The 72089-nt window shown below is 36.8% G+C and overlaps 3 protein-coding genes, 1 long non-coding RNA gene and 1 pseudogene across 6 annotated transcripts; 3 read left to right on the top strand and 2 right to left on the bottom strand.

Moving 5' to 3' along the window:
- Positions 1-1505: 1505 nt before the first annotated feature.
- Positions 1506-3853, bottom strand: LOC141331570 (uncharacterized; annotated as a pseudogene).
- Positions 3854-11501: 7648 nt separating this feature from the next.
- On the top strand, positions 11502-27305 carry slc39a13 (solute carrier family 39 member 13). 3 transcript variants are annotated; one of them, XM_073836167.1, is made up of 11 exons: positions 11520-11633; positions 12284-12318; positions 13862-14218; positions 16926-17033; positions 18367-18497; positions 21917-22045; positions 22178-22267; positions 23026-23076; positions 23279-23411; positions 25777-25876; positions 26009-27305. In XM_073836167.1, exons 3-11 carry the CDS (start codon positions 13870-13872, stop codon positions 26082-26084), a joined length of 1167 nt encoding a protein of 388 aa, XP_073692268.1. In that variant the 5' UTR covers positions 11520-11633; positions 12284-12318; positions 13862-13869; the 3' UTR covers positions 26085-27305. The 3 variants fall into 3 exon arrangements, with proteins under 3 accessions (XP_073692267.1, XP_073692266.1, XP_073692268.1); XM_073836166.1 differs by lacking the exon at positions 12284-12318 and having other exon boundaries at positions 11502-11633; XM_073836165.1 differs by lacking the exon at positions 12284-12318 and having other exon boundaries at positions 11518-11633; positions 13843-14218.
- Positions 27306-33053: 5748 nt separating this feature from the next.
- tmem276b (transmembrane protein 276b) lies at positions 33054-52688 on the top strand. Its single transcript, XM_073837080.1, has 4 exons — positions 33054-33720; positions 46990-47103; positions 50011-50148; positions 50323-52688. The coding sequence occupies exons 1-4, from the start codon at positions 33342-33344 to the stop codon at positions 50571-50573; spliced, it is 882 nt and encodes a 293-aa protein (XP_073693181.1). The 5' UTR covers positions 33054-33341; the 3' UTR covers positions 50574-52688.
- Positions 33750-39023, top strand: LOC141332009 (uncharacterized). The gene is made up of 3 exons (XR_012355282.1): positions 33750-36584; positions 37425-37591; positions 37863-39023. It is a non-coding gene; the product is annotated as an uncharacterized lncRNA (long non-coding RNA).
- A 1097-nt stretch (positions 52689-53785) lies between the features above and the next one.
- On the bottom strand, positions 53786-67761 carry gas2b (growth arrest-specific 2b). Its single transcript, XM_073837628.1, has 7 exons — positions 67617-67761; positions 65296-65405; positions 63573-63714; positions 60679-60742; positions 60176-60587; positions 59978-60085; positions 53786-53995 (listed from the first exon to the last, which is right to left on the bottom strand). Exons 1-7 carry the CDS (start codon positions 67759-67761, stop codon positions 53786-53788), a joined length of 1191 nt encoding a protein of 396 aa, XP_073693729.1.
- Between the last annotated feature and the right edge of the window lie 4328 nt (positions 67762-72089).

Raw genomic sequence — 72089 nt, 5'->3', positions numbered from 1 at the left:
CTGTAACTACTTAGTAGTCAACAGTAACCGAACTTTAGACAAATAGCTGGAGAGACGCGTCATCAGTTGGCGCTGAATGTAAACAATGTCAAGTCAAGTCAAGTCAAGATTATTTATACAGCGCTTTTTACAATACAAGTTGTGTCAAAGCAACCTTACAGTATTAAAATAATAAAATAAAATGTCAATAATAATGCAAGAGTTCCATATTGCAACAAAGTCAAATTGGGGAGGACTCATCTGGTTCCCATGGCCTTGTGCCGGTGGCCGTTTAGGGTAGGAGTTCTTTCTTGATGATCTGTCTCTGGGGCAATGCCACTGAATTAAACGAAACTCCCATATTTTTCTGATTATTGCTGCTGAAAGTGGTCAGTTATTGTTATGTTTTGGTCTGTACTAATCAGTCGGACCGGGGAAAACATTTGAAGTACTATTGACTGCCAAACGTTGTAACAAATCAAGAAGAAGAGAGCAAAATTAAGAGCGACATTAACGCTTGTCCGCTTAACAGGTGTTACGGTTTAACTGGTCACCGTGTTATCTGGTGACCAACTTCCTGATTCAGGTACTCCGCACCAGATGTGATGGACCTAACGCTGCAGATTCGCCGATTCTGAAAGCACAAACTGACGTGATATTAAGCTGTCTAATAAACGCACACTTGCTCATTACATGTTTTTGATATTCTTGTAAAGATGACAAATTATTGGTGTGATCGTCCGTAGCGGCTGAAATACGGATAATAAACAAAAAAGTCTGTTTGGCACGGGTCTCGAACACGCACTAAAAGTAACGTTAGTCACTCTATGAAGCGACAGTAACGAACTCACTGCGCTACCGAGCTGCTTTAATTCAGCTGCGGATTTTTGGATACAAATCAGGATTTTACTCTCTGCGTGATATGCAACTGGCTGAATCAAAGAAATGTGCCCGTGTTAACTTGTGACCTGTGTTTACTGTTATGAAAATGAATATTATATTACAATAGTATATTACAATTTATGGTTTGTGATGTTAAAGTACATTTCATGGAGTCCCAGATAACTTTAGGTTACTCATGTAACCCCGGTTCTCTGATAACATGAGTGAGGTATCTCACTATGGGAAACGCCTCAGGCGTGACCAATCCTGGAAGCACCAATTACACCACGTCTGTCAGTTGACAGACCAATCACAACAGTCCCGCCTCCCCAATATATATCACTGCATAATGGTCCGTACCTCATTCTCAGCATATCTCTTCCCCGTGCTACTGCAAGGAGGGAAGTATGGTGAGATACCTCACTCATGTTATCAGAGAACTGGGGTTACATGAGTACCCTAAAGTTCTCTTTCAAACATTCATTCGGTATCTCACTATGGGATATAGACAACTCCCGAATTGCAGATATACTATTCCAAAAAGGCATGTCAACCAACTCTGTGACGAGTGTAAGAAATTAAGAATTTAAGTCCTCCATTATTTGCCTGATATAATGGAGACATGTGAATTATTATTATTATTTTTACACACTTAGGACGGAATGAGCCAAGGACGGCTCTGTAACGTCCAACCTGTAAAATCTGACAAAAGTGTGTGGCGAAGCCCAACTCGCCGCAGCACAAATGAACTGAAACGCCCTTAAACAACGCCCACGAGGTGGACAACCCTCGGGTACTATGGGCTTTAAGACCCCCTGGTGCCTCAAGACCCCTGCTGTTATATCCCACTATAATAGCTTCAACTACCCAGTGGGACAGGCACTGCCAGGAAATAGGTTTACCCTTATGAGAATTACCCCATGAGACAAATAACTGATTACTCTTCCGCAGCGTTTTCGTTCTGTTTACATAGCAACGCAACGCACGGACAGGGCACAAACAATGAAGCTGCTCTTCTTCTGGTGACGAAAAAGGAGGCGGATGAAAAGCAATTAAATCCACTTGATTACAGGCTAGAGCTGAATCGCTCACCTTAGGCACAAACGCTGGATTGGTCTTGAGCGACACTCTCGAGCAATCCATAGCGAACTGCATACAGGAGTTATGAACCGACAAAGCATGCAGTTCACTAATCCGTTTTGCAGTTGACAGAGCCAGTAATAAAGCGGTCTTTAGCGAAAGGAGCTTTAGATCGCTGCTGTCTATAGGTTCAAAAGGTGCACGAGATTAAGGACCACAGACAGGTCCCATGGCGGAATCAGAGGTTTTGACACACTGTTCAAACGCCGTGCACCTCTCATAAATCTGCATACCAAAGGGTGTTGACCCATAGTGTTATTATCAGTACCCATATGACATGCAGATATCGCCGCAAGATACACCTTAACGGTAGAAAAAGCTCTACCTTTATCCAGAAGTTCTTGCAGAAAACATAACACATCTGTGACCGAACAGAGAAAAGGGACAATGCGCTTATGTGAGCACCATTGCTCGAAAACGTTCCATTTTCTATCGTAGGCAGAGCGCGTCGAGGCAGCCCTCGCGTTCTGAATTGTTTCAATCACCCTCGGGGGTAGCCCCGTAGCATTTAGGTTCAACCTTTCACGGGCCAAGCCCAAAGAGCAACTTTGTCCGGGGCGGGGTGAAATCTCTCCCCGCGCGCTTGTGAGAGAAGTCTCTACGCAGCGGAAGAGGCCAAGGCTGGTCGACTAAGAGCTGAGTTATCTCCGTCAGCCACAGTTTCCCTGGCCAGTTCGGGGCAATCAGTATGACTGAGTGGCCGTACTGTTTTACCCTTCTTAGAGTTGGTATGATCAGACTTAGCGGAGGGAACGCGTAAAGCAGTACGTTTGGCCATGGGTGTGCTAAAGCATCCACACCCATAGGCGCACCGTCTCGCGCTAGCGAGAAGAATAGAGGGCAGCGATTGTTTTCGTGCGATGCGAAGAGATCTACGGCCGCGCAGCCAAATCTCTTCCACAACTGACCCACTACCTGAGGGTGGAGTGTCCATTCTCCGTACCGAGGATTCCCCCTGGACAGGAGATCCGTATTCCCCGTATTCATTATTCCCGGGACGTGTGTTGCCCGTAATGAATGAAAATGTTTCCTGCCCCATACAATCAGTTTCTGTGCCAAACTGTGAAGCCGAGGAGAACGTGTGCCTCCTTGGCGATTTATATATGCCACCGCGGTTGTGTTGTCTAATCTGATCAGAACGTGGTGGTTCCACAGAAACTGCACAAAATGTTTCAACGCTAGAAACACTGTTAATAGTTCCAGATAATTTATGTGCGCGCATTTCAGCGAGGCGGGCCATTTCCCTTTCGCTATTCTGCCCTCGCACACTGCGCCCCAGCCTGAGAGCGACGCGTCCGTCGTTACCACCTTCCTCATAGAAACTACCCCCAGCAGAGTCACGGATTCGAGGAACGAGCGGTTTCTCCAGTAACGAAGAGCACGCATGCAAAGTGCTGACACCGTCACTTTGCGGTTGAGGTGGCGTTTTGGACATAAGTGTTGAGCCGCTGTCCAATTCTGAAACTCTCTCATTCGCAGCAGCCCCAAAGGAATAACAGAGACTGTTGAAGCCATTAGCCCCAGAAGGCGCAAACACAGTCTGAATGGGACTTTGCTCCCTTCTTGAAAAAGGGATAGACAGCTGCGAATTGACCTGATGCGCTCCTCTGACAGAAACGCTTGATACTGATCTGAGTTCAGTCTGAGGCCTAGATAAACTATTTCCTCTGTGGGCATCAGGCAGCTTTTTGTCTCGTTTATTTTGAAACCTAAGCTTGTCAAATGAGACACAAGCATCTTCGTATCTGTCTCCGCTTGCTGCCGTGATGGAGAGCAAAGAAGGAGATCGTCTAGATAAGCTGACACTCTCAGACCCGCTGTCCTCAGCGGTGATAGAGCCACTTCTATGCATTTGCAAAACGTCCGTGGGGCCAATGAGAGCCCGAAAGGAACAGTTGTAAATTCGTAGGCTGTGCCCTGATAGGCAAACCTGAGGAATTTCCTGTGTGCCGGGTAGATGTCTATATGGAAATATGCATCTTCCAGATCGACTGAGGTGAACCAGTCTTTCTCGTGAATAAAATGTGACAGCGTTTTGAATGTGGGCATTTTGAAGTTGTATTTTCTGAGGTGTTTGTTGAGGATCCGCAAATCCAGAATGGGACGGAGACCTCCCCCCCTCTTGGGAATGAGAAAATACCGGGAGTAAAAGCCCTGATGGCTGTCCTCCGGCGGCACAACCCGAACGGCCCTTTTCTTTAATAAAGAGGCTATTTCTTCCTCTAGAACCTGAGCTGAGTTCCCTTCTGCGGTTGACATTAACACACTGTTGAACACCGGTGGTTTTACAGCAAACTGCAGACGATAACCCCGAATTATCGTGGACAGAACCCAGGGATGTACTGCGCATGCGCGCCAGCTCTCCGCGTGATACGCGAGTGGACCGCTGCAGCCCTTGCCCACCAATGGCGCCGCCTTGCCATCTAGCGGGGGAGCTGGGGATTGCAGCTCTGAATTGAGTAGTTTTGTTTTTTTGTGTGTTTTTATTTTCAAACCTTGCTTTGCCCTCGGCCAACTGCCTGGATGCACAGGGAATTTGTTTATTTTTACAACACAAATATTCTCTTGTGAACTCCACTCCACTTTTCCATGTGGTACCCTGGGGAGAAATTCTTTGTGGGGCACTGGGGGAACTGGTGCCAACTCCACAGCTGAACTGGTCAAAAAATAACTTTTTGACATTTTCTTGAACGGCTCCCGAGTCCAACGCATTCTCTTGGCAGGAGGGGGAGAAATGAACCACTCTCTTTGAGGGAGGATGACAACAGATACTCCGAGAGTGCTGTTGCTCGTCCCTATGTCCAGAACCTTTAAACTGGTTAGGTTGCCCGGCGTTTCTTCCCTCCCTGAGGATTTGCCGGTCTATGCCTGGCTGCCGCTGCAGCAAAAGAAGGTTTCCCCTTTGGCTGTTGCTGGCTTAGCCTGTGAATCAGACTGCTGCGGCTGAGGAGGTCTGGGGCTCCTAAAAACCGTCTGACCACTCCTCAGAGGGGCATCAAAGCTGGGGCGAGCTGATGGAGGACCCTTAGGAAAGGGTTTTCGGGGGAGGCAAGCTTGGAAAGCCTCTCCTTCTTGTTTCCTCAGATCACACCGCTGGCGCATCGCTGTGACTGCTGCACCAAAAAGGGCTTTGGGCTCCACCGGAGCATCCAAAAAAATCAACCTTCTCTCTGTCAGACAGCCCTGAAAGTCCCAGCCAGAGGGCTCACTCACCAACCACTGCCAAGCCCATGCTGCGGCCGCAGCTCTGGACTGCACCTCTGGAAGTTCTTAGGTTGAGATCCGCAATAACACAGATCTCTTCCCAAAGGGCTGGGTTTGGGGACCCAGCATCCATTTGCCTCCCCATCTCCTCCATGAGCTCTGCCTGATAAGCAGTGAGGAGAAAGGTGGCATTAAGAGCCCTCACTGCCAGAGCAGAGGAGCGATAAATCTTTTGAAAAACTGAGGCTGTTAGGCGCTCAGTACGTCCTGGCAGTGAAGCTGAGGCAGACGAAAAGGCTGCTTTGCGATTAGGATTAAGATGATGTGCCACCGACAGCTCAACAGGAGGGGGATTTGACATCCCTAGCTCCTCCATGTTCTGCACATCCAGTCTGGAAAATCCTTTCACAGGGACCCTGTGTGAAAAGGGTTTGTCCCAGAAACGCTTCATTTCTGAAACGCACGCAGGGACTGCGGGAATGACCTGCTTGGTAGCTGGGGCACGCGACGGTAGTCGCTTGCCGTCATATAGATCTCTCTCCGTACCCTGGCCCGCCTGCTGCAACGGCCAATCAATAGAAAGTTTAGCCGCCGCCCTCCTGCACATTTCAAGCAGGTCGAGCTCCACCTGAGCTGAGGCAGGGGATCCTTCGCTTAACGCGCTCTCCGGACGGGAGGGAGTCAACGGAAGAATCGCGTCGTCGTCCTCATCATCCTCCCCATCCTCCTCCAATAGACGGGTGATAGCTTCGTCATCATCCTCCTCCTCCTCCCTTTCGTCTGCCAGGATCGGGAAAAGAGGAGGGAGCTCGGGAGAGACTTCATCCATGAAATCGCCCCAGCTGCATGACGCAGGCGGTTGTTTGGTTTCCACCATGTTCAGGGGCGAAAGAGATGGGTCCCCCTTACTAGTGGCCGCTACCCGCACCCTTCTTTCCAGAACCCTTGACGGGAAAATAGAACAGTGCGGACAACACTCGGGATTCGCGAGTGTTGCTGTAGCATGTCTCACCCCCAAGCATACAATGCACATTTGATGAGAATCTTTGCCGGAAATCATGGCTCCGCAAGCACAAGGGCGCGGGGTGTCTTTCCCTTTCGTGCCCTCGTGCGCTATATTACAATTTGCCATCCAGCCGCTAAGTACACCACAACGTGTCTTAGAAAAGTCAAACTCGAGAATTCGTCGTAACACGTTAATTCGCTCGTATGTGCTTTAGCAACAACTCTCACCGTGACGGTAAGAGAAAAAAGAAAAAAGCCTCGCTTTTAAGAATTAACTGCGTTCGGCAACGTACCATAACGGCTCGTCTTTGAACAGTTAAGCAGCTAATCCTGGAAACGAGTAGAAAATATATCTTCCAAGATCTTCACGGGGAAGAGAACGAGAATGAGGTACGGACCATTATGCAGTGATATATATTGGGGAGGCGGGACTCCCGCATCACTGTTGTGATTGGTCTGTCAACTGACAGACGTGGTGTAATTGGTGCTTCCAGGATTGGTCACGCCTGAGGCGTTTCCCATAGTGAGATACCGAATGAATGTTTGAAAGAGAACTGTAAATTTGAGGCTACTGCGGTTTAATTACAAACGCTATCGTTAAAATATTTACTATAGTAAAAACATGGTACATTTTCTTCAGAGACTAGCTAATGTCTCGTTTGATAAATTAATAAAAAAATGACATGTTTACACGTTTTTTCCGTTTTTCTTGTCTAAATACTTTGGAAAGTGACTTAAATAGACATGATTTTGTTATAATCAAATGAGATTTTCTAGTGACAAGTAATATTTGTAAGCAGCTTTTTAACTGGAAATAACTTCAATTTATTGCAACAGTAAAATTAGATTTTGGCTAGCAAACAAGTTCACACAGGCAACACAGGGTCACAAGTTAACACAAATTCAAAGAATCATAGACTGAAGCTACCTTATGCCACAGTGTAAATAGGGGCTAGTACATATACCAGTGTGGTTGAATAGCTCGCTGTGATTGCATCTGCCATATAATACTATGTGCAGTCTATTACATATAGGTTAAAATCCTGTGTCAAGATTTTTTAGCTATTTCATTTTTGTATGATCAAATATTAGCAGACACCCATTATAAAATGGTGCTACACAATGTGTAATTTGTAGGCCTAAATATCTAAATATATTTGTAAATTAAAGTAGTACGTAAGGTAAGGTAAAGGGTTAGGTTAAAGCACACTCCGAAAATTGATCTAAGTTTGTAATTAGAGGGGTTTCTCATTAAAAAAAACATAAGTTGGGACTAATTGGTACCACAGTGAGTAATGGTGAAAAAAGACAATATTTTCCTTTAAAAATATATAAGATATCTTTACAAAGACATGCATGAAGCTTAACTATATTGTGGACTAAGCATCATAGTAATTTTCATTGTGCCCACTTTAAGAAATGTTTTTTTTTTTTAGTTTTTTTCATTCAAGAGAAGCTTGTGTTGACTGTAGTTTGCATGCATTTTGTGGCACTGTACCATTTAAGCCTATCTTTAAAAAAAAGTGAATTAAGTGAATTTTTACATATGTGGGGCTAACTCAACATTGCCAAATGTGATTTGTATACAATAAAAAAGTCAGGGAATTAACAAATCACTGAATTGGTTAAAATCATAATTTGCATAAAATATGTTTTTCCCTTTTTTATTTGACTTTAAACCTAAAAGTGGTCTTAAAGGGTACATGGGCTTAATGGGTACATTTACCCAAGCATTTACATGCAGCTTGTTGTCTACAGAAAAGGCTATATTTTATATACTGTTTACTTAAAAAAAAAAAAACAGCTATCAAACGCAAATCACAATTTAACACGTTTACAAAGTAACATTTATAAGTAGCGTTTCAATTAGAATTTACATTTCATTCACTATAATCAAAAAAATCAAGTCACATGTTCCCAAAGTATTTATACTAGAAAAACAACGTGGAAATAAGGTCAAGTTTTATATTAATTAAATGAGCTTGTCTCTGAAGAAAATGTATCATGTTTTTACTATAGTAAATATAGTTTAACTATAGCATTTTCTAATGAAACCAGTCAGTGAACGAACTGGTTGAATCCGTGACTCGCTCATTAAGACGGTGACTACTGCCACCTATTGGTGGTTCGGTTTCATATTTAAAATTATTGCATTTTTCCAACATTGTAGATTTATATGTTAAAAAAGTAAAACATTAATCTTATAACATTATTTATGCATTTGCAATTTTACTGTGTAAATGCATTTTTTGGAACTTCTTATCTTCATAAACAATCTAAGTAAATACATTTAAATAGCATTCGGTTTTTCCTGTGCAGTGGAAAGATGGAGTTTGTTGATACTAGTGTTGGGTTCGAGTCCACCTAAGTCGAGTCCAAGTCAAGTCCGAGTCTTTAAACATTCGAGTCTGAGTCGAGTCCGAGTCCAAATGGGTCGAGGCCGAGTCCAACTAAACACTGTTTGTCAGATTCTTAACCTTGTTTTAACCTTTACAACTAGAACAAGGCAATGACAATTTAAATTTAACAAAAGCAGACCTCTATTGCATATTGCCATTTTGATTTTTGATTTCACACCATCTCATCTCATAATTAGTGTCCTGCTCAGCAAACCTAAAAGTCATGTAACAGAAGTTAGCTTATGTATTGTGACATATTTCAGAGTGAAATAGCTTTTAGAATGTGAAAAAATATAGGGCAGTATATATAAATGTATAAATTCAATGGGGTGGGTAGGAAGCTTAGTGAATGAGACCTGAGGAGCAGAGAAAGCTCTGTGGCTGTGTTTTGGGTTTTATATGACGAATGGTTAGACCTTAGATAGGGTAGATGGCATTTAATTTTTTTTTTCTTGGATGAAAATAAGGCTGTGAGGATTAATGACAGTTTTTAAGCAGCAGTCTATGGAAGCCATGGAATAAAAGAGTAAAAAATGTAAATTTGAGTTTATATTTAACATTTTCACGATTCCGAGATTATATCTCACAATTCTGATAAGAAAAGTCATCCTCCCTTTTCCCTTTTCAGCTCAAAATTAATGAGTTTATATCCCACACTTCTGGCATTTTCTTCCCTCATAACTGACAAACTCACTACTGTTGAGGTAAATTGAGTTATAAAGTCCGAAATACAACATATAAACGACATATAAAAAAAAAAAAATCTGAATTGTGAGATAAAATAGGTAAATGTAATATGACGCATTCTGCTGCAGCAGGTTTACGCTGCTGTCGCTTTAAGACCGGACGCACTGATCATATGTGACCCTGGACCACAAAACCAGTCATAAGGTTAAATTTTACAAAACTGAGATAAATACATCATATGAAAGCTCAATAAATAAGCTTTCTATTGATGTATAGTTTGTTAGGATAGGACAATATTTGGCCGAGATACATCTATTTGAAAATCTGAAATCTAAGGGTGCAAAAAATCAAAATACTGAGAAAATCACCTTTAAAGTTCTCCAAATTAAGTTCTTAGCAATGCATATTACTAATCAAAAATTACATTTTGATAGGTTTACAGTAGGAATTTTACAAAAAATCTTCATGGAACATGATCTTTACTTAATTTCCTAATGATTTTTGACATAAAAGAAAAATCTATAATTTTGACCCATACAATGTATTTTTGGCTATTGCTACATACCCCAGCGACTTAAGACTGGTTTTGTGGTCCAGGGTCACATATTTGACACATTTGTATTTCTCCCAACTGTTCAAATTAACTCAAGACAAAACCGACTGCATTTGCATGAATAATCTCCAAGATGCATTTTGACCTATGATTTTGACATTACTTTTCGCGTAAGCGTGTAGCAATAACATGCAAAAGAATGCTTAATTCAGCATTCACATGCTGACTGAGAGGCGTTTTCGGTAAGCCCGCTTTGGGTGTGTGTATGCAAAGAGACCAGCTGGCTTTCAAGTACTGGCAAGACTTTTAAACACGTGTGAATACTGAATGTCACTTTCGTAATAATGCATCGAGTCAGTAAAATTTCCATCAACTGTCCCTGGACTCGGCAATAATTCCCGAGTCCGAAAAGCTTGAGTCCGAGTCAAGTCCGAGTCAAAATGCATCCGAGTCCGTGACAAGTCCGAGTCCGCTAAAAATTGTACTCGAGACCGGACTCGAGTCCGAGTACCCCAACTCTAGTTGATACTGATTTAATTTGAATGGTAACCATACAGAGTCTAATTATTCTAAATGAATATATTGATAAAAATTCAGAATTTGGTGTAAATTAGGACACATAGGCTACAGTTAGTAATTGCTTCACAATGGATTAATTTTTGGCAAAAAAAGGGCATTTTTTGGTCCGGACAAGAACATTTTTTACTCGGACAAGTGAATGTCTGATTTACTTGTCCGAGGGACAAGCACATGTCAAAGCTTAATGTCAAGCCCTGAAAATGCATTTGTGGTTGGCAAAACTGAACCAGGGTTTCCAGGGCAAGAATCTTGACAACATTCATGTTTGTTCTCATCATTTCCAGTCAGGCAGGTGAAATATTAAGTTAATGTCTTAATTAATACTGCTGTATGTATCTTTACCACCTATTAACTTTAGTTTGTCAAATTATATATACTAAATATATAATTTAGCTTCTTCCACATACATTTAGACAGCATAAATTAGCAGAACAATGTATTTAGTAGTAGGCTACATTAACAGTGCAATCCATGCTGTTGTTTACACCCAAGTATCGTCAATATGGCCACCGGGTACCTGACCAAATGACCTAGATAATTTCCTCAAGACAAATTTTGGAAAGGCCTTGTCTTGCGGTTTACAACAAAATATAATTGCAACGTTAAGGTTATTATGTAGTTTTTATTATCTAGCCATCTGAATACAAACTAAAAGTAGCCTAAGGTATTCAATGTAGTTGATAATGCATTGCTAGATGATTGCTTTGACATTTCATGTTACTGTTAATAAATAGATAGATAGATAGATAGATAGATAGATAGATAGATAGATAGATAGATAGATAGATAGATAGATAGATAGATAGATAGATAGATAGATAGATAGATATGTTAAACACTATTCAAAACATGATATGAGAAGTTTATTTTGATAAAACAAGTCTGTCTTTGACGCTCAAAACGAATCTACTATTTTCATTATTATTACCTTTTGCCATTTTTACAGCGGGTTCAACAACCACCTTCCAGCACGTTCTCCACGTTTGGTGTTCAAGTCTCCTCCTCTGGTTAGCGCGCGCTCAATACGCCCCTCTCTGCGCAGTCTGGAAATGCACTTCCGGTCGTTGAGACGTGGCTGACTGTGGAAAATCTTTCAGGAGGGAATTCGGGAGACTGTCTGCTGCAGCAGTGCTCCTGCTCTTCTACACAGCAGTGCCTGGATGGCAGGGTCAACCCGGAGTAAAAACTGTAGGAATTTCAGCCGGGTAAGACAAAACATTTATTCATTTATCGGTGCGAATCTTGTGGATACTGATTTGTTTGTTAAAGGCACGCAACTTTGTTTTGAAGTAGTTTGCGTGCACCGTTGCTTTTATCAGAAACATTGCAGCAGTGTTGTGTTTTGCGAGTTTTTGCCGTACAGACAGGTTACTCGTCGCTCATTGGTATCATATAAATTAACCGATTTTGCCTTTGGGCCTTCTTGCTGTTTTAATTAGTTTAGCAGCCGAGCGCTGAAACGTGGCAAACTTTTGAGTGTTTTTAAAGCCCAGCGGGCTGGAATTTATCAGGAATCTCGCCGCTCCCTCAACTCATGCACGTCCGCAGACTCTCCAAACGTGCTGCTCCGATTTCAATGTTGCATTTGCTTTTTTGTCCATCCATAACGGGCGTTATTAGTGGTAATCACAAGTGTTACAACTACTTTTTACATGTATGTTCTTTACATATTTGTGCAATCAAGACCATTAAAACTTATATGCCATGCTTCAATATTGTATAAAGATGAGCTGCTGAAAACAGCTAAGCATAGTTATCCGCATTATTATGGCCGATAGTTATAAACTATTTGAAGACATTGTGATAGGCCTGACTCTGATGCATTATCTGATATCATGTGTTCATTTCTATGTAGATTATTTTCCCGTGTTGGCAGTGACTGCCTAAAAGGTGTGGTGTTTTGTGTAGACTACATGACTCACATTGCCCTGGTCTTTTTGAATGTCTGTCTTTTTATGTGGTGTATACTGTTTTTTTTTTTTGGTGGTGGATAGGGGTGGAAGCACTTAGTCACTATATCCAGACTTTCGATTTGTAGGCCATCTCAGAGGGCTAATTCACCATGGCTTCCCCTGGAATTTCAAATGTGTTTAAATAGATTTTCTCTTACAAGAGTTACCATTACTTGAAGACAAAATGAAAATTAGCCCACAATTTACTCACCCTCAAGGCATCCTAGATGTATATGACTTTCTTCTTTCAGTTGAATCCAATCTAAGTTATATTAAAAATTGTCCTAGCTCTTCCAATCTTTATAATGGCAGTGGGCGGGTGTTTCTGTTCAACGTTCCAAACGAAGTCAAATAAAGCGCATCCATCCATAATAAAAAAGTGCTCCAGACCAAGGGTTTTCAAACTGTGGGTCGCGACCCACAAATATGAGGTTAATTGTAACACTACACGATTTAAACATTTCCACACTCTAGCTTAACAAAATTTACAAAAGCGAGTTCTGCTTGTTAATCTCCATATTAAACTTTTAACTAAGATTAAGTTTACAGTAATGTCAAAAGTTTTTTTTATCTCAAATATTTTGGTGGGTCTTGAAATAGATTATACTTGTCTAGGTGGGCTGTGGAATAGAAAAGTTTTGGGTTTCCACATTTGTCACTTCTCATAACATCCTACATCATCTGCCCGAAATGGCAGTTACACAAGCTAGAGAATATTACGTTTTAAATATGGATATTTTTCTGATTTGCTACAGGAGGCCTTCATTTAACCCCTGGAGCCATGTGGAGCATTTTTTATTATGGATGAATGGATGCTCTTTATTGGACTTCTTGTGGACTGTTGAACAGAAACACCCGCCTACTGCCATTATAAAGCTTGAAAGAGCCAAGACAAAATACAGTATATTAATATATTAACAAGTTGCTATATACAAACTGCAGCAGATATTACTTTTGTAATTTCTGTGCATATAATAGTAATACAGTTTCACAGATGTAACTGTGCAAAGAAAAAAATAAATTCACTGCTGTTTAAAAGTTTGGGGACTGTAAGATTTTTAATTCCAATATGCTAATTTGGGGCTCAAATAATATTTCTTATTCTGGTCAGTATTAAAAACAGTGCTGCTTTATAATTTTCAAAAGAACTTTATTTTTAAAATATATTTTTTTCTAACAATGTAAAAGCTTATTGTATCTTTTGATTAATTTAATACATCCTTGCTGAATAATATTATTTTTCTAAAAAAAAAAAAATCTTACTGATGCTAAACTTTTGATTGGTAGTGTATACAGAATAGAATAAAAATTCTGGTTTCTGAAACTTAGTTAAATTGCTACTAAGTGGTTCAAACATTTAATGCTTCTAATATGACAAACGAACAATCTGGGACCAATAAACCCCAAACCTTACTGAAACTCAACTAATCTTTCCACTTTATGAAATTTTGTTTGTTTGAAGGCTACTCTCTACCTTACAGCACCCTACATGTTTCTTCCAAGTGCTTTGCGGAGGTCTGGGCTGATGAGCGCAGGGCCCGAGAAGCCCGTTTGGGCATTTGCTGTGCTGCTCCTTGGCGCCGGCCTACTGGCGTCAACCCTTGCTGGGAAGATGATGGCTCAGACTGCTGTGGCCCAAGCAAAGACTGCACCTGCAGGACCAGGACCGTGGTGCATTAAGGACCTTCTAGATCTCCAGTACCTGAATGAGCTGTTCTCCACAGATAACCTTGATGTTTGGTTCTGCTCCCTGGTGGGATCGATCGCCGTCGGACTGAGTGGCATCTTTCCACTCTTAGTGATACCTATTGAAGCTGGAACAACTTTGAAAACTGAGGGTGAGACACACTTCATGCTTGCCCTGCATGCTTTTGTGATCTACATCTGTGTATGTAAACAGCTCATTATAACAGTTAATCTAGGATCAGGTTACATGCTAACCAGATCAGGGAGAGGTAGCATTGTGTTACAGCCTGAGCTGGTTCAGATATTCACATCAGTGTCCTGGTGCAGACTAATAGGCAGGGATCCAGTATTTTGTCTCTGTTCTTTGTTCATTCTATCAGAGGTGGAAAAACGATGAGTCTTTCTGGCCCCATGCAGGTCATCTATAGTTTGCAAGCAGAAAGGAAAAAATGAGATTATTGTTCCAATTTTCTGGTCACACATCAGGCCTAGTGTGACACATAGACATGTGTTTGTTATTAATACAAGCAAGAGAGAACCGGCTTGTAGTTTGATTTGGGTCCTCACACAATTGTTTTGGTACTTTAAAGCAGAGCTCCTTTCACTTTAAGATCATGTTCTCTGTGGAATTTTTCCCCTTTGCTGTTTATGCCTGGTTCCACATTTTGGTTTTCATACCTTGGTAAAGTAATTTCCCAGCCACAGAATAAACCACAGTTATAATATTATAGGTGATTGTTCTTAGATGAGTCAAGTCCAGTCCCAAATTAATCAGTAAACCTGTTTATTTATTTATAGTTTGTTTATAGTAAATAATATTGGTTCACCCTGCATATTCTACACTTCCCACAATGGTTTTGCACTTTATTCGTGTCTGCGGGGAAAAACTGATCAGTCTGACTTTCCTCAAACTGATATTAAGAATCCTGCAGAGACTGTATCTAATCACTGAGAAAAATGTGTTGTTTGAGTGGCTTGACCTATAAAAGAATTTGTTGAGCAATCGCATCTTCAGCTGCACCTGTCATGGCTTGTCTAAATAGTTCTTGATGTAGTGGACGTTCAAGAGAAGAACCAACAGAACCATAATAGGATGCAAAAGAAGTGTGCAGTAACATTTTATGGTTGACAGGTCGCACTCTAAAGACCTTTGCAGAGGACTTTGCTGCTCTGTGAAACTTTTGTTTGCGATGATATCAGTCATGCAGAAATAGAGTCTGGCAATGGATCCCATTCAGGCTTAAGAGAAGGTCTGTTCTGATTTACCAGTCTATAGGGCCCTATAAAATCAGTTTTATATTTTTCAATTTTAGTTTTTTTTTTTCTCAGTTTTAATTTTTCTGCACTCTGTTTTAATGGATAAATTAAAAACGCATTAATGAAATCATGAAACGTACACAATTTAACAGTAATTTATTAAAAGTTTAACAAAATGTATATTTTAAAGGCCCTATGAAATACGTTTTATATTTTCGCAAATTTAGTTTTATTTTTACCAAATTCTGTGTTTTTCGTAAATTTTCATTTAATTGTAATTATGAAAAGCATCTCTAATTAATTGATTTTATTTAAAAAAAATTTTTTTTTTTTTTCTGGTAAATATTCCTTAAAATTTAATAGTGTTATTAGTAGTAGTATACTGTCATTACATTAAGTCATAATTCTGTCATAGTTTCTATAAGTTAAAGTTTTGACGGGTTGCTGTGAAGACCTTTAAGTTTCTGTTTGTATATAACGGTAAAATGCTCTTTAAGTGAGACTCGGCAGTTCTAGAGATTATGTTGCAGTTCTAGAGAAAATTGACATTTAAACATCATCTGAAAGATGAATAAATAAGCTTTCTATTGTTGTATGGTTTGTCCATTGATGTACAGAAAATCTGGAATCTGAGGGTGCAAAATAATCGAAATATTGAGAAAATCGCCATTAAAGTTCTTAGCTGTGCATGTTATTAATAAAAAAAAATAGATTTTGATATATTTACAGTAGGAAATTTACAAAACATCTTCATGGAACATGATCTTTACTTCATATCATAATGCTTTTTGGCATAAAAGAAAAAGCTATGATTTTTGACCCATACAATGTATTGTTGGCTATTGCTACAAATATACCTGTGCTACTTATGACTGGTTTTGTGGTCCAGGGTCACATATATTGAGGCGGCAGAGACTGAAAACACTGTGAGCATCATACATGCTTTACTATGTGTGTAGTGAACAAAACCAAACAAACAGACACGCAGAATATGCAGGATTCATGTTTAAATAGTATTTTTGCAGCTTAATATTTATAGACACTAGTCCATTTTGCATTTTAATTTAAGTGTACTGACCTACTTTTGATTTATTCATCCAAAATTTGTCAAATTCCATGACATTCCGCTTTACACAGTAAATTCCATTGGATTCAGTGATTCCGTCTGCGTTTTTCGCATTGTGGAAATTATAGGGCCCTAAGTAGGGTGCAGTGGGCAGGAGAGTACTGGGTTACATTGAATTTGAATAGTTTAGGAGCGTCCCTCACCACAGAGACTCACCACATGATTTTTCAAAGCAGTGTGGAGTAATGGCTTCAGATATTTTAAGCCCGTTACTGTATATTTCCACAAACTCATTGCAAACACTTTATGGTTGCAAAACTAGCTTATTAATGCTTTAGAATTTAAGCTGAATGAAAAACAAAACAATAATTAAATGTAAGAGCTTGTAGATGATTTTGCAACTCTGTGGTGGTTTCTTCATCTGCTTCACGTGAAGGATTTGCTCAACACAGCAAGTTCTCAGAAAGGTTGCATATTAAGCATTTCTGCTTATGTTTGTTTATGAACTTCCGCTGATGCTCTCGTACTGTTTGCAGCTGGGTGTCAGAAGCTGAAGAAGCTGCTGAGTTTTGCCATTGGTGGTCTCCTAGGCGACGTGTTTCTCCACCTCCTTCCTGAAGCCTGGGCTTACACTTCCAGTCCTGGTGAGAATTCTCACTTTATATATAACATTTGCTCTCTTCATGCATTATTCATCTTCTCTGTGCTATTTCTGTTTTTCAGTCTTATCTTTGTTTCTGTGTCTTTTTTTTTTTAATAACCCTTTCTGTGATTCCCAGTAATCATAAATGTGTGGTTTTGCATTTCATCCCTCCCCGCTTCTCTCTCCTGAATGGGAATCACTTACATTGTTTTGCAGGAAACTATGCCTTTTTAACATTTTAACATTAATAGTGTGTAGTAATAGACCCTTTGCTTAACCCTGTCCCCTTGGTAATTCTGTCTCAGTTTTTAGTGGTACTAAAATCGATATGGAAAATGGCACTTTGTAACATTTACACTGAAGCAAATGTTAGTCCCCTTATTGATCTTATGTCTTCATTTTTGGGATTCAAGGGTCACCCAGTGATATTAACATTTTTTTAAGTCCACTCTTGGCATTTGTGTTACTGTTATAGGTGTTATTATTATTATTATTATTATTATTATTATTATTATTTGGTATAACATGACCAAAAACTTGTCAAATATTATTAATAAAGGCATATACAGTGCATTTTTTAAAGCAGAGCCAGTATTATTTTAGTATGTATAGTATACAAGCACATAATTGAATTATTTACTTTGATCTTTTCAGTTTTCCTTTTTAATTTTAGTAATTGTCCATTTTATCATTTGTGACCCTGAACCACAAAACCAGTCATAAGGGTCAATTTTTTTAAATTAAGATTTATACATCGCCTGAAAGCTGAATAAATAAGCTTTTCATTGATGTAAGGTTAGGATAGAACAATATTTGAAAATCTAGAATCTGAGGGTGCAAAAAACTAAAAATATTGAGAAAAGTGCCTTTAAAGTTGTCCAGATGAAGTTCTTAGTAATGCATATTATTAATCAAAAGTAATAGTCTTGATATATTTACGGTAGGACATTTACAAAATATCTTTATGGAATATAATCTTAATTTCCTAATGATTTGTCATAAAAGAAAAATTGATAATATACAATGTATTTTTGGCTATTGCTACAAATATAACTGTGCTACTTAAGACTGGTTTTGTTGTCTAGTGTCACGTTTTTATTATTATTATAATAAAAATTATTTTTATGTTTCCAATTTCATTTATATTTCAGTAATTTTAGCTTGTATGTTGTATTTCAGTTATTGCAGTTTCTTTATACACTTGACTTGAGAACTTTTCATCTTATAATTATATTACATTTTAGCTTTTTAATTTAATCAAGTTCTTTGATTTAATTAAAAATTACATTTAACCACCCCCCCACCCCCTATTTGTGTTTGCATATGTTTGATAGATGGGTCCCACAGGCACTATCATACACAGGGTTTGTGGGTGATCGGGGGTCTGCTGTCCTTTCTGATTTTGGAAAAGGTGTTTCCTGATGACAGCGACCCAGAAAGCAAAGCTGCCTGCCAAAGAACTAAAGTAAGTTACATGTGCTTTTAGTACATATTCCAGCTCAGTAAATCAGTTTAAATGTGTCTACATTGGAACATTGCGATTCTGAACCTCATGGGGGAGCCAAAGGACGATGGTGGAGTTATGCACTCTACAAACTCGCACAAATTCATTATACATCCACATTAACCATCCGGTAGTATACAATTACAACCAATTTGAGTCTAATTTTATATTTCTTTTTTTAGTTAACTACAAAAAACTTACAAGTGCTATTACATTTTTTTACTGGCACATTTTCCTTTTGGGTACTGGCTGACGGAAAACAGTTTATGGTTCTTCATGTTTTTTAAACAATAACCCATCTTTAAATGTTCTAAACTTCTGTCTGGTTCATTGCAGCTCTAAGTGTCTTATATATTTTTACAATTTAACTGTTTTCTATTGTAATATTTATTCCTGTGATTTCAAAGCTGAATTTTTAGCTTCATTTCTCCAGTCACATGGTCTTTCAGAAATCATTCTAATATTCTGATTTGCTGCTCAAAAACATTATTATATTATTATTAAATATTATGTTGAAAACAGCTGAGTAAAAAATTGTTCAGGTTTTTTGGTGAATAGAAAGTTCAGAAGAACACCATTTATCTGAAATAGAATCTTTTGTTACATTTATAAATGTCTTTGTCTTCACTTTTGATCAATTTTAAGCATTCTTACTAAATTAAAAGGTATTATTTTCTATAATTTCTCTACTGAATGGTATAGTGTATACTTTTTATTTCAGATGTTCTATTTACCAAAGTATCCTGACAAAAATTTACTCAACTGTTTTAAGTATTGATAATAATAAAATGTTTCTTGGACAGCAAATCCGCATACTGGAATGATTTCTGAAGGATCATGTGACACTGAAGACTGTAGTAATGATGCTGAAAATTTAGCTTTGATCACAGGAATAAATTAACATTTTAAAATGTATTCAAATAGAAAGTAGTTATTTTAAATAGTAAAAATATTTCACAATATTACTGCTTTTGCTGTATTTTGGATCAAATAAATGCAGGCTTGGTGAGCAGAAGAGACTTCTTAAAAAAAAAAAAAAAAAATCTTACTGTTCAAAAACTTTAGACTGGTAGTTTAACAGTTTATACAAGCTCATCTGTTTTTATAATAAATTTTTTACATAATACTGAGCTAACAACAGATAAACAAACAGTTACCACATTGTACATTTGATGATTTTTATGACTAGTCCAAAAATGTTCTGTAATGTTCCAGATAGCACTAGAATATTCCAGAATGTTACAGAAATATCTAGAATGTTTCTATCCTTATCCTTAATAAAATATCTTAAAAATAAAAACAAGCAAAGTTAGTACAAATGATCAAATTATGTTTTTTTTTTTTTCTTCTTTCCTTTAAACTTGTTGATTTAAATATTTAGATGTTTCAGTGAAAACACACTCACTACAGGGAATTGTCCTGAATGAAAAATTGATGCTATAAAAATGTTTTGGAGCCAAAAATCATGAATCACTGTTTGTGTTGAAACTCATGTCCCTCTCCAATACCCACAGGACTGTTCCTCGCATTCAAGAAGAACCCCAAACCCCTTTTATTCTGGCCTTATTTCAGTGTATTGCATCAGTCAGTTAAACACACACACGCACACCTTATTTCACTTTTCAGGCTCCACCCTAAGGCATATAACAGCTTAAGGCCTTAAAATATTAGCTCTTAGATGCTTCCTAAAACAAATGAATTACAGTTTTGTCATGCCTACCTTTATAATGTAGACATGACATCAGCTCTGACACTTTTTTTTAATGTGAGTCTTGAGTGCCTTGGACACCAAACAGTGGGGCCTGCCCTGCCTGTGACGTAGATGTCCATTTTTTTTTTTTTTTCCCCTCCTCTTCCTTCCCTTCTAATTATAACTTTTAATTTGACTCAGTCTATGAATTGAATCTGTTTGTGAATGCCTGTGTCTGAGTCTTCTTCCTTGCTTACGGGAGACCTGAGAGTTTGATTGATAACCTCTGCTCTGTTTGGGTAGCTATAAATAGTGTCTAGCAGGAAGCAGCTGCCACCAGCATTCCATCAGCAGACAGACGGGCCACAGAAGTCAGCCACGGTGCACAGAAACCACAGCTGAGAAGCCTTACAGACTGTGGGCTAGAACAGGGAGGAAGCGTCTAGTTCTGTTATTATAATCTAAAATACCCGCTGCTATAAAGAACGATTCTTTTCTCACACTCCACTTTTGTCACCCATTTCTGTCTCAAACTGTAAAGACTTTTGTGAATTTAGAGGCAGAAATGTTTTTAATAACACAACTGCTTACATTTTTGGAGAAATGGAGCTAAACTGAGTGTTAGTCTGCTTGATTTAAGAATTAAAAAGCATTTAAAGTTATTTACCGCTTTTAAGTATTGGTATGCTGTAGATTCCCATAAAACATTAAGTTTATAAAAATGTATGGAACGATTTAGAATGGGATTAGGATTGTTTTTGGGGGAAAACAATGTATATAACCTTTTAAAAGTTAGGGGTCGGTGTGAATTTTTATTTTATTTTTTTTTATGTTTTTGAAAAGTCTTTTATGCTGACCAAGGCTGTATTTATTTGTTAAAAATACAGTAAAAAAGTAATATTGAAATTGCACTGTTAAAAGTAAGTTTATAAACTGATTATACACTACCAGTCAAAAGTTTTTGAACAGTAAGATTTAATGTTTTTAAGAACTCTCTTCTACTCTACTTTTGAACATAATAATAAATGTTTTTTGACCAACAAATCGAAATATTAGAATGATTTCTGAAGAATCATGTGATTGAGTAATGATGCGCAAAATGTACATTTGATCACAGGAATACATTACATTTTAAAATATATTAAAATAGAAAACAGTTATTTTAAATGGTGAAAAATATTTACATTTTGCTGTTTTGTTGTGCTTTGGATCAAACAAATGCAGGCTTGGTACGCAAAAGAGACATCTTTTAAAAAAAAAACAAAAAAAAAAAAAACACAATCTTACTGTTCAAAAACATGCTCCCTCAGAAATCACTCTAATATGCTGATTTAGTGCTCATTCTTTTATTAATATTAAAAACATGTTTTTGTGGAAAGTGTCCCAGTATTCTTTGAATGGAAAATGGAAAAAAAACAGCATTTATTTAAAATAGAAATCTTTTGTCAAATTTTCTTTCACTTTTGATCACTTTAATGCATCCTTGCTAAATAAGTGGAGTAATGTAAATCAATCAATCTGGTTGACCTTAAACTTTTGAATAGTAGTGCACCTGGTAAATTTTTCTTGGTATCCGGTTTAATCTGAAGATTTGTTAGTGGGTAAAATTGTCTGTTTGCTCCCTGCTGTGCAATGAGGCCCAGATTTGTTAGAAAGGCTTATTGCGGTGTTCTCTCTCTTTCCATACTAGTCGTCTTCAACAGATCTGAGCAGTGAGGTCTCTGTGTCCACACAAACAAATTGCATCTGCTCAAACAACAACTCTGACTCCAAGCCAAAGACTGACATCAGCCCTTACACAGAGCCAGTGAAAATAAAGGTAAGATGACCAAACAAATCATGCCTCGTGTACAATAAAAAGTCTAAGTGATTATTAGATTATTGGAGAAAAGTATCTATTATCTTTTCTATTACATTTATTGTATATGCATTGTTTCTTCATTTTTTTCAGACAAGTGGTTATCTAAACCTTCTTGCTAACTGCATTGATAACTTCACTCATGGGCTGGCAGTGGCAGGAAGCTTCTTAGTAAGCAGAAAGGTAAGAGCAAACAGATCGATTCCATATAAATGGGATTCAGCCTTCATTTGTACTACTACAGAACTCAAAGTAATGCTAAAGTAAAGCCAATTGCTGCTAGCACAGACAACTATTGAGTGCACTGTTAATATGACTAGTTCATATCTTTGCTTAATGCGAACAATTCTAAATAGGGCAGATGGATGTCTGGTAAGAATGACTTTGTTTGCTTTATAAATAGATTTAGAGTTCCTGTGTAAATATAATATGATTTGGCCACTTTTAAACATTAAACCGATAGCTTCTCCCATAATTCTTTTGGTCAGTGTAGATCATTGCAAACAGGAAGATAGAGATGTTTATGTGATGTGTGGGAATATTTATAGTGCGGCAGTATTTATATGGCTTTGTGAAGTTGAAGTCCAGGTGGAGAAGCATAAGGCTCCCAGCATGCGTGGGGAGGGAGTTTCAGAGGAAATGGACTTGGTGCAACAGAAACCACCGTACTTGCATAGAAAAAACACACTTTTACACATTTGCTCAGTGGCCTGGACATACATATTTGGCTGCAGAAATGCAAGGGAGAGTATTGATGGCGAACTGTGCCATTTTGCTGTTTTTGCTACCTCCCCCATAGCTTCTGTTGACACTCAGTTAAACATATGTGCCAAATAAACATTGTCTGGATTATAAAACATGGTTTTACTGCCCTACCATGCTTGAATTAGAAAACAAGAGCACATTGCAATATGTATACCTTATTTTACTTGTCCTAACAGGTTGGTGTCTTGACAACATTTGCAATTTTGCTTCATGAGATCCCTCATGAGGTACGTATCTCAGTGTGTTTCTCTCTTTCAGTTTTTTTGAGTTTCAACCTAGTAATTATTGTACAAAAACAATGCATTTCATTTTTAGCTGATCTTTCGAACTTGAGACATTAAAGAGTTACTGTATGTGAAATGTCTCATAACTTTATAGTACTCTGACCAATTCCTATTGCTGTACACACATTTCTGTCTTTATGGAAAGGTGGGAGATTTTGCCATTCTGCTGCGAGCAGGATTTGACCGTTGGAAAGCTGCCCGTATGCAGCTCTCTACAGCGCTAGGAGGAGTCCTGGGGGCCTGTTTTGCTCTTTGCTCTCAATCACAGCATGGGGCAGGTAAGACACCAGTCAACTCTCTTCTCTCAGACAATACACTACTGTTCAAATGTTTGAGGTCAGTAAGATTTTTTTTCAGTATTCAGTAAAAAAACATTAAATTAATATAAAAATATGCTGTTCTTATTAACTTTGTATTCATCGAAAAATACTAAAGAAAAAATTACCATGGTTTCCACAAAAATATTAAGCAGCACAACTGTTTTTAACATTTAGATATGTTTACATCACCCTGTTTTAATGCACATTTTGAAGTATTACATTAGAAACAAGTGATGGAAATCATTTGAAATAAAAACCCTTAAATTTCAAAAGTTTTTATGCTCGCTTGGTGGGGTTTGTTTTGTGCAAAAAAAAGGTGAATGCAAATAACTTGTATAAATTTCTCCTTGCGCACCAAAAAAGTCATGTGACTCAGCGCTATGGAATGGGATAACTTGACTAACCAGTGGTGTAATCTTGTTGCACAGCATCTGAAATGTTATGGTCATTCTGAAATAGCTGAGCAAAGTCTGTCGTCAAAGTATTTCTGTATAAATGTCTCCCAGAACTGTCTTACAAGACTGCATTCCCAAACAGCTGGCATCCGCCTCCAAAAGCAGTGACTATTAAATTCAGTGGCTTCTCCTACTTTCCTTGTTGATATTTACTGCCAGTTTATCAGAAAGTGTTTTCTTTGACTCGTTGGATGGAAACTGTGCTTATTGGTAAATGTTTTATGCAACATTCCAAAAGTAAAATTGGCAAATTTAATTGGAAACCTGGTTATTGATTATAATGTTTCTTGAGAACGAAATTGGCATATTAGAATGATTTCTGAAGGTGACACTGATGACTGATAATAATGTAATAGAGTAACGGTTGCTGAAAATAAAAATGTTTGTAATTGTAATGTTTCTTCTGATATCAGCATTTGTTGTTGTTTGCACTGTTGTTCTTCCTTTTTTATGACTTAAAGGGATATTTTGCCTAAAAATGAAATGTCATTAATTACTCATTCTCATGTCGTTCCAAACTTGTAAGACCTTCGTTCATCTTAAGAACACAAATTAAGATATTTCTGATGAAATCTGAGAGCTTTCTGACCCTACATAGACATCAATGCAACTGACACCTTCAAGGCCCAGAAAGGTGGTAAGGACATGGTTAAAATTATTGAAATTGTTGAATAAAGTCATTATTTTTTTCTTTGCACACAAAAAATATTGTCATAACTTCATAAAATTAAGGTTAAACTAATGATGCCACAAGGACTGTTTTAACAATGTCCTTACTACCTTTCTGGGCCTTAAAGGAACACTCCACTTTTTTTGGAACTAGGCTCATTCTCCAACTCCCCCCAAGTTAATAAATTGAGTTTTACTGTTTTGAAATCCATTCAGCCGTTCTCCTGTTCTGGCGATATCACTTTTAGCATAGCTTAGCATAGATCATTGAATCCTATTAGACCAATAGCATCACGTTCAAAAATGACCAACATATTTGTTGCATTTAAAACTTGAATCTTCTGTAGTTATATCGTGTACTAAGACCGGTGGAAATGCAAAGCTGCGAGTTTCTAGGCTGATAAGATTAGGAACTACACTTCCATTCTGGCGTCAAGGAAGTTTGCTGCCGTTATATGGCCGAAGCGTATTATCAGAAATGAGTTCCCAGCTAGTTTAGCATTTGCACATGTGCTGCGTGGTATTACTGCTCCTGCTTCAGCCTTATTACGGCAGCAAACTTCCTTGACTATTACGCCGGAATGGGAGTGTAGTTCCTAATCTTATCAGCCTAGAAAATTGAAGCTTTGCATTTCCACCGGTCTTAGTACACGATATAACTACAGAAGAGTCAAGTTTTAAATAGGACAAATATCGAAACTCGTTGGTCATTTTTGAACGTGATGCTATTGGTCTAATAGGATTCAATAATCTATGCTAAAAGTGGTATCGCCAGAACAGGAGAACGGCTGAATGGATTTCAAAACGGTAAAACTCAACTTATTAACTCGGGGGGGAGTTGGAGAATGAGCCTATTTCCAAAAAAAAGTGGAGTGTTCCTTTAAAGTACTGTTGCTGTCTATGCAGGTTCAGAAAGTACTTTTATCAAAAGTATCTTTATTTGTGTTCCAAAGATGCACGAAGGTCTAGAACGACATGAGGGTGAGTAATGACAGAATTTTTATTACTATCCCTGTAATGTATGAATCCTTAACATTTATTAAGCATCAGTAGCTGCTAAAAAACATAAGTGAGTGTTTTTATTTGGGGTTTCCACAAAATAAGTACCTGATCATATCCTGCTAGACTTCATATGCAGATCATATACGTGTTCATATAAGTGTTCTTTTAATGTTGGTTCTGCTCATTTTTCTTTCTAGAGAATGCCACTGCTTGGATCCTGCCCTTCACCTCAGGTGGCTTTCTTTACATTGCCTTGGTCAATGTGGTACCTGATCTGCTACAGGAGACCAACCCTAGGTAAGGCGTCCACTTCCCTGAGAATACGGTCTGTCTGTCTGTTTCTCTAATGCAGTATTGCATGTAAACTCCTGCCAGACTTCACATATTAAATAAACTGAATGTCCATGACCCTGTCCCCTGTTCCCACAGGAACTCCTTTCTACAGGTTCTGCTGTTGTTTTGTGGGATAGCAGTCATGGCTTTTCTCTCAGTCCTCATGGAATAGCCACAGGCCAGCATTGCTTCTATCAAGGGACATTTAAAGTGCTACCTAGCATGCTGGACAATTCACTCCACTGGTTATGCTTTAAATAATTTGTCACCCCCAAAGACCATATGAGGAAAAACCAATGAAAAAAAAAAAACAGCCTTGACAATCAAGTGTTTGAATCTGTGTCCATGTGATTTCAGCCTTATCCTTCATACACCTCTGTGTCCAGATTACATCTAAACTGAACTCATGCCTGACAGACACCAGCTGAAGCTGAAGGGGAATACAGGTTTGTGCAAATGGTGCTCAGAAATAACAATGGTTGTTTGGACTCAAATACGCCATAACATTTGATACTATTCTGCGTCCTTGTTCAAGTTCCTGCCAGGTGTTACTGTTACTCTTTTCAAAACACATTTCCAATGTCAGTGGGTTACATCAATGTGATTTGCTTTAATTGTATGTCATAGAATACTGCACATACAGGTTGCACAAGTCCTTTATTAAGAGACAGAGGCATATGCTTACATAATCAGATTTCTGCTCATCATCATTGTGTTTCTATAAAACTAATACTGTTGCACTTTTACAAGTCATTTCACACTCCATTTGCTTAAGTTAAGACATGCACACTTTGCATGACTACATATTCCTAATTGCACATAGAACAGTGAACACACTCCTTTTATCAAACTCTTTCGAAATGCTTAACAGGCCTTATTTTCTTGTAGTACGCCTCGTTTTTTTAATGTGCTGTTTTTGTCATTTCTTACACTATTTAGTCTTGTTATCGATTATGTCCTGATAGCCACTACACTGCTGCATTTTAGCTTTAATTTACAGATTTCCTGTACAGTTCATTGTGGTCCTGGCATTGCAATACAACAGTTTTGAGGGATTGAGTCTTGAGGACTGATGAATTCATAAGCAGACAGTTTTTTTACTTAACTGACTTGGTGCCATTTCATACATTTTCAATTACATTTTTTAAAAAGATAAAATAGTTGAGAAATGGATTGTCTGTTTAAGAGTTTTGTATATGGAGTGTTACTGAAAAGAATGTTCTGAACACGTCACATGGAAGGTCAGAACAGTCTTTGCCAGAATGTAAATATTTGAAAAGAGATTATATATATTTATTCTAATAACAATGTCTTGTTGAAAGAAAAATGTTAAACTTTTAAGTCCTCCCATTGTTATAGTTGAAATAAAGAAATGTTACTGTTTGATTTAAAACTGCTGTTGCGACTGATTTTTATGTGTGCAGCTTTTACTTGGAGTGCCACTGCTCCCAGCACTGTAGAAATGTATTAAACAGTTCAGCCAAGAGTATCATGTCGTTCCAAACTTGTAAGACCTTCGTTCATCTTCGGAATACAAATTAAGATATTTTTGATGAAATCCGAGAGCTTTTCTGACCCTGCATAGACAGCAATGCAACTACCACATTCTAGGCCTAGAAAGGTAGTAAGAACATTGTTAAAATAATCCCTTTGACATCAGTGTAACTGTAATTCTACCTTAATTTTATGAAGCTTCAAGAATAGTTTTTATGCGCAAAGAAAACAAAATTTAACAATTTCTTTTCTACTCTCATGCATGTGGTGCTGCTGATGCAGGAGCCGGCATTCTGTTGTAGAACATTCATCTCTCTTAGTTCATTGTCTGTATATTCTGGTTTAAATAAAGGCTGAGCAAAAAAAATTCAAGTCATCCTTTATGTAAACAAGGTGCACCACTAGATTCTACGTCAGAACACTGGCTCTGCGTCGAAGACTGACGCAGAAGAAATTGTTGATGGTCATTATTTTTGTTTTCTTTGCACACAAAGTATTCTCGTTGCTTCATAAAATTATGGTTGAACCACTATTGTCACATGGACTATTTTATCGATGTCCTTACTACCTTTCTGGGCTTTGAACGTGTCAGTTGCATAGCTGTCTATGTAGGGTCAGAAAACTGTTGGATTTCATCAAAAATATCTTAATTTGTGTTCTAAAGATGAACGTAGGGTATTACAGGTTTGGAACGACATGAGGGTGAGTAATTAATTAAACAAATTAAATTTTTAGGTGAGACTATCCCTTTAAAAATTAATTTCCAGTGCAAATATATACAGAACTGGTTTTGTCATCCATATGTATTTTCTGCAGTCTTAAATAGTATGGGTATATTTGTAAGAATAGCCAAAAGTAAAAGCTATTTTTTTTCTTTTATACCAAAAAATCCTTAGGATATTAAGTAAAGATCATGTTCCATATAGATATTTTGTAAAAAATTACCATAAATATATCAAAACCTTTTTGAATAGTAATATGCATAGCTAAGAACTTCATTTTGACAAATTTAAAAGTGATTTTCTCAATATTTCGATTTTTTTGCACCCTCAGATACCAGATTTTCAAGTAGTTTTAGCTCTGCCAGATATTGTATTTTCCTAACAAACCATACATCAATGGAAAGCTCATTTATTTGGCTTTATGACTAGTTTTGTGGTCCCAGGTCACATATTATAATTTCAATTTGAAGACGGTGTTCTGATTCACATTTAACCAATAACAGCCTTTTCTGTTTCAGGTTTACTAAATAGCTAACATACAGTGGTGTGAAAAAGTGTTGGCCCCCTTAATGATTTTAAATTTTTTTGCATGTTCGTCACACTTTAATGTTTCAGATCATCAAACAAATTTAAATATTAATCAAAGATAACACAAGTAAACACCTTACCACCATACCACAAGTGAACCTTCCCAGGAGTGGCCGGCCGACCAAAATTACCCCAAGAGCGCAGCGATGACTCATCCAAGAGGTCACAAAAGACCCCACAACAAAATCTAAAGAACTGCAGGCCTCTCTTGCCTCAGTTGAGGTCAGTGTTCATGACTCCACTGTAAGAAAGAGACTGGGCAAAAATGGCCTGCATGGCAGAGTTCCAAGACGAAAACCGCTGCTGAGCAAAAAGAACATAAAGGCTCGTTTCAGTTTTGCCAGAACACAGATCTTGATGATCCCCAAGACTTTTGGGAAAATACTCTGTGGACTGACAAGACAAAAGTTGAACTTTTTGGAAGGTGTGTGTCCCATTACATCTGGCATAAAAAAATCCTGGCGTACCAAAAAATCCTGAAGGACAATGTTCGGCCATCTGTTCGTGATCTCAAGGTGAAGTGAACTTGGGTTCTGCAGCAGGACAATGATCAAAAACACACCAGCAAATCCACCTATGAATGGCTGAAGAAAAACAAAATGAAGACTTTGGAGTGGCCTAGTCAAAGTCCTGACCTGAATCCTATTGAGATGATGTGGCATGACCTTAAAAAGACGGTTCATGCTCGAAAACCCTCAATTGTGGCTGAATTACAACAATTCTGGCAAGATGAGCGGACCAAAATTCTTGCACAGCGCTGTAACAGACTCATTGCAAGTTATTTCATACGCTTTATTGCAGTTGTTGCTGCTAAGGGTGGCCCCACCAGTTAAGTTTAGGGGGCAAACACTTTTTCACACAGGGCCATGTGGGTTTGGATTTTGTTTTCCCTTCATAATATAAAACTTCATTCAAAAACTGAATGTTGTGTTATCTTTGAGTAATATTTAAATTAGTTTGATGATCTGAAACGTTAAAGTGTGACAAACATGCAAAAAAATAAAAAATCACTTTTTCACACCACTGTATATCCGTGATATTTCACTTTTCTCTTTTTTTTTTAGATGCAGAACCATTCTCTACGGTAGATTGCTTGTGACATGTGAATGTCTTCCCTACATCGAAACATGTCTTTTCTATTAAATTAGAGTTAATGGACTCTAAATAACATTCAGCAGTTCTCCAGTCAGAATGACCCTGCATATACAGTACCTACTTTAAGTAGGAAATGCATTTAATAGCAAGGGTGCAACGTTTCCAGCATAAGTTAGACTGGCCCGCTAAATTACCACCTATTCCATTGCTGTTTCATGCCCATGTGGAGGACCATTATGCCAAATGAGATGGCTGCCCCTACCATGTTTAACCGTTAGCACCTGAGACTTTGCTTCTACAATGTGTCCATGAGCTTTGGCGTTCCACTATACTGATGTAGTTTGCTAGGATGACACCTGTGTGGGGTTTATTTGTGCATCTTAGGAGTCTATTTTGTCTCAGTCTGCAAGGTCTTTGCATTTTTCAATGCGATATGTCATACTCACAAATGGTTCGTATTGTCTGCCGCTCCAAGTCCCGTATGTGTTCAAAGTAGCGTTTCTGCAACGGCGTCGGTTATGCCAAGATGCGTGCCACAAGCACATTTTTACTGCACAGTCTGGGTCTGAAATGTCATATGGGAATCAGGGGGTGGTATTGATTTTGTGTTCACACTTGTCCTATTTCAACACAGTCTGTTTGGCAAGGGACCGTTGCCATAACGACTAGCCTGTGGGTTGTCTTCCTTTGTCATCTGCCCTGACAGAGCCCACTGTGTGTGGGAAACTGCCTGGAACTTTAGACAATGATATGCCACTTTAAGTCTTTATGCCTTGTCCTTCAGAACCGCTTTTGATGGGCACCTAAAACGCGGCTGCTTGTGCTAACACGATTTATTCTCCTGTATCTTGACCTGAACCTCCCACGCTTCTGAAAGTTGACTTCTCTCCCTCTCTGTGGGCCACCTCCATGGATGGCAGGTGGCATGTTAGTGCTGCTACAGTTCACACAAGTATATTAATATAAGAGTTGAGTGCACCTGATCTGGTGAAAATGGTGAGAAAGATACAGAGAGGAGCAGTGAAGGAAAATAATTCTGGAAGAACAAGACTGTCAAGAATGTCTGGAAAGGACTAGGCAGAGTTTTAGACTGTAAAACATTTCACCCACCAGATGTGATGTGGAAGGGCAAATGTCTGTCAAATTTTAGATTTCAGTCTAAGTGAATGTTTTATTATAGCACAGTAGCAAGTAGTTTCTCACTTCTTATGGCGTGGGTTAGATTTGTAATGTTTTATTTATTGCTGCTGGGAATTTTCAGAAGACAATGTCTACCGTATGTCAGGACACTTGTCTTTTGAGTTTCCTTTGAGCAGTTTTCTGTTCAGTTTTGTTTACTTTTCTGAAAGTGCTGATATGTAAAAGAATTCAAGTGATCCACAGAAAATCTAGGACTTTTTTCTTTTTCTTTTTTTTTTTTTTTTTTTGCCTGTTTGGTTATATTTAACTTTGAAAATGGAAGATTGTTATTTTGTATCTCTTGTGAACGTATCTGTAAAAAAATGAATAGCTAACTCTAATTTTGCCATTTTATTATAGACATTTGTTAGATTTTTATTTATTTTCCAACATGATGCTTTTTTTGGCCTGTCCCCATATTTGCTGTATTAATGTGTTTCTCCAATTAAAATGGGCAAGTACACCAATTTTGTTTGTAAAATTGTATTTTGGATTTAATCTCTCTAGCTTATATTTTATACTTGAAGTTGTGTCTACAGGTTTTGCCTCCACTTTCTTGTACTGTTATGACTGTTCTCTCTTTTTTATTATTTACTTTACTTATCTTGTATTTTATTTTATTTGTATTATTTTTTGTTGGTTATCTTTCATGATTTTGTAATAAATAAATGGTTAATAGTGATTTAGGGAGTTGAGCCATATTTCATACAGAGTGAGATTATATTGACAATTTTCTTTTTTTCACACTTATGGAATAAAATTAAATTTTTCCTGTTTACAAAATAAAGTTTTACTATGTACCTCATAGACCACGTACATGCGAAGAAAGAGTTACACTACCAGTCAAAAGTTTTTGAACAGTAAGTTTTTCATGTTTTTTTGAAGAAGTCTCTTCTGCTCAACAAGCCTGCATTTATTCGATCCAAAATACAGCAAAAGCAGTAATATTGTGAAATAATTTTACTATTTAAAAGAACTGTTTTATATTTGAATATATTTTAAAATGTAATTTATTCCTGTAATCAAAACTAAATTTTCAGCATCATTACTCCAGTCTTCAGTGTCACATGATCTTTCAGAAATCATTCTAAGATGCTGATTTGCTGTTCAAGAAACATTTATTTCTATTATTAGTATCAATATTTAAAACAATTAAGTACTTTTTTTGATGAGAAGAAAGAGCCAAAGATCAGCATTTATCTGAAATAAAAAGCTTTTTGTAACATTATACATACCATGCAAAAGCTTGGAGTCCATTTTTATTTTTATTTTTGGAAATAAATGATATTAGTTAATACTTTTATTTAGCAAGGATGATTGATCAAAAGTGATTATAAAGACATTTACAATGTTACAAAAGGTTTCTATTTCATATAAATGCTGTTCTTCTGAACTTTCTATTCATTAAAGAAACCTGAAAAAAATCTACTCAAATGTTTTCAACATAATAATAATACATGTTTTTTGAGTAGCAAATCAGAAGGATCATGTGACTGGAGTAATGATGCTAAAAAAAATAAGCTTTGAAATCACAGGAATCAATTATATTTAAAAATATATTAAAATAGAAAACAGTTATTTTAAATAGTACAAATATTTCAAACTTTTACTGTTTTTGCTGTACTTTGGATCAAACAAATGCAGGCTTGGAGAGAAGAGACTTTACTTTTTTTAAAATCTTACTGTTCAAAAACATTTAACTCGTTTTCTAAAGTAGGTAATTATAATAATTTTTTACACAGTAAAAATGTTATATACTGAATGCTTAAAATCTTTAAGAAATGTACTTAAACCTTTCCGAGACAGAAAAGGCATCCATTTCATGGAATGCCCCACCAATTAATAATGAAAGATGTTTAAATGTCAAGGACAGCAAGAAAACTAATAGGATACAGTATAGTCTTGAAGAAATATTTGAACAGCTGGTCGGATCTGTGATTCTGTGCTGGAGCTTGTAATCAATAAATGACCCTCTCATGTTTATCACTTATTCCTCGTGTTCCTGAGGCACCTAATTGGTCTCTTCTCAGTTCGCCGAGGCCCAAGAGGAAAGAGAGAGCATTGCACTCACACCAAGCACCACTCACTCAGTACTGGTCCTCGCATCGCCTCTCCTCTTCCCATCTCTCCCCCTCTCCTCCTCAACTCAAAAGCAAAACAGATGGTGGAAAAGCAGCAGCACATCTGCCCGGGCGCTCTGCAACAATAGATCGCATCGAGCTGGAGTCGAGCCTGGGCATGTTAGCGTCCGAGAGCTGCTAGAGATTCGCTGTGTTTTCTGGCTTCGCCTTTCACAACGGCTGCCGAGGGAGGACCGCGCGTCTGTCTGGGTTCTCCAACGAGCGGAGAAGATGGCCGCCATTAAGATTTTAACCAGCGCGGGGCTTTTCTTGGCGTTTTGTGCTCTGGTCTTGGTGGCCATGGCCATCTGCACCGATTACTGGTACGAGACGGATGCTCGGCGGCATCGCGAGCGCTGTAAGAACTACGCAAACAAGCGTAACGATCCCGGATACATTTACATCTCAAATCACAACTTGCCTCTCCAGATGCCTCCAAAGGGCTATGAGAGGAAAGCGACGGAGACGCGCGTCAAACGCCACGCTCCAGCCTCGGCGACGGCCATGGAGTCTCACTGTAGCCGCCAGTTCAATTCCACGATCTCCGGTCTGTGGAGAAAGTGTCTTCGCGAGGGCTTTGACCTGGAGACTGAGGATCTCATTTACAAAGGTGAGCTGCTTTCTGTTTTGACAATCACTAGAGCCTCGGTCCAGGCCGTTTTGTTTTGAAACCAATGGACGTGCACGTTCACCTAGGGGTAAATTTCCCACGATCATTTTCCTGGTTATTATCAATGCACTTGGCCATTGGATTATGGCTGGTTCTTCCTGTTTACACAATGCCTACATGACATTAACCTCCGCTTATTGGCATTTCCTTTATTAAATTATGTTACTGAGTTTAGGTGGAAAGCGATGTCAATAGTAAAAGGGAAACGGAAGGCCTGAATTAGATCATTGTCGCTATCCGAGGTGCTGAATTCAGCCTACCTGTGTCAAGTGTAAAGACAGCACAGATAGTTGCTTATATAGCACGAAAAGGTGCACTTACCGACTGTTTGATTCTGTATTGCTATATAAATGCATTAACGGATCAATGACAAATAAGGATGTTTAATATGATAAAGCAAATTATAAGAAGAGACAAGGAAACCTGAATGTTGTTTACACTACGCTGATTTGGCAGATTTTTTAAAAACAATATATGTGACCCTGGACCACAAAACCAGTCTTAAGTAGCTCAGGTATATTTGTAGCAATAACCAAAAATACGTGTATGGGTCAAAATTATTGATTTTCTTTTATGCCAAAAATCATTAGGATATTAAGTAAAGATCATGTTTAATGAAGATATTTTGTAAATATCCTACCATAAATACATTAAAACATAATTTCTGGTTAGTAATATGCATCACTAAGAACTTCATTTGGACAACTTTCAAGGCGATTTTCTCATTATTTTGATTTTTTTGCACCCTTAGATTCCAAATTTTCAAATAGTTGTACCTAACCTCCTTTTCTTTATCTCAGCCTGTTTTCTTTTTTGCAATCTCTTGGGTTGTATTCTTTTAAAAGGGTTTCTATCATGAAATAGCCAGTTGAATAAAGGCATTTTAATGTTTTTACACTGTCAGAAAAAAGGGTACGGTTGGGGTCCATTTGTGACACTTAGGGTACAAATGGTGAAGTTGTACCCTCGATGGTTCATAGTTGCACCTTAGAGTACTCATATGTACCATTTAGGGGTAAAAAAGGTACAGATATGTTTCCAACTGCCAGAGGGTCCACGTTTGTACCATTTAATCCCCAAAGAAAGGTACAATCACTTGTGTGACCAAAGAAGTAAGCCAAAGTGTATGAAATAGTCACCCAAAATTAAACATAGCAAGATAATCATTTTCATGAGTTGTTAGTTATTTGGAAGAGATGCACAAAATAACCAAATATGTTCAAGAGCCTTCATCTTTCTGACCAGTTCTGAACAGTACACACGCAAATTACATTTTAGTGTTTATGCAGAACATCAAGATAATAACTTTTAAACGTAAAGCATTTGTATTAAAGTAGGTCTGCATTTTTAATTGTAATTTTAAACTGATATAAGAGCTGTTTTAAGTTTTGTTTTTAATGCAGAGTTAAACAAATACACATACTAATAGTAATTAGCAAAAGCACAGTGTAGTATACAAAACTATTTAACGTTTATTAAACATTATATATGGTGTACTACTTTGCCTCAGTTCAAATACATATTTTCGAAGCCAGCCTTTTCGTGTCGTCCAATGGGATTGTAGCCCGCGCTGTGCATTTTGAAAATGAGATTGTGCGTGACGCCGGTTATTATTCAGGACATCATTCAATTCATTTCTGACGCTGTCGACGGAGACACGGAGGATCTTATTCAAAAACTGAAAGAAGCTGCCTGGAATACATGTCACTGAAGACGAAGCACAGAAATTTAGAGGTAAGTTTAATTTTAAGTACTGTGAAAATCTGTTGGTTCCCTTTCGATTTTTGTTAACTTGACATTGCGTCTGTAGCCAGGCCTAACGTTATCTGATGCGTGAGGAAAACCTTTCTTCGAAAACTGACCTGACAAAACCAACGCATTGCCATTACATTTTAAGCTTATTGTTATTATTACAATAATTTTTTATCATTTAGCCGGAAATTAAGATATAATTTTTCGCTTAACTCATACTCCACCTAGAGATGGCATGAGACGCTGACAAAACAGCGGTGAAACGGCCATAGAAACAGCTCAGGTCTATCGCGTTTGTGTACCATAGATTAATAAATTCAGTTTACCAAAATGTTCTTACTACTCTAATCTTAACGTTACGTTAACGTTAACTTACCCGTGTTTCCTTCCGGACACGAGCGAACGCCTTTTATTTTAACGCCTCTCCTAGTCTTTCTGGAATTATATACCTTACGATTATTATCCATGTTGATTTATATCAGTTTTGTTTGGTACATATTTAACTAACGTTATAAACGTAAATCCAGGAGAGTCCTAATTATTTGTTGTCGTATTGAGGCGTCGGTATCGAGCCCTTCCAAGGACAGCAAGTAAAATTGGTTTAAGTTACCATTATTTATCAAAACTCGAGAAATACGTTTCTAGTCTGTGAGATGCAAATTTAAATAATTTGGCTTTTAATAATACACTCTCAGTTAAAAAAAGTATAGTTCTCTGTTAGTTCGTTAAGTGTACATTTTGGTACCTTTTAGCTTTTGTACCTTAGGGTACTGTTCCAGTGACAGTATTGTACCTTTTTCTGGAAGTGTATAAGTACTAACTTATTCTGTATTTTTCTAAATTAAAGCAATGTTTTTATACTGATGAATGTCCATTGAAAAAAAGAGATTTTATTGTTGCTGTTAAAACCTCAAGCTCACACAGACTATGCATTTTTTTCCTTTTAGAAAATAAGGTGGATTTAACAAATTTGTACACAAGATGGAGGTGGTAACAGTAACACTAGTACCAGTGCCAGCAGAAGCCTATCAACAAACTTCAACTACAGAAATGTAAGTATAACACTGAGTTTTGTGTATTATATTTGTCCTATGTTTAACGGTTAACCGTATTGATTTTTTTAATGCCTGATGCCAATATTTTAAAAAGCAGGGTGGCCAGTCAGCACACACAAGGAAAGTTGGGAGAGTTAGAGTTAGTTTCATCAAAATTATTTTAAATTGTGTTCCGAAGATGAAGTCTTACTGGTTTGGAATGACATGAAGGTGAATAATTAATGACCAAACTAAACTTTTTGGCTGAATTAATGCTATAAGAAAGAAAATTTGAAAGACTAATAAGGTATCTTTAATTCTTTTTCTGTTCCCGGCTTGAAAACTTCGGGCAAAAACAAGGAATTCTCCCATTTTTAAACTGTCACCGATAGCAATGTAGTAGTAGTAGATTGCTGAAGTCAGTAGATTTTACTCAGTCAAAATACATTTATTACATTTAATATTTTGGCTTTTATCATTATGTTAATAAATATTGAAATTAATTAAAATATTAACAAAATTACAAATTTGAGCCAGGGAAGATAAGAGAGATGAACATCCTCAGGGGTCAGTGATATCACAGATTCTAAATCAGTTATTGGCTTAAAATGAATGTTGAATGTCGATATAAATAAACAGTATGCTATAATGATAATTTACAGTTAAAACAAATTTGTAGAAACATTGTAATTTTCTAAATCTTCAGGTAAACAAATATTTGTGCATTCAATCTTAGAAATATTTGTATATTACTAAAGGGAAATGGCAATGAAAGAATATTAAAATGTCTGATTTGATTGTTTTGAAGTATTTTTAGTTAATTTAAATGATTAACTTTATCTTTTTGTAAATTTTCAGTTGTGTGATGAAGCTGACCGAATGCATTCATCGCCTGCAGTTTAAGCCGGCACTTCAGGGATGGCTTTACCAGTATTGTGCCCAAGGTGCTTCAGCTTGTTCAAAGAAATGCTCCGTTGGACGAAGTCTACAAGAAGCAAGAGAAAAGATGCTTGCAGAAGATCTAGGTATTTACATAAACATAGTGGTTTTGTGATTATCTATTTATTGATTATCTATTAAGCTTTTTTAAATGATATTTATAAATGATATTTAAATGTTTTTTCTTTGTGTGAAAAAAAATCTTCATGCCTTAAAATTGCTCGAATGTAACTCTAGACCTTGATTGGTTACAAGGTAGTTTATGGCAAAATTTTCACATTATTTGTCTTAAAACATTTAAAACAGCACATTGCATTGTTTTACTGATAGATTTTTGATGTTTTCTTTTCTTCTCAGTGTGATGCTGATACTCCATACCCAACCTTACAGTTGGCAGAAACTGACTGGAAAATGGCTTTCTCCAAGAGGGTACAACTTTTCAAAGTGGATGGTGTGGAGTTGTGCAAGGAACTAGGAGTTGAAGAAAGGATCACTACAATGCACAGCCTTCAGTGCTTACTATTGTTTTCAACTTGGCTTGTCCACCCTACATGAAGAATTCACTGACTTTCTGGCAGCATGCCATAGCAAAGATAACTGAGGTGGGTGGCAAGCCCCTTCCAATATCTATCACCCGAATAATTAATATCCTGTGTTAAAATGCCAAATATACTGATACACAAGGGTGAAGATTTCGACATTCAGTGTTTCAAAAGTGATTTAAATCCTATACATTTTAAATGTCAACAGTGTATATATATAATGTGGCAAGTTTTTTTTAATACCAGTGTTGTATGATTCACAGTTCCATGCATACGCAGTAAAAGTTGACTTTGAATGAAGTGTTATAAAACCAGGGCAAGAGATGGACTTTCAGGCCCTTGCCGTGTACTCTGCTTATGATAAATAAGTAGTTTGTGATCCTCAAGAATGTTTAAAAAGTTCCAATTAGTACTGTGTATTAGTGTAGTACTGCGTTTGGTAAAAATGGGTTTGTGATAAAAAGAATTTACGCATATAAAGTTACAATATGAAATGTGTACTGTTGGAAAAGGGTTGTTTTTTATTCTTAATGTTTAAAACATTTTTTAGAAAATGTAGAATGCAGTAGAAAAATTTACTTAATGGGATGTATTGATTATGAAAAATTTAATATTATGCTTAATATTCTTGATATTTCCAATTTTATAAAATGTTTAAAAAAAGTTAGAAATAGTATAAACAATTGTTTTTGGAAAAAAGAATTGCTCAATATTTGCATTCTTTTAAAACACATTGAGGTAGAGCTTATTTTGTGATAAAATGTTAGGGTATAATCAATTAATGAAATGTGTACTGTTGGAAAAAATGTTTTGCTTTATAAGAACAGTTTTGAGTATGAAATTTCTATTTATTTTTTTAAGTAAAATTTTGCAATATGCATCCTGTTATGACATTGTGATAGAGTTTAAAACATTCATCCTGTGAAAAATGTGAGAATGTAATGTTTTGAATGTTTAATAAATGTGATAAACAGCATCCTGGCCTTTTTAATGTGTTGTATGTAGTACAGATTTGCCACCATAAGGTACAAAAGGCTTGTCACTGGGGCAGTACCCTTAAAAAAGACAAATTTGTACCTTTTTTAAAAGTACATTATGGTACCATAGCACTAAATGGTACAATTTAGTCAGCAAAGGTACATATTTGCCTTTGTAAGGTACATACTGCAAGGGTACAGATATGTACCCATGTGAAAGGGTACAACGGGTGTACCCTTGAGGGTACTGCCCCAGTGACAAGCCTTTGTACCCCTGAAGGTACAAATTTTGCACATTTTTTCTGACAGTGTAGGTGTGTATTGGATCACTGTTTTTATTGTTTATTCTATTCCTGTCAAAAACACCTTATCTCACAGAATTTCTGAGCATACAGGATTTTCGTTGTTGGTTGTTTTTCAAAAGAGTGTATTGTCTTTGACTCATATATTTCTGGATGACAATGGCAAAGTTTAAGGCTGCTCTGATGCTGAATGATTTACACAGAACAAGAGCAGCAGCAAAAGTGTTATGTAATGTATGTATTCGCAATCTAGTATAATCTACATGCTCAGGGTTGATGAAAAACAAAACAAAATGAGCAATCTTTACAGGAGGAAGGACAGTGAAGTGTGGCATATAAATGTAGTAGCAGGGAATATGAGTACTGGTTTTGTAAAACAAATTTTGACCTACTCAGATAAGGAATGCCTAGAACATAATAGTTTATCAGATAACATTATCCATAAGATGATTAAACTTAAGCAAAATGATTATATTTCACTTAACCTCATCATATGAATACTGATCTCATATATATGAGGCTTACAGCAGTCCTCTCTCCCATTTGGTACAGTATTCTTTGATAAAGATCTCATTCCACATTATGTTCAGGCCTTAAAGTGTGATGTTTTACAGCGGCCATTTCTCTTGCTGGGTTGCAAAGAGAAGGAACGCTGCTCACTTGACCATATCTTCATCAATAATTTGTTCATTGATTTTCCCAGGCCACCCTAAGTGGCTCTGTAGATGTCATGAATGATGAAGTAGTGATGGTGTGCAACCACTCCAGTTAGACTGTGAGCCAACACCCAATACATTGCTTTCAGATTTATATTTCCGTTTTATTAGCAACACAATTATTTTGTGAGTTCACATTAGGCAACCAGAACGTCGTTCTTAATAATCAGTGATACTCTCCTGAAACGAACTAACATATTTAGTCCTAAATTAAAAAACAGGACAAAATAGATGTTTACTTGTCTTAACAGTTAAAAAATAATAATAACTGAGCACTGTAAATCCACCTAAGCAAACTGACAGTCCTTAGAGAACTAGAACAGACTAAATTCAGTGAATACAGTACGCCATGTGTCCTCTTATCCAAATTTAAAATGCTTTAAAAAGCTGAATGAGACTAAATGTCTTTAGAGAGTAATTTTCAGTAGCAATTCCCAATAGAAGCATTAACATCATTAAAATGTGCTGTGTGAATTTGATGTTTTTATGTGATCTGCAGGGTTTTGTTTGCTTTTCTTTTGTTATAACTTTAGTTCACCAATTAGTTCGAAGTCTCTTTGTAGTTTCCATCAGATATCACAGATATGCTTGTGCTTTTCATTGTTTACACAAATAAGAGTTAAAACCATGCATTTTCTTTAGCAGAGGATGAACAGTTGAATGTGCAAAGTGTCTCTGTGACAGATTCCCGGGCTTTGATGTGTCTGTTTGTGATTATGACATAGAACAAGCTGTCACAATATATTTGACACACAGATATGATAAACATGACACAACTGCTCAGCTCACGCACAATGCCTGTACAAATCATTGCCCCACGGAGCTGTACAGAAACAAACTCAATGCATTTTGTGTCTTTATAGAACACCTTAATGAATCGATTTAACACAGTCCAGTTTCTGTAAAGACTGTAATTAAATGGTGTCAGATCCTTGACCTCTCCTCTGTTGTTTAGTCTAATCTCAGCTTTTGACCCAACATGCTTCTAATGACAGAGAATCCAGTAAACCATTTTTACACACTCAAGTGCAAATTTGTGCTTTATAATCTGTGGTGAATCAATCATGTTTAAACCAGGCGTTTTGCTGTAGCAGGATGTGGTCATGCTCTGATGGGCTATGAGAACCAATTTGTTGTGTGTTTTAGTCATTCAGCTGACTGATGTTGCTGAAAGCCAGTTTCTGCATCATCAAACCTCTCAGATGAATATCACTGCTATTAGTGAAGTGTAAACATGTGATTAATATCATCCTAGATTACCACCCTGCAGATGTTTCCTAATATCCTTCAGGTTGCACTTATATACTGCACATGTTAGAGTTTTTGTCTGGAGTCTGGTCTCGTTGCTCAGCGTCCTGGTCTGGATCTGGGTCCTGGCTTATGGTCTCAGACAAAACCACATGGTCTCAGTATATTTTCAACATACTAAAGGTGTTTTTATGTCAGCCAATAAAATGTGAAATACTTTTGATTTAATTATCATATTTGTAAAAAAAAAAAAAAAAAAAAAAAAAATCTACTAACTTTGACTTTTCTTAGCGATAGATGCTATTTACATTAAGTGCAAATAGCAATGAATTCTATTTACACCAAGTAAAAATATCAGTAGTTTCAGCAATATGCTACACAAAGTGTGAATAGTGATAGATCCTATTTACACTATGTAAAAATAGGGGTATTTTCTTTGCAATAATAGTAGTTACATGCTGTTTATGCCATTTAGTCCAAATGGTGGCAGATATATGCACCTCAGTATTATAGTACATCATAAAACAGTATGCAATAATAACATATTAAGTGTAAATAATCATTTTTATTAAAATTATTAAATGGATGCCGCTTTGGGACCATAAAGCCCTCCCTTCACCAAACCCTAACTGATAAACACCCGTGAGGCATGTTATTTTCCACATTTTGATTTTTATTGAAAATAAATGACTTTTTAATGTGATATGTGATATGTTTGGCAAAATGTGGATTCGAACTTGGGTTGATCACTCGCTGTTGTATAATGGCCATTTTTTTTTTATGTTATCTAACCCTACTATACATTTTTGGGTGGAATTAGTGTAAATAGCTTCTGCCAACAAGGCTGGCTTTTTGCACTTCATTTGATTTGATTTTGAAGGAGTAGTTTGACCCAACTAGCCATGCTAACCTTTATGTCTGGCATCAGGACAAGCATTGCACGTTATAATACTTATATTCATTTTAAAAAATGCTTTGGGAAACTTGTTGGGTTTTAACATTTATCGCTGACATTTATTTTACGTTTTCTGGTGATGCTGATTGTTTGAATAGACTGAATGGACTACAACAGGTTTAAATGTGTCTAAGGTCAGAAAACATTGTAATTTTCTTAGAATATACAATTAATATTAGAGTAATTTGTTAATGTTTTGGAAATTATTCATTCGAAGCAGTTCTGAGCTCACTTCCAGAACAAAAATTTACAGAACATTTACTCACCACCTTGTCATCTAAAATGCTCATGTCTTTCTTTCTTCAGTCATAAAGAAATTATGGTTTTTGAGGAAAACATTTCAGGATCTCTCTTCATATAGTGGACTTCTATGGTGCCTGTGAGTTTGAACTTCCAAAATGCAGTTTAAATGCAGCTTCAAAGGGCTCTAAACGATCCCAGCCGAGGTAGAAGGGTCTTATCTAACAAAACAATTGGTTATTTTCTAAAAAAAAAAAGAAAAAAAAAAAGTGCATTTTATATACTTTTTAACCTCAAATGCCTGTCTTGTCTAGCTCTCCGATGCGTATGCAAACTCAGTGTAATCTGGGTCAATACAGTTAGGGTATGTCGAAAAAAATCCCATCTCATTTTCTCCTCCAACAAAATCGCTCTACACCGCTGTTTTTTCTTTTTTTGTAAAGGATGTTTGACTATAAATTGCACTTTTTAAAATTTTTTTTTAGAGAAGACCGTTTTACTAGATAAGACCCTTCTTCCTCGGTTGGGTTTATTGCCCTTTGAAGCTGCATTTAAACTGCATTTTAGAAGTTTAAAATCACGGGCACCATAGAAGTCCACTATATGGATAAAAGGTTTAAAAGAAAGACACAAACATCTTGGATGACAAGGGGGTGAGTAAATTAAATTGAACTGTAAATTTTTGTTCTGGAAGTGAACTTCTCCTTTAAGGTCTGTAAACCCCTTCCTTGCATAAGCCTACTCTGCTCTGCAAGCGAATCATGCCCACAGCTAAATTTTAGCTGCTAAACTATAAACACTTAACAAGACAATAATGCTGGATATGTTAACCAAGTGCTAACATGACTAACTGATGAACCAATACAGTTTGTGAACCAAAATATGTCTAAGTTACATTCTTTATTATTAAACAAAGTAATAAGAACAACGACAGTCTAGATGAATCAACACATTCTTAGCAAATATTGGGTTCACAGTGAATTTTCAGAACTATTTCAGTTAGACAGTGATATTGTGTTTTACCTGGAAACCTAAAGTTGTACTAGGTATACATTATGTATTAGCACAAAAAAAATTGATATTTTGAGCACTTAATTGAAAATGTACACATAGCGTATTAATCCTACTTACAGGTTGTTGTGGTTCAAAAACACTTGTTGGTCCAAATAAAGAAGGTACAGACTTATCTTTCATCGACAAGCGGTTAGTGAAGATTAGAGAAGCAGTCCTCTGTAAAATGACAAGCACACAACAAAAGGTTTGAATTGTATTGCTGTGGTATTGTGGAACACAGTGTCTTCTCATCATGATGTAAACACACTAACTCCCGCAGGTATTTGTGGGGTGTTTGGTTCGTATTTCGTGGGCAGGTGGAAATTATGCTAATGTATTACAGAATGACGTATATAGGTAACAGGCAGAAGATTTGAAAATATGACGACTTGTTAAGGTGCTTCAGAGTCTATTTTTTAATAGACAATATCTTTATTTATCGTGCACTTTTTTGATTAACAACTTTGCAGACTGTTTACATTGAAAGGATAGCTACGTTACAAACAGCAAAAAATATTTTTTTCGAAAAACCCATATGACCTGTTTTTTAATCAGTCAAATTATTTTTTTACAGTGTGAGTGACAATGTATAGAAAATGTACTGTTTATTGTTGGGATTCTATAGAAGCTCATTTCTGCTAAGAAATAAAGGTAATTGTGAATTTTTATCTCATAATTCAGACTTGCAATTTAGTTTCGTGCAATTCTGAAATTCTTTACATTTTGCAATTCAGACATTTTCCACCATGGAATAAAAATGTAATGGTAATTGCAAGTTTTTTCCTTGCAATTTTGTGTTTATATCTTACAATTCAGACATTTCCGAAATTGCAGAGTAACATTTCACAATTCAGGAAAAAAGTCTGAATTGTGAAATAAAAAATTGCAATGACCTTTTTTCCATGGCAGAAAAGGGCTTGCATAGGAATCTGAAATACATTTGGCTGAGAAAGTTCCACCTGTCACCAAAAAGGCAAATGCAACGATTAGGGATGTGCACGAGTACTCGATTAATCGATTACTCGAACCCATCAGCGACGATCGAGCATGAAAATGACGATCGATTGACTCTAAAAAATTTCAGGGCTTCAGTTGCCGTTGTTTTAAAGTAACGGGAGAAGCGCATCCACTACTTTATCATTGGCACGTAGTTCAAGCTCACATGCATTTTGTGTAGATAAATACAATTTGTAATATAACATTTACATATTTATGTATCTAGGCTATGTGATTAATTTTATATACAATGCGTCATGTAGAAAAAGCGCTTCAGCTTCACCTCATGCTGTTATTTCTTTTAAATGTTTACTGTATACTGTGACGCAAACGCCCTGCCCCTTGCTTAAACTCCACCCCTGATTAATCAAGTACTCGTTTCTCAAACCTGTGGATTATTCGAAATGAAATATGATCAGAAATGCCCATCCCTAGCAACGATATACACAGCTATACCTAAACGCAGCTAAAACCTAAAGAGATACAGAGCCATCAAAATAGAAACCCACTCCATGTCTTTCATCACCATCACCTAGTCTAACAACTGGAAGAGTGTCAAACCATACCACGCACGTTGCAACACTTATGAATAGAACATGAATGCCTGCTCTGATTTATGCAAATCAATCCCAGACCAAATCATCAGCTGGATGAAAGCTAAAAAATAATGTTGATGTGGGGGAAAGAACACAAAGTGTACCTTAAAAAACCCTGCGTAGCCTGTGACGATTCAAATGTATTTGTTATGCAAGTCATTGCAAAATTTCACGCTATTTGCTTTACATTTGAGGTTTCTTTGATAAAGATTTGAATTTTTACCTTATTAAGCCTGTTTTTTGTCCAGAAGGAGGTAACCTTATGAAAGAAAATGACTGTAGACTGTTTCCAGCTTCATGAAGTGCAAGTTAATTACTCTGAGGTTTACACTCGCCTGTTCAGGATTCATAAGATTGAAGCAATTAGCACTATACACACACAACACACTCACACTTATGTAATTCATGATGACGCAAAATCTTACAGTACCAACCAAAAGCTTGTCTTTTATAAAAGTAATATGTAATGTTATACTATTGTAGTATATATTACTACAAAATAAACATGAATGAACATCAGAAGGTATATTGTTTAAACCGTGGAAAGACATCAATACACACCATATTAACAAGTCCACCAAAGTTAATCTACTCTCCAGTCTGGTTTGTTTGTCGGACAAGAATGGCAGATTCAGGCAATATGATTGGTCAGATTGCCTGTCAATCATGACTATCATATTGGCTGTTTATTAGTACTTATGAAGCACATATTAATGTCTTATTCTGCATGACCATATTTTAGATACCTTAACCCGACCCCATGCCTAAACCTAACAATTACATTACAAACTATTAATCAAATTAAACTAAAGAATCAAATTAAGAGTTTATTAAAAGGAAAACTCTTAAAGGATTAGTTCACTTTCAGAAAAAAAAAATGTACAGATAATTTACTCACCCCTTTGTCATCCAAGATGTTCATGTCTTCCTTTCTTCAATCGAAAAGAAAATTATGTTTCTTGAGGAAAACATTTCAGAAATTATCTCCATATAGTGGACTTCTATGGTGCCCCCAAGTTTGAACTTCTAAAATACAGTTTAAATGCAGCTTCAAATGGCTCTAAACGATCCCAGTCGAGGAAGAAGGTTCCTTTTTAGCAAAATTATTGGGCATTTCCGAAACTAATTGACAATTTATCCACTATTTAACCTTAAATGCTCATCTTGTCTCATCTCAAATTTGGGGGCACCATTAAAGTGCATTATATGGAGAAAAATCCTGAAATGTTTTTCCTCAAGATCATAATTTCTTATCGACTGAAGAATACATCTTGAACATCTTGGATGACAAGGGGGTGAGTAAATTATCTGTACATTTTTGCTCCTTTTTGTTCCCTAATCTAAAGTGTTACCAAGGGATTTATAGACAGTGCACTCTCAGAAACAAAAGTACAAAAGCTGTCACTGGGGTGGTACACTTTTGTACCTAAAGGATCTATATTGGTACCTTAAAGGTACGTATTAGTACCCAAAATGTAGATATTATTACCTAAAAGTTACCACCCTGGTGACAGCCTTTGTACCTTTATTTCTGAGAATGAAATGTTCAAATGAAGTAGGTTTGTTTTCAAAGCCTGGTTCTCTAATATTACATGAGAGTAAAATCAGTATGAAATGTAACTATGACATTTATGACCCTGTGCATTTGATCATGCGTGCTTAATTGCTCTCCAGGAAATCGTTTAATTAAAGTGAATACAAGCATGGGCCTCTTGTGGTATTTTGTGATCACAACAGACCTGCTGTTCCTCAGGAGATGAAAGCCTTGGACTGATTTGCTTTTCCTAAACAGTCACTGAAAATGTCATTAATGAGTATACTTCTGTACTTCTGTTTGATTCACTGTTTTGTTGAAATAGGGTTGATTCAGAGATGCACCCCTGTGAAGTATCATTACACCTCTTCAATCCTGCCTCGAAACCTTCCTGTCAACATCACCAAGACCATCCGGCAAGATGAGTGGCATGCCCTGCGTGAGTCTGACAGGCTCTTTTTTACATGTGTCAGATTTACAAAATTCATGCCTTGGGGTTTGATCCGTTCATTATTGTGTAAACAATTGTCTCTGTGATGTGCATGTTCAAATGCAATATTTATGCAACACACTTTTACTTAGACTGTAATTGATCCTTTCCTAGTTGTAGGAATATTCTGGAAAAATATGATACTTTTGCCTGTGACCCTACAGAGGACAAACAGTTTGTAGAAACTCAAGAGATCTTATGTACACTAAAAAAGATTATTTCAACAAAACATTTTATACTGCCTGGCAGCCCGTACTGGCAAACATACAGAATACCCACTGATTTGAATATTTCCTGCCTCTTGTTTTACTTTTTTTTAAAGAAATTGTTACTTTTATTATTAAAGGAGAAATTCCATTTCCAGAATGAAAATTTCCTGACAATTTACCCACCCCCTGTCATCCAAGATGTTCATGTCTTTCTTCAGTCGCAAAGAAATTAAGGTTTTTGAGGAAAACATTCCAGGATTTTTCTCCATATAGTGGAATTCAGTGGTGCCCAATGGGTTGAAGGTCCAAACTGCAGTTTCAATGCAGCCTTAAAGGGCTCCACACAATCCCAGCCGAGGAATAAGAGTCTTATCTAGCGAAACGATCAATCATTTTCTTAAAAAAATTTAAATGTATGTACATTTTAACCACAAATACTTGTCTTGCACTAGCTCTGTGATGTGCATGCAAGTCTTCACGCATTGCATAATCAAGTATTATTATAATTAGTTTTTCATATGTATACATTAGTTAAAAAAGGTAGGGTAGGGTGAAAAACTCCATCTCATTTTCTCCTCCAACTTCTAAATCGTCCTACATCAGTGTTTTACCTTTTTTTCTAAAGGGTGTTTGACTTTCTTTGCATGTTCGCTTTGTAAACACTAGGTCGAAACTTCCACTCATGTCACGCATTACCTTTTTAACGTGACAACATAATGCAAGACGAGCAATTGTGGTTAAAAATATATAAATATGTATTTTTCTAAGAAAATGACAGATCGTTTTGATAGATAAGACCCTTATTCCTCGGCTGGGATCATGTTGAGCCCTTTGAAGCTGCATTGAAACTGCCATTTGGACCTTCAACCCGTTGGCCACCATTGAAGTTCACTATATGGAGAAAAATCCTGGAATGTTTTCCTCAAAAACCTTAATTTTGATTAACTTCTTGTTTATCCAGAATCCTTAAAAAAGTGTCACATTTTCCAAAAATATTTTAATAGGCACAACTGTTTTCAACATTATCAGTAAGAAAAGTTATTTTTGAATGGTAGTGAATAGACAAATTACTTTGTTCAAGATAAATAAGCAATATCACACGAGTAGATGTGAGATACGGCTGTATACGGCACTGCTCTGTTACTAGTCTGAAAACATCACTTTAGAACTAGTAACAAAGGAACGTTGAGTTGCTTCATTGAAAAAGTATTGTATTAAAATCTCACTGTGTTACGTATAGTACAGCGAGAGATGGACTGAGCGATCATGATTACCTGCATCTGATACAGCATTCATTCTTCATTTTCACGTGTTTATTTTTCAGTATAAAAGTCTTTACTGCTGACTCGTAAAACATTCTCTTGGCGGTACAATGTAACTAAAATTACCTCACGAACACAGGCACTGTTTCTCAATACTAAACACTTTTAAATACTACTATTATTTATGTAAAATATTATTTATTGAATAATAATATTTAATAAACAACAACAGCCATCATAAAATTTGCTAGGCAATTCAGTCAAACGTACAAAGACAGCACTCTGATATACAGCATTGAATGATGAGGTTTTGCCAAAACTATTTGGTCTGGACCAAATAATAGTTTAATGAGACCAAAGACTGCCCATTAGATTTACCCAAGACAAATTATATCTCATGTTTAACCACTATAGAGATATCAGAGCCAGCAGTAAATTCCAGAAGATCTGGCCGAGGTGAGAGTGCTCTCATGCAGAACGGGCGTTGATCCAGAGCTCTCATGTCTGAAAACATCAACGCAGATTTTCACATAGACATCATCTTTATTACCAAACTGCATATTTGAACTATAAACAAGTACATTCTGGCCTGAAAACCTCTTAAAACTACATTCCATTAAACAAAAACAGTAATATTTATAAAATGATACTGGATTTGTGCATCCGCCATGACACTCGCTGTAAGAAGTACCGCAAGCAGACTGATACGAATAAACTGTGAAACAGCTGTTGGAGTTCTGATATCACTCTAATATCGCACTCCCATCAGCCAATCAGATTCGAGATAAATGTTTAACCCAACCTTCTGGGTAGTTTTATTTACCTCAATGATTGCTGGCTTAAAATGGACCTCAAAAAAAAGATTGTAAATTAAAAATCAGACACATAATTACTAGAGGTATCAGCAATAATCAAAAGGTGTGAACATGTATTAATAAGCAATTTAAAAAATGTTTATTATATAATTATTATAAAACCATATATATATATATATATATATATATAATTTAACATATAATTTAAATTATAATTTAACATATTAATAAATGTTAATTTTGGGTTCATTTTAAACAAGAATTATAGTATTTTTTAAGCAATAGTTGAGTTAAATAGAACTACCCAGAAGCTGGGTCAAAACAACTGGATTTGTCCATATTTCATCCAGCGCTGGGATGTTTTTAACCCAACATTTTTTAATGTGTTGGCAAGATTTTCCTGTATTTGTTTCATTACTGCCCTTGTAGTATGTGAAATAATAATAAAACGACCTTGATGAATAAAAGAAACGCACTGAAAGTGCAAAAGTAAATTTTTAACATGCAATAGATGCATACAAGCCATGAATGGTAACAAGCAGGGCTTAATGTTGGCATTTTGTGCTGCAGATCTGCGGAGGATGACAGCAGGTTTTGTGGGCATGGCTGTCTCTATCATCCTTTTTGGCTGGATCATCGGAGTTCTTGGATGCTGTCAACAACATGATCTCATGCAGTATGTAGCTGGACTACTCTTCCTCATGGGCGGTAAGAGACAAAGTGTGCATTTGCCCTTGTGTGAGATAAAATTTCAATTTTGTCGCCATCTAGTGGCTTTTTTTTTTTTTTCATATAACAAGGTGCTCTAACAGATCATAAGCTTTGCATCCTATATTTCATGAATGTTTGATGATACATCTCAAGTAATTTCCCCTCTGACAGGAACCTGCTGTATTATCTCCCTTTGTACATGCGTGGCGGGCATCAACTTCGAGTTGTCGCGTTACCCACGTTACCTGTACGGCCTTCCAGAGGACATCAGTCATGGATATGGCTGGTCCATGTTCTGTGCCTGGGGCGGACTGGGTCTCACCCTGCTAGCCGGTTTCTTATGCACGCTGGCCCCTTCTTTAAGCAGCCCCTTGGCCCGCACCACAGTCCACAAGTCCAGGCACGAAAATGGGACTGTGTGATTGATCAGAGACTTCTGGAGCAACACTGCAGCACATGTATACAGCGTCTACGTAAGGACAAAGCATCTGGCCTCTTCATCATCATGCAGTATATTGACTGGATCATTCCTCTTTCCATGTTCATACGACTCCAGTGGCTTTCGGGCTCTTGTTGATCACCGTTGTCAACACCACTCGTGTACACCGTCCATTTGTTTAAAAGGTTGAAGTCTGTAAACACTACAAATGGAGAAACAAGCACAGACCACCGAGCATCTTCCACCCTCTCACATCTCACTCTGGTTCTTCGTGGCACAAAATAAAAATAAAAAAAAAAAACAATGAAAATGTTCACTGCTCTGCTTCACGATGGAGAAGCGAGCTGGAGGCGACTGTCTTCTCTCCAAGAGGATTCAAAATGGTGCTCTCTTTTCAAAATCACACAACTGCACAGAAATCTTTTCAAAGACATCAAGAGGACAAATAAATCCACGGTTTTTCTTACAGCTGACTGACGGTGTGAGCCTGGAGTGAAGAGGAAAGGAGAGATAAAAATATTTCTGTCGTTCAAGCTTTGAGAAGCACATTTCCCAAGGCCTCAAAGAGTCTGTATGTGTAAAAAATTCTTTGTTTTGTCTAGATTTCAGGTCTATTTGTATGAAATTATGCTTGGGATACAAATGGAGCCTCTTTGTTATGATTGTAACGATCAGTGACCTGGCCCTGGTCTGTGGTAGCTTGGGGGATCTGACCAAATTTATTACTAAATGGCATGTGAATTACCAACGTAATTGAATATTTGTGGTGGTATTTCTGAACATCATCTCTCATGAAGCCTTATTGCTGTTATGAGCACAACATGATTAGAATCAGAGTTGTATGAGAGCTCAGCACCTTCCAACCACAACTGAATGTTGGTCTAAATACAACTAAAGCTCTGGCTGCACATGCAAGTTGAAAGTTTTGAAGGAAATTCAGTGTTGTCCAACCACAAAAAGTGATGTGAGGTCTAAATACTGAAAGCGTAATGTACAGATTTTAAATCAAGACGATGGATTGCAGGTTGAGGGTTTATTATGCTCAACTAAATGACACACAAGCTACAATGTTTACATCATTTAATGTTTGTACTTAGATGACTCCAACCAAACAATATTTTAAAGACCCCAACAGGCCTGGAGGCTTCAATCTAGTAATAATCTAGTATTTTTTTTAAGTGAGTGTTTCCACATTATCATAAATAATTCATATCGATTCTTCTCTCACCAATGGATATTATTTATTGAGGATGCTACTGTGAAAAGCACAGTTACCATAAATCATTTACCAACGCCTCACATGTCTTTGCCAAATGTACATTCATAGACCTCCACAGAACCCAGATCAATTCTTGAGCACAACGTACTGATGTTGATATTCACGGTGGAGAAACGCAATAGATAATAAGACTTTAAGGACGGCAAATACTGTGGATGTATTCCGAGTGCATATTTTGGGAACTAGGAATGTGTTTGTATATTGTGATTTGAGGGAAACTGGGAAGCCCGGTCATTTTTAGGGTAAGGCTTACAGCTGATTGGCACAAACATTTTTGTCATAGACATAAAATGAACAAAGCCAAAAAAACAAATCCCTTTAGGTAGATGGGAAACATGTTTTATTGAGTGTGATCTTTCTGATGAACTGCAGATCAGGTATTGACTGAAAATATAGTGGCAAAGAAATAATGAAGACCACTTTGAAAAAGATTTGTGTTAAAAGTCTGAAAATGTGAATGTTTTGGACAGGATTCTAATAATAAAAAAAAAAAAATTAAAAAAGAGCACAAGAACAATGTGGAAAAAAGCTTTTCTAATAAAAGCAGCTTCAGGTGTTTTGTCACTTAGGAGAGAAATCAGACATTTGTACAAAAGCTGCCATTTTCTTTGGCAGCTGAAGTAGCACCACTTTTTTATTTATTTTTGGGTATGAACTGTTTTTACGGGTTCATTTCATAATTACAGCTGGAGCAAACAAGTATCATTGTCTCGCATGCCGTCATATTGATTCATTTCAGTGTATTTAGATTGTGTCAATTTTTTTAAATGACTTTTATTTTATGAAATAAAATGTTAGTAGCATTTCATCATGAGGTACTTTATTTATTTCATTCTGTTTTTATTAAAATAGTTTTGAATGTGATAGCCCACCTGGGCTTCAGTTTGACTTAATCAAGCCAAGTACATGCTTGGTGTAAAAAATAATAATAATAATAATAATAATAATAATAATAATAATAATAATAATAATAATAATAATCCTGAGTACATAAATGGAGGCATATATGGAGGAGGTTGGTCATGTCTAATACACTTTCTATACTGCATAGCTATATGTTCACAGTATTCTAGACAAATTTCACATATAAAGGCAATGTTGCAGGAATGTCTAGTGTAGTACCTAAATATAGTTCCAGGGCACCACCTAGAGGATCTTTGTGGAACATACTCACTTTAAACCCTCATTTTGAATACATTACAGAAATGTCTTTGTAAAGTCAAACAGTCAGCATTCAACACCCATAAATCAGAATTACAAGGTTATCATAAAATAGCAAGAAAGTAAATCAATATTGGCTTTCCATTAAATGATTCAACAGAGATCCTCCCCTTTATGCTTTCCAAAATGTGGCATAAAAAAAGACATGAGCATGAAAAAGTCTTAATATCTGCAAACAAAATCCAGGAGATACCCTATATAAAACACATGGGTTGATATTCTTTTCTGTCAGGCCAGAATTTACATTGGACATCCAATGGAGACCCACAATAGAGTATAATAAAAAAGTGAATAGAATGTTCTTTAAAAATAAACTTAAACATTGAAAAGTATTAATACAATCATAGATTCACTAATATATAGTAGTAAACATTTGAAGTGGATCAAAAAAGTTCATCAAGGTTGTCCTAAGACAAGACCGGGTATTGTTTTGGTTTAAGGACAACTTTGATGAAAGGTTTTAATGTTGACTAATATAGATTCATCAATATGCAACATTAACCTGCCTTCGGCTGAATATGTAAGCAATTTTATAAATGCACAAACAAAAGCAGATTTACATTTCTTAGACCTTGAGTGTTTGGTTTCTACTGTAAATGTCAATTAACTTTATATAATTTTATGATACGCTAATATAAAAAAAAAAAAAATGAGCATGCTGTTAATTTAACAGAAGTAGCAGTTACTGAGTCACATTATTTCTTGAAGCGGGAATGAGTACCTACGACCAGATAACTGTCCCGGGACAGCTCTCTCTTGACTGGGGATCTGCCGTTAGTTTTACAGGTTTTGGTTCCAGGCCGAGCGATCTCAGTCATCTTACACGGGTCATGCTTAAACAAGTAAGTAGCAAAGGTCTCCCATCCACCACCAACACGCACCATGGCATGTTTTTCATTCAGCATCTGTAAAAGTGAGAAAGCACAAGTGAGAATAAACAAGTAATTCCTGATTAATCATTTATTTAGTTGTATATATATATATATATAAAATCTCTTAAGTAAAAATGTTATTTCCACCACATCTCCAATCATGTATTGTGTTTAATATAATTCCTACACAAATTTATGAAGGAAAGTACTTTAAAACGAAGTCAGATTCTTTTTTTTTTTTTTAAAGATTTCAACCATTTATTTGTCTTAAAATTGTTGCCAATGACATACGATAAAAAAAAAAAATTGCTCACACGTGATATTTACCTTGATTTTTTTTATTGTTTTTCATATATTATGTGTCATCAGAAGCATCTGATGCTCCTCACTTATACGTTTGTTTGCTTGGTAAAGACAGTAACAACACTGCCGTTCACAAGTTTGGGAAGTTTTTTGATTAAAAATGCAGAGAAAACAAAACAAATGTAGTATTGTGAAATATTATTGCAATTTAATATAACAGTCTTCTACGTTATTACATTTTATTTTCCCTGTGATGCAAAGTTGAACTTTCAGCATCATTACTCCAGTCTTCAGTGCCACATGATCCTTTAGAAATAATTATAATATGATAAATTACATAATATTTTTATTCATTTTCTCTTTTTTTTTAACTGGTGATACTTTTTCAGGATTCTCTAAGAAACAAAAGGTTTTTAAAAAATAATAGTATTTATTCAAAATGTAAAACTTTTGTAACAATATACACTACTGTTCATAAGTTTGGTGCCAGTAATTGTTTTTCTTTCTTTTTTTTAAAGATTTTTTATTCAGCAAGTGATAGTAAAAAGTAATATTGTTAGAAAACACACACTTACACACACAAAACTTCATATTTTTATTCCGGTACATATCTTGAAGGTTTTTACAGAGGGATAAAAAAAAAATGGTAAAATGGTATGGTAAAAAAAAAAAAACATATGGTAAAAAAAATAAATTATATATATATATATATATATATATATATAATGTTTCCTGTCTGTTCTAAGATTTTTCTGAATTATGGTATGACGAAATGAGATACCCAAAATCCCCTCTGTAAAAACTTTTGACTCTAATATGTTAAAAAAATTAAACAAGAATTTTAAAACGGACTTCATCCTGTTTAGATTTTTGTACTAGAAATGTATGCAAATTAGCTCATATTTCATTACATAATTCCTCATTTGCATATTTAAACCTGACATTTTAGAAAACTTGTAATACAAAAAGTAAGCACTCAACTGGGTAAGAAAGGTAATAACTATTAGTTATTTTTTTACCCTATTCACCTGTAGTGTCTAAATCTAGTTTCCATCTATAAGAAGCTTGGACTTTTTTTAAATGATCTTCTTAATACCACACCCTCCTCCCTCATAAAATATTCAAAGTCTACACATCTAATATGCAATAGATCCGATGAAAGGCAAATGATCCCAGCCAGCAGAGAGAGAGAATGAGCCAGAGAGAGAGTTAAAATCTCATTAAGCCTAATGAAACAACACCTCAGGACACCAGCTGAGCACCAGCGCAGGACAAAATCCACACACACACACACACACACACACACACACGTTGGGTTTACATGTTTTATGGGGACATTCCATAGGCGTAATGGTTTTTATACTGTACAAACCGTACTTTCTATCACCCTACACCTAAACCTAGCCCTCACAGGAGATTGTGCATACTTTTACTTCATCAAAAAAACTCATTGTGCATGATTTATAAGCCTGTTTCCTCATGGGGACCTGAGAAATGTCCCCACAAGGTCAAAATCTACTGGTATTCCTATCCTTGTGGGGACATTTGGTCCCCACAACGTGATGAATACCAGGTACACACACACACGCACACACCTACGAGGCTTGGCGTGAAGCTCACTCGCTGCCACGGCAACGGCTCCAGAGCAAGAACAAGAAACACGAAATAGAAATGCATTGAAACTGAGAACGAGCGCACAGGAAGGGTCACGTCTCCTGAGAAATGTGTCTCTGTCCCCTGAGGCACCGACAGTCATCTATTCCCTCCTCCCCACCACCTTATCAGTTTTGACCCTCTCATTACAAAGCTGTTAAGCTGCTGGTAATACAACCAGATTTATATGTTTTGCCCCTCCCACCCCTCCAAACCCTTTTAACTTGACGCATCCTAATAGAGGGATATATAGACGCGCGCACGTGTGCCAAGATGGGTAATTCTAATCACCAAGCGGTGTGATCAGTCTCAGCTGTTTCCAAGAAGATTAAAATGTCAGGGCTGACAAAGGAGGTGAGGGCGAGCGAGAATTAACAAATACAGGAAAGAGCCGTGAGGGAGGGGGAGTCTGTTTAAGAAAACCCCGTGTCAAACCTTTATCGAATCTAACCTGTACAGTTGGCAGTGCAGAATGAAAGCATACATTACGCACTAATTCAATGGGGTAGGCAGTATGATACATTAAGTGTTATCGAAATTGTGTATGTTTGTTCTGAAAACCCTGAGTGCTCAAATTCATTCAGCATCTTATCTCGTTCTCATTATGATGACCGCGAAATTGATTTTAGTCTTTTTCGGACGCCTTTTTAATCTACTAAAAAATTAATGTGAAAGAGTCTAAGAGGGCGGTCGTGCTGTTATTAATAAATTGACCACTAGATGGCAGACTAACTTTTATATTTGAGTACACAACCTCTGGGTAGGATAGAGCTGTTCAAGCTAATATGTGTACTGACAAAAAAAACTGAATATTATGTGCACACCTTTATCTACCGCGTCCAGCTTATTACTGTACAAAATAGCTAGTTTTGCTGATTGATCCTGCAAATTGGTGTGTCTAACCATGTTATTTTAATGTATTACGTTAATTATGAACACACTGGTTTGTAGTGCAAACAGTTTGATCGTTGCACATTGTTATTCTTGTTATTTTCCTATAGAGTGTTTTCAGGACGGATCACCATTTGGCCATATTGGCGGCACTGAACGTAAACAATGCCACTGAACGAACAAAACTTGCATATTTTGCTTATTATTGCTGCTGAAAATGACCAATTATTGTCATGATTTTGGCTTTACTAATCAGGCTGGATTAGGAAAAATATTTGGAGTACTATAGACTGCCAAAAGTTATAGCAAATCAAGGAGAAGAGTGCAGAAAACTGTCAGATGGAACAAAAGGCGTTTGTGGTCGGCCAAACTAAACCAGGATTTCCAGGGCAACAATCTTGACAACATTTCTGTTTGTTCATAATTTCCGGTCAGGTAGGTGAAATATTAGGCTTATAATTACTGCTCGTACGTATCTTTACCACCTATTAACTTTAGTTTGTCAAAATATTCCGCCCTTTCCTGCTTACTAAGTCCTTTTCTATATGATTTAGCAGCTTCCACACGATTTTTCAGTGGTTTAGACAGCATAAATTAGAACAACATATTCAGTAGTACATTCCCTGTTAGAAAACAAGCATATGCAGGTTAGGTATGTTTTTAAGCATGGCTGCTGGTTTGAGCTGGCTTGAGCTGGTCCAGCTGGTCATGTGCTTAGCTGGTGAGCAGGAGCTAAATGATTAGGACCAGTTTAAACCAGCTCAAACCAGTAGCCATGCTTCAAAACATACCTAACCAGCATATGCTGTTTTTTTTTCAACAGGGTTAACTGTGCAAACCATGCTGTTGTTTACATCCGAGGATTTACAATATGGCCACGCATCCAGGTAACTGATCAAATCGTGACGTAATTGCAAACCCTCTGTAGTGGATAATGAACCGGAAGTCTCACCTATAGCCTTGCTTACGCATTTAAGAAAAAAGGTAGATATTAGTGAAATGCAGCATGTATGGTAAAATAAATGGCAAATACAGTAGTATTCCCACTGTAAAAAAAAAAAGCTATTTAAAGCACATCATACAGCTGTAGACAAAAACAAGACCACTAAGACCTTGTGGGTCTGTTTTGCTGTTTGCTTTCCTCCCAATCCACCTGGATCCATATCTTACCCTTAATCTGCCTTTTGTGTAGCAACAATGAATGGTGAATATGTGCTTAATTACTAAACAGATCAAGACACAGGATAAACGTAGTGGAACATGTATAGCAAAAATACATTGTATCAGCTATAGCCTTTTCATTTACTATAAATGTGGTGTCGGTGAAAGAAGAGTCAGATAAAGGTAAACAGCTTTCAACAGTCAGTGTTAAAATGGCATTATGCTTTCAAGTCAGAGCTAAAGAGAAGTATTCATGATCCCATTAGCATCCCTGTTAATGACAGAAATGGCATGAAACATATTTCTTAATGATTCACCGATTCTTCACCCCTTCTACTACACAGAGCAGCTATTGTGATGATCTAATGGATCTTCCTTCTCTTTCATTTCAGTGCAGGATGTCACAACAAAAAAGTATAAGTAAAAAAAAAAAACATGAGAAATGATATTAAAAGCTCCCCTTCTTTTTCTCTTTGAGTGCTACAGTAAGCCTCTCTCTCTAATTGGATCTCTGACAGAAAGCGGCTGCTTTTCTTCCTCAGACACACACACTGTTGCCCTAAAGGATTTGTCTGATTGAAAAATCATAAAAGAGACGGGTGGAGCCAACAAATGCGAGGCTGTAAGTCTCTAAATGCATTCACACTAATGACTTGATCAGTGACCAACATATAGATGAATTCTGCTTGTATGGCAACTTTGGTGATCAAGAAAGCAAGGAAAGTTATTATTAATGTTCACAAACAGCTTGATGTGTTGATGGCTATTAATGTCAAATAGTATGTTACATATGTGGCAAAAAGTATTCTCATTGCTTCATAAAATTACGGTTGGACCACTGATGCAACATGAACTATTAAACGTGTCAGTTGTGTAGCTGTCTATGCAGAGTCAGAAAGCTGTTGGATTTCAACCGAAGATGGACAAAGGTCTTACAGGTTTGGAACGACATGAGGGTGAGTAATAATGACAGAATTTTTATTTTTGGTTGAACTACACCTTTAAAAATACAATCCAGTACAAATAAATACAGAAATGCTGAAAATACATGTGACCGTGGACCACAAAACCAGTCGTAGGTAGCACAGGTATATTTGTAGCAATAGCCTAAAATACACTGTATCAAAATGATTCATTTTTCTTTTATGCCAAAAATCATTCAGAACATGTTCCATGAAGATATTTTGTAAATTACCTACCGTAAATATTTTATATTAGTAATATGCATTGCTAAGAACTTCATTTGGACAACTTTAAAGGAGATTTTCTCAATATTTTGATTGTTTTGCACCCTCAGATTCCAGATTGTCAAATACATGTATCTCGGCCAAATATTGTCCTGTCCTAACAAACCATACATCAATAGAAAGCTCATTTATTTAGTTTCAGATGATGGATAAATCTCAATTTAAAAAAAATTCACCCTTATGACTGGTTTTGTGGTCAAGGTCCCAAATGAGACCACGTTGCAAATCTGTTAGCATTTAAACTATTCCATGTAGAGTTTAGATGCATTTGCCTTTTTAAAGGCTTAACAAAATACAATGCATGAGCTTTTAGGCACTTTAGGTTTTAATATAAACAAAATGACTGAGCATTTCATTATTCTGTTGTTTCTTGTGCATCATTTGTGCTCTGTTCTCGTTTATATAAAAAGACTTTCCAGCCCTGATCCTAGACATTTGTTAGTCTGATCCTCCTTTTTCCCTATTCAAAGGTGTGAACCTTTTCTTCATGTTGCCAGGCAACACCTGCTCCCATGAGGCTTTGCCTTGACAGAGTACTGTGTTCTCTCAGGTTCAAAACTAATATTTGTTCTTCTAAAGAAACACTGAAAGCACAGCACTGCTTGTCGATGCTTATAACAAACAATGAAATGATTTTACATATCGCTTCGTATCTTTCAGTGGAAACCATACAAATGTGGGAAATAAATATCAAATAACATTTTCCCTTAGCAAACCCTGAGTAAAGAAGACAGTCTGCAGTGAAAAAAGCATTACATACCCTGACATAGAGGACTTTGTCTCCAACACGATAATGACCTTTTGGCTGCTTCTCAATGCAGAATTTGACTGGGCATTTGCATGGTGGATCCTCTGATATCTGCCTCACCTGAAACAAAGCAACAAACAAAACATGCTTTTGATGATGAGCTTAAAGTCATGGATTGGGAAACCGCATACAGTGTCTTGAAATACTCACAATCTCATCCAGCAGGTTACCGCTACTCTTTTTCCCACTAGTCTTCACAAGGCCGTTGGACTGTAAAGGTGGCGTTGATTTAATGGGTGTCCTTATGGGTGATGGTGGAGTTGGGGAAGTTTGCTGAGGTTCAGTCTGGGTGTTTGAGTCAGAGAAAACAGACGTGGACTCTGGGGGAGGGGTGGGGGCCAGAGGAGGAGAAGGAGAAGGAGAGGGAGAGGGGACCGGAGGAGGAGAGATGGATGTGGGGGTTGAGACTGGAGGGGGCTCTGGATCAGGAGAGAAAAAAACAGGTGCGGTGGAGGAAGATGGCAGAGGTGAGGCGAAGAACACGGATGGTGACAAGGACTCATCTTCCCCTTTCTCAATCTCTCTCTCGAGCTTGACCAGCGTAGGGGGCTCAATCCCATACCTGAGGGGGAACGTTTATTTAGTTCTGACTGAGAGATGGTTATATGATGATGATGTGATATAAACAACTTTAAAGGATCAAAGGAACTCACCTGGAAGCAATTCTCGCAATTTGCATGAGACACAAGCACACATCCCTGGGATGCTTCTGAAGAACTGGTGAAACACATATATTGTCATTCACACAACAAAATCCTCAGAGGCCTATGATGTCAGCTTAAACGTATACTGTACCCAGGGTGTAACAATGGACCAAAGACAAGGGCTTTGATGGACACATGCAAAAATACCCAAAGCGAAAAGACATTTGATATGTCTATTCAGCTGAATAACATTAAACTTCCTCAAATAACAGTATCATAACTCTGTAAAGTGAATGAGGATGACAGTTAGCGAAACCTCAAGTTTGTATACAGAATCTTAATGGGAAAAATCTTTTTTTTAACTATATGTGACCCTGAACCACAAAGCCAGTCGTAAGAAGCAGAGGTATATTTGTAGCAATAACAATACATTGTATGGGTCAAAATAACAGATTTTTCTTTCATGCCAAAAATCATTAGGATATTAAGTAAAGATCATGTTCCATGAAGATCTTTTGTAAATCTCCTTCCATAAATATATCAAAACTTTAAAGGCGCTTTTCTCAATATTCTTTTTTTCCACCCTCGGATTCCAGTTTTTCAAATAGTTGTATCTCGGCCAAATATTTTCCTATCTTAACAAACCATACGTAGCTTATTTATTCATATTTCAGAATATGTATAAATCTTAATTTTAAAAAAATGACGATGGTTTTGTGGTGCGTGGACACATTTTTTATTTTAAATTCAGTGAACACTCTTAAAACAAGATATTTATTTGACAAAAGTCATTTTTTAATGACAAATAATAATAATAATGATAATGAGTTATGTTTAAAACAAGAAAGAATATTTGCCGATGGGGTAGGTTTTTTTATTTGTATTATTTTTAATTATTTGTATTATTTAATTTTAACATAAATTAATGATTTATTTTTTCTGAATAAAATAAAATAACAATTATTTAGTTTCAAGGATGTTTAGATATTTTTACTGGCAAACCGGGCACAAATACTGAGTAAAAAGGCTATGATTTGTCTTAAGGAGATAATAGCCATACTTAAACACCGCAGAGGATTTCCATCCTCTAAACTAACAACAGTCATAAAGACGGCATAAAGTCATTAAAGATATTTGCATGAGCTTCCCAACCCATGAGCCTTTGCAATGCAGACACAAAACAAACTTTGCACACATAATAGAGATACCTTTGTTGTGCAGTGGAAAAGTGGAAAACACAAAGACGCTAATTTGAGGGATAAAAAGGGTGTTGAAACTTGTATAATCAAGAACGAAAATAGAAATCTCTCCTTACGCTCTGACAAGGTTTGAATGTGTGAATCCTTATTAAAACAAAGAAACAATGGAAAAATCATATATAGCCCCATTTTGAAAGCTATGATTAATGTTGGCTAGTTTAACAGAAGGTATCACTGTAGACTGGTTTGAAGTTTAAAATAAACATAGAATGTTATCTTTATCAATCTGAAAAACCCATTTTCATTTACATCAAACAGTTCATGTAATCCACTTTAACAGTCAGTCAACTGTGGGACTCTTTGAAAAGACACAAAGTTAAATCAACACTGATTCTGTCACTGCAAATGTCCCTCAGGTTCTAAAACTATAGTGTTTCAGCCTTCTTAGTGTAATATGACCTACAAACCTGTAAACCTACCAAAACTAAAAGACTGATAAAAGGGCTTTGTTGTTTTTTTAACAGTTATTGAACACTAGCTCACTCTTGAACGCTGCATTATTTTATCTATCCTCTCAAAACCTTTCACTGTGCACTCCTTTTCATTTTATCTATTATTGTATTGTATTATCTATCTTTGACCCTATTTTTCCATTCCCCATTTTCCCCCTGACCTACTGTCCTTTCATTTCTATTTCCTTCTCTTTCTCTCCATTATTCATCACACAGTGATGGACAGCGGGGGCCAAGGGTGTGACGCAGTGAACAGTGGAATGACACAGATATTGATACTGCTTGTCTATTCAGCAGTTCTTTAGGGCAACAGCCCCACAGGACAACAGGCCGCATAGACAGAAGTAAGGTTTTTTGTAACTGGACATCTCACTTAATGATCTCATGAGTGTAAAAATGAACAAGGGAAACACTGATCTTTCTGTGGTTAAAATGAATCTACGGTCAGATTTCTCAGGATTGTTGGTGAATCACCGCACAGACTAATAAGCACATGCCACTTGTATTGAAACCAAAGAATCTGGTCTGCTTAAACACAAAGACAATATATACAGTTGAAGTTGAAAGTTTACATACACATTGCAGAATCTGCAAAATGTTATTTATTTTAACAAAAATATGCAACTATTACAGAAGGTTCAAACGCTCACTGATTGTTCAGAAGGAAACACAATGCATTAAGAGCCAGGGGTGTAAACTTTTGAATGGAATGAAAATGTGTACATTTTTCTTTTTTTGCAAATAATCAAATATTTTAATGCATTGTGTTTCCTTCTGGAGCATCAGTGAGCGTTTGAACCTTCTGTTATAGTTGCATATGAGTCCCTCAGTTGTCATCAGTGTGCAAAGATGGATCTCAAAATCATATAGTCATTGTTGGAAAGGGTTCAAATACACAAAAAATGCTTTTAACTTTTGAACGGTAATTTTTATAAATTCAACTATTATTTTCTCTTGTGGACTGTTATTTAAATATATTTTATGTGAAATATCTTATTTAGGTCAGTACTAAATAAAAAAACAACATCCAATTTATATGATCGCTCTTATTTTGGTAAAAGAATTAACATTTTGCAGATTCTGCAAGGTGTATGTAAACCTTTGACTTCAACTGTATCTAAAATATACAAACAAAAGCATTTGCACATCTCATGATAAGATAAGAGAAAAACATGCTGATTTGAATACTCACCAAGATCTTCAGATTCAAACAGGTGCGATTGCTCCACTCCGATTTTACGGCACCAGTACAGAAAGTTAGCAGTATTGTCTCGGGCAAAGAACGATCCAGAGGCTGCATCAGGCCGCCAGCGAATCACACGGCGAATAAAAGGCTATAGGATACAGAATAAACCAAATGAAATATATCTCTAATTAGCTTAGTATCTGCTCATTTGAATATTTTGTCCCTCTGATAATCGTCCCTCTATTAGCTGATTTCTTTTACAAAGAACATACTGTTCAAAAATAAACCTTTGTCCTGCCAGTGCTTGTAATTTTCTGTAAGTCTTCAGCTGAGAAAACAGATAAAGATGCACCTCTATAAAACCAGCATGCAGACAGGTGAAGGTCACGTTCAGAGGCTAAATGATTGCTAGGAAAGTAGTGATATATGTAGTGTCTCATTTCGAAGGCTGCGCCCTCTGAATGTCACATACATCACTGAGGCTGGCTCTTTTCAGAAAAGTAACCATTTCAAAGTATAAAAGGAATTACAGCAAATTATGAGGAATAATAGTCAATTTTATAATAGGTACTTTTCTGAAATGAGACATTCACAATTATGTATGCAGCTGACCTTTTGAGGGTGCATTCTTCAAAATGAGACAGTAAATAGAGTGTTGTAAAACACAGCTAATGATAGGGATGAATGATCTTATGCTCACTAATGCTACATTTATTTGATCAAAAATACAGTCAAAAAAGAAAGCTCTCGGATTTAAAAAATATCTTAATTTGCGTTCCGACGATGAATGAAGGTCTTATAGGTTTGGAACGACATGAGGGTGAGTAATTAAAGGATTAGTTAACTTTCAGAAAAAAATGTACTCACTCCCATGTCATCCAAGATGTTCATGTTTTTCTTTCTTTAGCCGAAAATAAGTTAAGGTTCTTGAGGAAAACATTCCCGTATTTTCACCATATAGAAAATGGACTTTAATGGGGATCAACGGGTTGAAGGTCCAAATTGTAGTTTTAATGCAGCTTCAAAAAGCTCTACACGATTCCAGCTGAGGAATAACAGTCTTATCTAGCAAAACGATGAGTCATTTTCTAAAAAAATTAAACATTTATATAAACATGCTCATCTTGCAGTAGATTGACTTCATGCATTACGTAGTCACATTGGAAAGGTCAGAAAAACACCCTTTACAAAAAAGGTAAAACAACGACGGACTATTTTGAAATTGGAGGTGAAAATGAGATGGAGTTTTTCGCCTTACCCTACCTTTTTAAACAGAAGTACACAGATGAAAAACGAACCACACGTGACTATTCCAACGTAATTATGTAATGCTTGAAGTCGCGGACGAGCATTGCAGAGCTAGTGCAAGATGAGCATTTGTGGGTAAAAAGTACCTTTCTTTTTATTCTTATATTTTTTTTTTTTTTTTTTAGAAAATGTCTGATTGTTTCACTAGATAAGCCCCATAACTGCAAATAAACTGCAATTTGGACCTTCAACTCACTGGCTCCCAATAAAGTCCACTATAAGGAGAAAAATCCTGGAATGTTTTCCTCGAAAACCTGACTTTATTTTCGACTTCAGAAAGAAAGACATGAACATCTTGGATTACATGGGAGTGTATAAATCATCAGGAATTTTTTATTCTGGGTGTGAACTAATCCTTTAATGACAGAAATTTCATTTTTGGCTGAACTATCCCTTTGATGTTTAATGCTATTTAATGCACCTTTCCATTGCTGGCCAGAATCATCTTCTCCTGTAGCGCCTCTGCAAGCTGACACAGGACGACACCAGTGTCTAGTCTGTCCATGAAGTTATCCACTGTTACATCCAAACCTGTGCAGAAAGTGTTCAGAGGAACAAATATGCATCAAGAAAGAGATAAAAAGAGATGATAAACAATCGTATAGTACTAAAGAATAAGGTTATAAAGGCACTGAATGAATTATAGTGCATGAACTGGTAAATGACGCTTATGTGCAGTTCTGTACAATTTTCATTGTTGTTTTACCTTCCTTACAAATTCTCTTCTCCATCTTTTATTTATTGTTCATTCACTACCTAAGGCAACTTAAAGATGCCCAAACAAATCCTCTAAGTAAACTTGCTCTGAGATTCTCACGGCTCTGCAGACACATTCCTGAGGCCTGTGTGTTAAGTACATACAGATTCAAACACAGCAGTGGTACCGGAGCTTACCATCATGGTAAAGGGGGAGCAGGGGGCCTGGGGAGGGGAATACAGGAGGTGACGGCGGAGGGAAACCACAACAAAAACACAAATCCTAAAGTGCAGAATGACTTTGGTCATTAGCTCAGAGCAGGAGAGTAAGGAAGCGTGTAAAGAAACAAAGGGATCTCCTGCTGTCTGCCAACCACAGAGTCAAAACGCTGCCCTGAGAGCAGCAGGAACAGGAAGAGTTAAGGAAAAGAAGCGTGTGTTAATAAGAGAAATCCCTCATCAGCTTCTTCAGTGATAACAACAACAACTCTGATGTTGAATCTCATCTCATCTGATTTCTCAGGTTGTTGTGTCTCTGCTATATATTTAGGTACCATCAGCCTGTTGGCTTATGAGTTTTGTGGTGTTTTGACCTCTTTACATGCTGTGTGTTGACTCTTCAGCCCTCAGTTGTATTAAGAGGTTCTGATAACAAATAACGTAGGTCACGACACGTAGGGACACGTATAAGACACGGGTCTGTTTGAGAAAAGGCAATTCCTGCGTTGGGGTCTCATAAGGGCATGTCCCATTGATCCTAGATGCAGAGGAATTTAGGCAATTCTATTTAAAATGGCTGTCTGTAAACACCATGATATTCATTATCTGCATTTAAAGAGGTCATGACATGTTTTTTTTAAATATTTTAATATGTTCTTTAAGGTTTACTTATAATAATAGTTTTTTGGACAAAAAAAAAAACAAAACAAATAAAAATGTCTAAAAGTTATTCTTTTCAACCCTCATTCTGACCTTCCGTCTAAAATGACCTGTTTTAAAGGGCAGGTCCTTTAAGCCTTGTCAGTAATCGGCCACGATTGGCTAACGTCACTCCATTTGTCCTATTGACGACAGAATCAAACAGAAAAGCAAACGCGTATCCAGTGTCGACAAGATAGCTGCAGTGATTGTAATTTCTATTTGCTTTTGACATGACGCAACACTCACATTCAGCTTATTTAAGTGATCAGCCGTTAAGTGACTGAATGCAAGTGGGCGGGGCCTATGGTGAGAAGATGACTATTTGTCGATGTCTTGCACTGTAGGCGGTGTTTATACAAACAACTGCGCCCGGGTGACGTCACCTTGCACCTTGGATCCAAACGAACCATTTTCTGAGGGTTATTACAAGTTATTTGATATTAATTATGAAGACATTTTAAGTTATTAAACTTGCAGGATGTATTAAGCACACAAAGACCTCTTTTATGTCAAAAGATCAAGGGAAATTTGGTTTCAAATGTCATGACTCCTTTAATAAAAGATGAAATGGCAGTAAGGCTGAAATGCAAAACACATTCAGAAAATAGAACTTGGAAAGCACAATGCAATGTCTTTTCCTAAAACCGTGACTGATAATAAAATAAGTGGGCTGGTGATTTCCAATTCACATTTCCTTGACACACTTGAGCTGTAGTTCGAAGTTTCCATGTGTTAAACTGCCAAAGGCAATTTATGGTTGCTGTAAAAACTCAATGTTGCCCTAAAGATTAAGTTTTCAGTGTCCCCAGTCCGGACACTACAATCAGCCACTTCTGGTTAACTACACTCCTACATAAAGGATTGTCCATATCCATGTACTTCTCCATCCTTGCTGTTGGTGGTGGATATTTTGAGAAATGTCTGTTTTTTTCCCGATACACTATATGTCAATGGTGACCAAAATTCAAAATTGTTTGGTTATCATAATTTTTCAAAATATCCTACTTCGTGTTCCACAAAAGAAATCGTACAGAAGTCATACAGTTTTCAGGGTGGGAAAATGTTCAACTTTACTTTTAAGGTCAACAGTTTACAAATCACTAATGCTTATGCAAATTTTCTTACCAAGGATTCTGTTAAGCCAGATGGCCAGGTCTTCTTTCATGGGCAGTAGGCTGGACTCATGCCTACATGCCAGCCACTCGTTGTACTGGTGCAGACAGGAGAGGTCAGGTCCAGGTTCCCGCCTGGGACTGAAGGGCCCATTCATACTGACTCAAGTAGTGGACTGCTGGATAGAGAATGAAAGAAGGGAACTTTAAGCAAATGTTGTTTCTAAAATGATAACATATATATAAATCTTCTGAAATAGCCAGATATCTTGGTCTTTTGGTTGTTTTTGTCTCTTTATTATCAATTTTGATCAACTGAATGCATCCTTGATGAATAAAAGTTTTCATTTCTTTAACAACAACAAAAATCTAGCTGACCCTAAGCCTAATGGTAGTCTGTTTTAAAATAAAACAGGCTATCAACTGCAATTGGATCAAATCCTGCACATTTTTAAAGAAATAATCTAGCATACATACCCTGTGCAGCAATGAGCATGCTGAATGGTCCTGAACGGACTATTAAATGTGCTGCACATATGAATTATAGCTGCACATCTGTTCTCTCCTTGCATCTATATATGAGCCACTGTCTGATTTTACCTCAACCACTGCTGGATTTACACTGTACCTAATGATGCACATCTACCACATTCCAACTGTTCTTTAAAACTGACCAAAGCAATGAAAGAGAAACATTAATATTGCAGACAGGCAAACAGGCGCAGAGATTAGATCAACAGAGATAGTGAATTAGTGCTAACACTATTTAAAGTCAGCTGTTTCCATATCTAACTTATGTCATGGGTATTGTGCAATAAGGATAAGAAAGTCTTCTCAGGAATACAATTAGAATGAGCAAACACTGTGTGATTAAGAGATTTCAAAAATTTTGGAGGTGTGCACTCAATTACTGTGCAGTAAAAACCATTACGATTTGCCATGCTAGACTGGATGGGAAAAAAGGGCAAACACAAACAGACAAATACCAGCTCAGGGTAGGATTGAGTGTACAAGTTTTACTTCAATCCCTAGCAACTGAAGAATGCTCTGTCCTGTAATTTCCCCCCTACTCAGGCAACCATTCATCAGAGGGGCCTTTCACATGTAGAAACATGCCCCTGTTTCCCATAACTGCCACGGCCTTGTAAGGCAGAGGAAGGAGAGTAGACACCTGCAGGGCAGATGTGTGCGATTGAAACAGGCGCAGAGAAAAATAGTGGTAAATGTAAGTCCAGCCCCATTTGTTTTATTAACCTGGATGACCAGAAGCTCTTGGGGCCTGATGTCGGAGAGCTTGCCAGGAGAATGTTTTTGAGGAAGAGGAGACTAAGACACATAAACTCTAAAACAATTAGGTGTTGTCCTCCACAGCATCAAGTGAGGGGTGATGAGATGTTAGGTATGTTAAGAGTGGTTCCATGTGAGCAGGGAGACATTGCAAAGAAAGCTTTCATAGAAGGTCTATATCCAAGAAGAGCTCAGTTGGGGTCATTGGGGTACTTTTTGTCTACTGTTTAATGAATACTGTGAATTCTGACATTCTACTCATATCTACTCACACTTTCACATATGTGACCCTGGACCACAAAACTTAAGTCTTAAGTAGCATGGGTATTTTTGTAGCAATGGCCAACAATACATTGTATGGGTCAAAATAATTGATGAATGATTTTCTTTTATGCCAAAAATCATTAGGATATTAAGTAAAGATCATGTTTCATGAAGATACTTTGTAAATTTCCTACCGTAAATATCTCAGACCTTAATTTTTGATTAGTAAGATGGATTGCTAAGAATTTAACTTAAAGGTGATTTTTGCACCCTTAGATTCCAGATATTCAAATAGCTGTATCCTATTCTAACAAACAATACATAAATGGAAAGCTTATTTATGCAGCTTTCAGGAATAAATTTAAAAAAAATTACCCTTATGACTGGTTTTGTGGTTCAGTGTTACATTTGTTTTTTGTTTTTTACTATAAAATAGGGAAAAATGCATATTCGGTGAACCATTTATTTTCATTTTTGGGTGAACTATCCCTTTAAGTATCAATACTGTCCGCAATTGTATATATCTAGAGCACCATCATGGTTTTGAAGCACACCACAATTTCACAATTATTGTTTAGTCACACTCTTGAACATGCAAAAACAGGTATGACAAATAAACTAAAGCATGATCTACAGTGGTGTGAAAAAGTGTTGGCCCCCTTCCTGATTCCCCGCCCCCCATTAAAACATAACTGTGGTTTACCACACCTGAGTTCAGTTTCTCTAGCCACACCCAGGCCTGATTACTGCCACACCTGTTCCCAATCAAGAAATCACTTAAGGTCAGTGTTCATGACTCCACCGTAAGAAAGAGACTGGGCAAAAATGGCCTGCATGGCAGAGTTCCAAGACGAAAACCGCTGCTGAGCAAAAAGAACATAAAGGCTCGTCTCAGTTTTGCCAGAAAACATCTTGATGATACCCAAGACTTTAGGGAAAATACTTTGTGGACTGACGAGACAAAAGTTGAACTTTTTGGAAGGTGTGTGTCCCATTACATCTGCCATAAAAGTAACACAGCATTTCAGAAAAAGAACATCATAGCAACAGTAAAATATGGTGTGTGCAGTGTGATGGTCTGGGGCTGTTTTGCTGCTTCTGGACCTGGAAGACTTGCTGTGATAAATGGAACCATGAATTCTGCTGTCTACCAAAAAATCCTGAAGGACAATGTCCGGCCATCTGTTCGTGACCTCAAGCTGACGCGAACTTGATCCAATGATCCAAAACACACCAACAAATCCACCTGACCTGAATCCTATTGAGTAGAGATGCACCGAAATGAAAATTCTTGGCTGAAACCGAAAACCAAAAAAGAGGAAACCAAGGCCGAAAGCCGAAAACCGAAACACCGAAAGAATTATGCCAATTATTAGTACCATTGCATTTATGGCTATGACTGTGTACTAATCTTACTAAAATCAAGGCATTGCAATTGTATACATTAATATTAAAGTTTCAAAGAATAAATCAGTTATTTTAAATCATTAATTTAAACAATTATTATCAATCAAGTATTATATTACTTAAATAACACATACACTCTTAAAAAGGATGTGTTAAAAACAACACAGCCTGTGTTGTTTCTTAACACACCTTTGTGTCTAGTTAAGGACAACACATTTTGTGTTAGTTTTAACTCAACCCGTGTGTTATTACAGCTAACACAGAAAATGTGTTGTTTTTTTCTACACACTATTGTGTTATAAATACACAATTTGTGTCAAGTATGTGTTATTTTTTAGCTAATTTTGTATGCAATAAAGACACTGCAAACTAATGTATAGTTTAAACACAATTTATTAAACCTGCTACTAACAATTACATAAAAAATCAAAAAGGTTAAAAAGAGAGGTAAACAGTCACAATACAGTCATTTCAACATTTTAATAATTCCTTGAGTTAAAAGTTGTTAATGGTTTATAAAGTTTGTACTTAAAATAAAATAAAAAAATGGTATTTGACAACCTCTTAAGTATTAATCGTTTTATTTACATATGGTTATCAGCATACAAGTGATGGTGAGGGTCGTGAGATCTCGTTTGTCTCCTGTCAGTAACTGCCACAAGCGCATCAGGAGTGTCTTCCATTCATAGCTGCAGGAGTAAAATAAAGATACTTTTGTTATTTATAGGCTACACATAGCGAATATTGTAAAATAGCGATAGCTAAAAAGGCAAGAAAAGCTTAAGCATCAGAGATTATGTTAGTGTTAGGGCAATTTGCACAATACATGGCACCACGAATGTTAATTTTCAAAGATAAAGACGCGACGAACGAATGCATTTCTTATGTGAAGCACTACAACGTGTCAATGATTAATTAAAAGCGATTAATCTAACAAAAGAAACTATAAAGCTTGTTAAAATAAGCTCCCACCGTCGAGATGTGCAGCAGGCGCGGCCGCAGTTCGTAACGGCATTCGTGAGGTAGTTTTCCGGCTATCATTTATATGTGCCAATTCCCCTTCGACCGTCTACAAACTATCACAAAAGACATTTTAAAAACGTATAATGGCAAATACAAACATTTCTTACCTTCACACATCGAAGTTATGTCCTGACGATGAAAACTTGAAGCACGATGAAATTTGCTTGTCTCAGTAGAATAACGGCTCATGAAGTGAAGCAAGCAGCAATGTGATTGGCTGATATTTAACACATATTGTGTTGGACACACGGTGTTGGATATTTTCTTTTTTCTTTTTCGTTTTTAACACACATTTAACACAAAGTAACACAAAATGTGCTAAAATAGACATAACACAAACAATGTGTTAAAAATTAACACATCCTTTTTGAGAGTGTACAAATATTTTACTGCCTTTGTTAATATTGTTTCATTGTTTAATTTTTTTTAACACATTATCTTGTGGATCCATCAGTTCACATTTACAACTCTATGGCCCGGTTTCGCAGACAAGGCTTAAGCCTAG

Source organism: Garra rufa, chromosome 3, assembly GCF_049309525.1.
Source record: "Garra rufa chromosome 3, GarRuf1.0, whole genome shotgun sequence".
Classification (NCBI taxonomy): domain Eukaryota; kingdom Metazoa; phylum Chordata; class Actinopteri; order Cypriniformes; family Cyprinidae; genus Garra; species Garra rufa.
Note: the sequence above shows the minus strand (reverse complement) of the source record. Positions and strands in the feature narration are given on the sequence as shown.

Coding starts and splice junctions, on each gene's coding strand:
- slc39a13 (XM_073836165.1), top strand. CDS start 11,589: ATGGCAGGGTCAACCCGGAGTAAAAACTGTAGGAATTTCAGCCGG. Junction 14,219..16,925: donor AACAACTTTGAAAACTGAGG/GTGAGACACACT, acceptor TACTGTTTGCAG/CTGGGTGTCAGAAGCTGAAG. Junction 22,268..23,025: donor GCTTCTTAGTAAGCAGAAAG/GTAAGAGCAAAC, acceptor TTGTCCTAACAG/GTTGGTGTCTTGACAACATT.
- tmem276b (XM_073837080.1), top strand. CDS start 33,342: ATGGCCGCCATTAAGATTTTAACCAGCGCGGGGCTTTTCTTGGCGTTT. Junction 33,721..46,989: donor TGAGGATCTCATTTACAAAG/GTGAGCTGCTTT, acceptor TTGTTGAAATAG/GGTTGATTCAGAGATGCACC. Junction 50,149..50,322: donor ACTACTCTTCCTCATGGGCG/GTAAGAGACAAA, acceptor CCCCTCTGACAG/GAACCTGCTGTATTATCTCC.
- gas2b (XM_073837628.1), bottom strand. CDS start 67,761: ATGAATGGGCCCTTCAGTCCCAGGCGGGAACCTGGACCTGACCTCTCC. Junction 60,743..63,572: donor GTTTGAATCTGAAGATCTTG/GTGAGTATTCAA, acceptor GTGTTTCACCAG/TTCTTCAGAAGCATCCCAGG. Junction 60,588..60,678: donor ATTGCGAGAATTGCTTCCAG/GTGAGTTCCTTT, acceptor GTTCCCCCTCAG/GTATGGGATTGAGCCCCCTA.